Below are 60,948 nucleotides of genomic sequence, written 5' to 3' on the forward strand. Positions count from 1 at the left end.
AGGCCCAGAGCTCAGAAAAAGTTGCTCAGGCACTAGGCACTGCCTGCCCAGTCAAGCTCAGGGGTCTGCTGCCCCATGGGTAGTGCATGTCTAACATTCAGATAAAAGTCCCTCATGCACCAGGCACAGACCATCCAATTAAGCTCACAGAACCCAGAGGCAAGTGCTAATCCAAAATTCAGTCCAAAGTCGCTTAAACCCCAGCCCCACCCAATTGATCTCAGAGAGCCTCCACCCAGTGGAGAGTGCCAATCTGAAGTTCAGTCCAAAGTCACATAAACCTCAGCCTCATCCACCCAATTGGTCTCCGAGAGCCCCACCTGGTGGAGGCCAGAAATCCAAAGTTCAGTCCAAAGTTGCTTAAACCTTGATCCTGCCCACATAACTGAGCTCAGAGAGCCCTGCCTAGTAAAGACCAGCGGTCCAAAGTTCAGTCCAAAGTCACTTAGACACCCACCTGCCCATCCAATCAAGCTCAGAGAGCTGTGTCTGGCAGAGGAGGCAGGTCCAAAGTTCAGTCACAAGTCAAAGTCATTTAAGCACTGGCCCTGCCCACGCTGTAAAGCTCAGAAGTTATCCTGAAGGGCAGAAAACAGAGCTGCCTGAGAATTCCTGAGGACCTGGAGATGGGTAGGTCACCCTCTCCCCACAAAAGTTTGGACTGCCATGCTACTATTCTCATGCTGAAGCACAGTGGCCAGAAGACTTCCCCATCTTCCCAGTGAGCTCATCAAACACTCCATACTCTACAGGGACAGTCCTTCCAGCAACTAGGGCAGGGGGAGGGCGATCTGAGTGCTCAGGATTGCAGAGAAAATATTTGGTCTTTTGTGCCAGACATAATGGGGCCTTGTCTCAGTGGTGGGACATCATTAATAAAGGAGGACTAAGACTTAGCAACTGCTCTCCCATGGGATAAGGTCAGGAGTTTTTTTTTTTTTTATTAAATCATAACTGTATACAATGATATGATTATGGGGCATCATACACTCACTTCATAAACCATTTGACACATTTTTATCACAGTGGTTAACATAGCCTTTCCGGCGTTATCTCAGTTACTGTGCCAAAACATTTACATTCTACATTTACCAAGTTTCGCAAATACCCCTGTAAAAACCTTTCTTTTTTTTTTTTTTTTTTTTTTTTGGTTTTTGGCCGGGGTTAGGTTTGAACCCACCACCTCCAGCATATGGGACCCGCGCCCTACTCCTTGAGCCACAGGCGCTGCCCAGGAGATTTTTGAACTCTGTTCACTGGTTGACTGGTCACCCACCATGGAGCTCACATTTGGGAGGCCTTCCTCTGGGAGCTGGGCTCATACCTGCTGTTTTTCTTCCTTTTTCTTTTCTTTTCTTTTTTTTTTTTTTTTTAGACAGAGTCTCAAGCTGTTGCCCTGGGTAGAGTGCCGTAGCATCACAGCTCATAGCAACCTCAAACTCTTGGGCTTAAGTGATTCCAAGCCTCCCAAGTAGCTGGGACTGCAGGCATCCACCACAATGCATGGCTATTTTTTTTGCTGCAGTTGTCATTGTCATTTTAGCTGGCCTAGGCCAGGTTCAAACCCAGCAGCCTCGATCTATGTGACTGGCACCCTACCCACTGAGATACGGGCACTGCTGCTTTGACTTTTTTTTTTTGAGACAGAGTCTCAGGCTGTCACCCTCATTAGAGTGCCATGGTGTCACAGCTCACAGAAACCTCAAACTCTTGGGCTTAAGTGATTCTCTTGCCTCAGCTTCCCAAGTAGCTGGGACTACAGGTGACTGCTACATCCAATCAAGCTCACTGGCTATTTTTTTTGTTGCAGTTATCATTGTTGTTTCAGCTGGCCCAGGCTTGGTTCAAACTGCCAGCCTCAGAGTATGTGGCCGGTACCCTACCCACTGAGCTATAGGCACTGCCATGTTTCCACTTCCTTATTTCTGCCTCTTGGTTCACCCTAGATGATGTGTACCTCATGCAGTGCTCACAGTGCTGAGCTTCTCTCATTCAGCTTCCATCCACTTCAGTCTAATATCTCTCCCTTTGGGCATGAGATTCTGATGAAAGCTGCTTCCAGTTAGCCATCTTCCCACAATTCCCTCAAATTCAATAATTTCTTGAGAGAACTTCTAAACAACTTCTTTGTTTTCTTTTTCCATCTTTTCCTTCATTTCAATTATCTTACTTCCCATTCATATTCTAAATTCTATGTCTGACATTTTTGTAACTTCTCTTGGATAGAATTTTTGGTTGTATTTTCTTTAACATCAACTCCTAGGGGGAGTTGATCTGTTCTGATTTTTTGTGTTGCCAGTGTTCTGCTAAATCCTCTTCATAAGTATTTTTAAGTATCTTCTCTCTTTTTTAATATGTTAAATTTATTTTTAATGCTATACTTTTTTTTCTTTTGAGACCAAGTCTTACTATGTCGCACCCTGGATAGAGTGCCATGCATCACCGATCACAGCAACCTCAAATTCTTGGGCCTAAAAGATTCTCTTGACTCAGCCTCCCAAGTAGGTGGGATTACAGGCACCAGTCCACAATGCCAGCTACTTTTTTGTTGTAGTTGTCATTGTTTGGCAGGCCCGAGGCTGGGTTCAAACCCACCACGCCAGTGTATGTGGCTGGCAACCTAGCCACTGAGCGACAGGCACCAAGTCATTATACTTTTTTAGTTGAATTGATAGGTCGTCCTTGCTGAATCCACTTCTCATTGTTACAGTACTACTGCCACACTAACCAAGGCAGACATGTGGTGAATCTTCAGCCCCAGATCTTGTCCCCTAGGGGGACAAGAGTCAGTAGACAACCCTGGCCCAGAGTTTCAGTCAAAATCTCTTTGCCAGCACAGGCTCTACCCACCTAATGAATCTCACAGGGCTGTCCAGTTGATAGACCTGGACCAGCGTTCAGGGTCAATGCTCAAGTGCTATGCACCATAAACCTAATCAAGCTCAGAGGGCTGCCACTTTGTGGAGAGGGTAGGCCTACAGCTCAGACAAAGTCTCTCAGTCACTGGGCACCACTCACCCAATTTAGCTCAGGGGGCTGCCACACAGTGGGGGCCACAGGTCTACAGTTCAGATAAGAGTCACTCAGGTACCAGGTGCAGCCCACCCAATAGAGCTCAACGAGCCTCTGCCCATTGGACAGTGCAGGTCAGTTCAACAAAAAGTCCATTAAACACTGGCTCCACTCACCCAATTGAGCTCAGAGAGGCTCTGCCTGGTGGAGAGTGCAGGTCCAAAGTTCAGTCCAAAGTCACTCACCCAATGGAGCTCAGAGATTGCCCTGGACGGAAGAAAGTAGATCTGCCTGAGAATTCCTGAGTGGCTAGAATTCCTGTGGTCCAGAGTTACCAGAGCCCACACTTGTGAAAGAAAAATATATTTTGTTTTCAAGCGTGGTTGTAGTTATGCATACATGTTGTGTCATCTAATCTTAGCAACAAAAGCCAAGAGGTGTAAGGAATGAATTAAAGACACAGAGAAGGGAGTGAAAATGTCAGGCAGTTGAGAAAAACAAGCTGGTATTTTAAAGGATAAAGTTGGCTCCTTTTTTTCTTTACTTTGGTTTCCAAAGAGTAACTGATGACATTGAGTAGTAATACAGTTTAATAATGTTGATCTCAACACATGTAACTAATCAAATACAGTTTAAGACAGGTGCAAGAAAATAGAGGCAGATTTATTTTAACTCCAAAGTGACAGATTGATAGTAAAATAATTGATGTAATTGTTTTGTGAGTTTCAACATATACACAGCAATCTGAAGAGGTTTTAAATAAAGTCTGATAACAAAAAGAACACTTGTTGTTTTAATTAGAGATTCCCTTTTCAGTTAGGCCAACCTGTTCACATAAAAAATGTTTACAAATTCATGTTTTCAAATATTATGCCTTACATAGACCACTTTTGAAGTGCTGAAGCCCTCTATTTGTCACAATGTTTTCTTCTTCTTTTTTTTTTTTCTTTTTGTAGAGACAGAGTGTCACTGTACCGCCCTCGGGTAGAGTGCTGTGGCATCACACGGCTCACAGCAACCTCTAACTCTTGGGCTTACGTGATTCTCTTGCCTCAGCCTCCTGAGCAGCTGGGACTACAGGCACCCGCCACAACGCCCGGCTATTTTTTTGTTGCAGTTTGGCCGGGGCTGGGTTTGAACCTGCCACCCTCGGCATATGGGGCCGGCGCCCTACTCACTGAGCCACAGGCGCCACCCACAATGTTTTCTTCTTAAACCATGACTTATTTTAGGGCAAACCCATTGTTATATTAGGTTTTGTCCTACACAAAATTATTCCCTTTCCTATTACTGTGCCTTACCAGCCACGTTTCTTCATATTCATGACTTTCTTCACATCTCCCTTCTATATTCTGGTTCCTTCTTGCTTTAAGTTTTTTTCTATTTTGAAAGAAAATGGCATCCCAGTTAAGTCTTTTCTTTAGAAAGCCTTGAGAAAGAAGGCCTGTGGAATTAAAGAATTTAGGTCTCTAACCTAAAGTTAAGACATCATCCAAACAATGGGGTAGGACAATTGGAAACCACTAAAAGAAATAAACAAGGGTGGCACATGTGGCTCAGTAGATAGGGCGCTAGCCCTATATACCAAGAGTGGCAGGTTCAAACTCAGCCCTGGCCAAACTGCAACAAAGAAATAGCTGGGTGTTGTGGTGGGCGCCTGTGGTCCCAGCTACTCGGGAGGCTGAGGCAAGAGAATTGCCTAAGCCTAGGAGTTGGAGGTTGCTGTGAGCTGTGTAATGCCACGGCACTCTACCAAGGGCAATGAAGTCTGTACAAAAAAAATAAAGAAACAAAAACATCATCAACCAGTGAGCAGAGAGCCTTTAGAGTGCACAGAGTGGTTGTTTTTTGTTTTGTTTTTGTTTGTTTGTTTTGTTTATTTTTTGAGATAGAGTTTTATTTTTGTTGGCCTCGGTAGAGTGCCATGGTGTCACAACTCACAGCAACCTCAAATTCTTGGGCTTATGCGATTCTCTTGCCTCAGTCTCCCAAGTAGCTGGGAGTACTGGTGCCCACCACAATGCCCAGCTATTTTTTGGTTGTAGTTGTCATTGTTGTTTGGCCAGTCATGGCTGGATTCGAACCCGCCAGCTCCAGTGTAGTGGCTGGCACCCTAATTGCTGAGCTACAGGTGCCGAGTGTGGAGGACTGAACATCAAACTTATAATAGCACACCTATCTCAGAACTCATCTGAGGAACTGCTGAGAACAAGACATTCTCCTGGCAAGCCTTGAGATCTCTCATGACTTGGTGGCAAGCCACCAAGTAACTCAGTAATCCCACAGGGGAAGAGGTAGGTTACATGGTAGTAAGGAAGATGTTACATATTAAACATTTCATAGCAGTTCCTTGTAGGAGTAGTGGAGAAAATGCACATAGGTTTCTTAGTGTGTGGTCTCTGAGCACATATCCCTGTGAGATCATCACTTGAAGCACGTCCCAACCTTTGTTTTTCCCCTCAATAAAAGACCACTGCAAAAGTTGTTTGGGTCTCTCCTGCACCTTTGCTGAGCCTCAATTCTTGCAGCTTGTACTCTCAATCCGTATCCTGACTTAGTCTTTTGAGCAGCCGCAACATCTGGTGTAGTTGGCAGGATTTGGCCTGGCCAAGGACTGAAGGGGAATAAACACTTGGGGTAAGTGAAACCTTTGGCAAACAACAAGAGGGAGATTACAGAGAAGCTGTGGGTAATTCCCCGTCCACTGAATCACAATATTTCTAGATTTTAAAAACATTATTACAGTCAACTGGAGTGAAAGTGAAGCAAAAAATTTTTGAGAAATTATTTAAACATGCTAAGAAACATTGTTACTTGTTCCAGCCCACAGGAAGGGCAGTTCTTAATGTAAAGGTTTGGGAACAGGTTGTAGGAGTCTCCATAGAGCTCATCAATTAGAGTATATGGTACCATTACAGATGTGGTCCCTATGCAACTTAATTACTTTAGCATTGCAACCTTTACAGTCAGAAAATGATGAGGAAGGAAATGTTACAGTGCATAAGACTCAGTCAGAGAGAGACAATAAAAGGCAAGAAAAAACTCTAAGAGGATGTGAGTCTACTGACCCTGTGCCTTCTCGCCCATTGCCTCCTCTACTGACTGGTGAGAAACCAAGGGGATGAGGAGAATGCAACAAAAAAGGGGGACCTTAGATCTAATGAAAAGTCCTCTGTTTCCTCCTCAGAGGAAGAATTAGGTAGCAGAAACTTATAGAAAAAGGAAGACACCTCTGTTTCCTTTATGGCCACTCAAATTAAACTGTTAGAAAATCGATTAAATGACCTACCAATAAAAAACATTACCCCTTCAGCGCTCCCTTATCTGAACAATTCTCTTACAACATCTGTTATGAAGGCCTTATTAGAAGGCCGAAAAACGGGAGATTTTACTTTTCAGGACAATTTAGGACTCTTTCCTATTGTTGTAACTGATATCCCATCTAGTCCCCAGTATTCTCGGCCTTTTATTGAAGCCTGATACAACAGGAGTGGGGCCCATGTGCCAGGATCACATGTTTAATGGTTACTAAGTCCTCTTTCTGCCTGGAGTCAGCCCTACAAATGTTGCAAAGTATACCACTCAGTTGCTAAAGAGCTACCGATTTTATCTCATTAATGTGTGCAACTGCTTGAGGGCTTGCCTCCAGGCTGCAAAACATTTCTATGCTGGCTAGGAGATTGTCTTGCTCCCAGCATCTTCTCCAAGAGCCAGTGGCTGCTTCTATAAGCCTGGTGCTCAGTCTCCTACAAAAACAGGCTGTAACACAATATGGTATGCAATCCCCTTTTTCCAGAGGCGTATTACAAGAACTAGCACACAAACAACATCTTATTCCATACAATTGGGATATGATAGCTAGAACAATTTTAGAATCAGGACAATATTTACAATTTAAAACATGGTGGAAATGGGCGGCGCCTGTGGCTCAGTGCGTAAGGCGCCGGCCCCATATACCGAGGGTGGTGGGTTCAAACCCGGCCCTGGCCAAATTGCAACCAAAAAATAGCCGGGTGTTGTGGCGGGCGCCTGTAGTCCCAGCTACTCGGGAGGCTGAGGCAAGAGAATCGCTTAAGCCCAGGAATTGGAGGTTGCTGTGAGCTGTGTGAGGCCACGGCACTCTACAGAGGGCCATAATGAGACTCTGTCTCTACAAAAAAAAAAAAAACATGGTGGAAAGAGGAGGCTGATTTAATGAGTTGACAAAACAAACAAAGAATGTTCCTATAACATCAGAACAACTTAGTGGGTCTGGACAATGGATGAGAATACCACGACAATTACAATATGATGATATAGCCAAAATACAAACCAGGTTATGTTGCCTTAGAACATGGGAAAAGGTTCAGGCACCCAAGGACATTTCAAAATCTTTTATTAAGGCAATACAATCAGGAAATAAGCCTTATACTGATTTCTTGGCACAACAGAAAAGTTCAGTCAATAAGGCTGTGGCCCAACCTGAACTGGGAATATCCTTTTTCTTCTTTTTCGTCTTCTTCTTCTTTTTTATTTTATCTTTTTATTTTATCTATTTATTTATCTATCTATCTATTTATTTATTTTTTGAGACAAAGTCTCCCTATGTCACCCTCAGTAGAGTGCCATGGCGTCACAGCTCACAGCAACCTCAAACTCTTGGGGTTAAGCAATTCTCTTGCCTTAGCCTCCACAAGTAGCTGGGACTACAGGTGCCCAACACAACACCTGGCTATTTTTCTTTCTGGTTGTAGTTGTCATTGTTGTTTGGCAGACGCAGGCTGGGTTCGAACCTGCCACCTCTGGTGTATGTGGCTGGTGCCTTAGCCACTGGGCTACAGGTACCAAGCCAGGATATGCTTTTTCAAACCTTAGCTTTTGAAAATGCCAATTCAGAATGCCAAAAGATTTTACATCTTTAAAGGCACAGAATGCCCCTTTAGAAGAATACAAAAGGCCATGCTCAGATGTAGGAACTGGACTATACAAAGGTAATCTCCTTGCTGCTGCCTTCAAGGATGTATTCAAATCAAATTTTATCAAATGTCATAATTGTGGAAAATTAGGCCCTGTCCAGAAGGAATGCTGCAAAGGGAAGGGTAACAATGACAACAAGAAAAGAAACTTCACCACTGATAATCAACAAAAACAGGGTGGACACAAGCCAGCAAGCATTTGCCCTAGATGTAAGAAAGGATTTAATTACATGAAATGAGCAATGCATTGAGTGCTGCTCCCAATTTTATCAGAATGAAACACCCCTCCAGCAGGAAATCTATCAATTGGGCCCGACCTGGGGCCCACAGACAAACAATACTAGTATGGGGATATACCCACTCACCAGCAACTCAAACCCATCTAATCTTTAGATGCACCACCCCAAGTAGGGCCACTTTAGATATTCCAGCCTGTGATAATGTTTTATTACTCCCTAACATGAGAGTAAAATATCTAAAAACAGGCATTTGTGGTCCTATCCCTCCAGGTTCAGTTGGATTGCTATTAGGCAGGAGTAGTTTGACATCTCATGATGTATACATGCATACTGGTGTAATTGATAGTGATATTTCAGGAGAAATACAAATTATGATTTCAGTGAATCAACCAACACAAATTTTAGCCAGACAGAGAATTGATCATTTATTACTTTTGCCCTATATAAAATTAAAAACCACAGATAGGAAATGCACTGGTGGTTTTGGCGGTACAGGCAATATATTTTGGCAAACAACCATTAATAAAAATAGGCTTCTGTTAACCCTAACTTTAAAAGATAAATATTTTACTGGCTTGTTAGATACTGGTGTGGATATGTCTGTCATGTCTTTAAATCAATGACCTAAAGAATGACCAAAGAAGGGATGGCACCTGTGGCTCAGGGAGTAGGGCACCAGCCCCATATATTGAGGATGGCAGGTTTGAACCCGGCCCCAGCCAAAGCTACAACAACAAAAACAAAAAGAAAAAAATGGCCAAACAAATAGTTGATGTCACCTTTACTGGTATTGGAACTTTAAATTCAGCTTTTCACAGTACTTTACCTCTATCCTGTTCCAGACCAGATAATCGAAATGCTCAAATTCAACCCTATGTAGCTGATATAGCCATTAACTTATGGGGAAGGGATTTACTCCAACAATGGAAAATTATAGTCACCATACCATCCCTGGATAATAATTCTTTTCAGATGTCAAATTTAGCCTAAACGCCGCTGCCCCAAAGTATGCTCTTAAATTATCTTAAAAAAGCAACAATCCAGTGTGAGTCGAGCAGTGGCTGATAACTAAAGAAAAACTGGATGCATTACAAACCTTAATACAAGAATAGTTAGAACAAAAACATATTGAGTCTTCCACTAGTCCATGGAATTACGCAGTTTTTGTTATAAAAAAGAAAACAGGTAAATGGAGAATGATTACTGATCTCCATAAGGTTAATGAAACAATTATTCCTATGGGACCCTTACAACCAGGGTTGCCACTACCATCTGTGAACCCTTCTAAATGGGCTTTACATGCAAGCGATTTAAAAGATTGTTTTTTCACAATATATTTACATCCTGAAGACCACCTTCATTTTGCCTTTTCTGTGCCTTCTTACAATCAGCTGAGACCATACCAAAGATTCCAGGGGAAAACTGTACCACAAGGCATGTTAAATGGCCCCACCTTTTGCCAGTATTTTGTTGATAAAACACTGCAACAAATAAGAAAGAAATTTCCTTCAGCTTATATCATTCACTATATGGATATTTTGTTCACACATCAAAGTTTAGCAATTTTCCAGGAGATATTTAAACATGCCATTTTTTTTTTTTTTTTTTTTTGAGACAGAGCCTCAAGTTGTCACCCTGGGTAGAGTGCTTTGGCATCAAAGCTCACAGCGAACTCCAAATCTGGGCTTAAAGGATTCTCTTGCCTTGGCCTCCCAAGTAGCTGGGACTACAGGCACCAGCCACAATACCTATTTTTTGGATGTAGCTGTCATTGTTGTTTGGCTGGCCCAGGCTGGATTTGAAACCACCAGCTCTGATGTATGTGGCTGGCACCTTAGCTGCTTGAGCCACAGGTGCCAAACGAAACATGCCATCTTTTTTCTTTTTTTTTTTTTTTTTAAGTTTTTGTCCAGGGCTGGGTTTGAACCCACCACCTCTGGCACATGGGGCTGGTGCCCCACTCCTTTGAGCCACAGGTACCGCCCTTAAACATGCCATCTTAATATTAAAATCATACAGTCTTCAGATAGCCCCAGAAAAAAACCAAGCCACATCTCCTTATAATGATTTAGGATATAAAGTAAGAGAAACAAAAACCTTCCCTCAACATGTTAATATCCAAGTAGATTCTCTTTCTACTTTGAATGATTTTCAAAAATTATTGGGTCATGTCAATTAGCTCCAACCAACATTTGGAATCCCCTCTTATGCTTTAACCAATCTTTTTAAAATTCTAGAAGACCCAGCGGACTTAAATAGTTCTCGTTCATTCACCCCTGAAGCAAGGAAGGAATTACAGTTAATTGAAAAGGAATTTGCTACTAGATTGTGTTGATATCAGGTTTCCTACTTATTTAATCATTGCTGCAACCTCTTATTCACACACAGGGTTTATGAAGAAAATGCACTTCTGGGTGGCACCTGCAGCTCAAGGAGTGGGGCGCTGGCCCTGTATACCAAGATGGTGGGTTCAGACTCAGCCCCAGCCAAAACCTGCAAAAGAAAAAACGAAGAAGAAGATGCAGTTCTTGACTCGGCTCCTGTAGCTCAGTGGCTAGGGCGCCAGCCACATACACTGAATGTGGTGGGTTTGAGCCCAGAGGGGGCCTGCAAAAGAGCAATGACAACTACAACCAAAAATAGCTGGGCACTGTAGTGGGCACCTGTAGTCCCAGCTACTTGGAAGGCTGAGGCAAGAAAATCACTTAAGCCCAAGAGTTGGAGGTTGCTGTGAACTGTGATGCTACGGCACTCTACTGAGGGTGATATAGTGAAACTCTAACTCAAAAAAAAAAAAGAAAAAAGAAGATGCACTGTTTTTTTTTGTAGAGACAGAGTCTCACTTTACTGCCTTTGGTAGAGTGCCATGATGTCACAGGACTCACAGCAACCTCTAGCTCTTGGGCTTCCGTGATTCTCCTGCCTCAGCCTCCGGAGCAGCTGGGACTACAGGCGCCCACCACAATGCCTGGCTATTTTTTGGTTGCAGGTCATCAAAGGCTGGGTTTTGAACCTGCCAACCTCAGTATATGGGGCCAGCGCCCTACTCACTGAGCCACAGGAGCCACCCAGAAGATGCACTTTTTGAACGGTTATTTTTATCTAAGAAAACCACACAAAAATTGCAACAATATTTGGACAAAATTTATGAATTGATTGACAAAGGCAGAAATAGAATTTGACAGCTTATCTGATACAATCCAACTTCCATTATTGTCCCTTTTACAGAAAAACGAATCCAACTTAATTGTCGACTATCTCTGCCCTAGCAAATAGCATTTCCTTCTTTTATTGGTCTCATTACTAACATCTATCCCACTGATAAAAGATTCCAATGTTTGAAACTTACCTCTTGGATTCTGCCTCAAATTGTGAAAGATTCCCCAATCATGGATGCCATAACTTTCTATACTGATGCTACTAAGAATGGTAAAGCCGGGTGGCACCTGTGGCTCAGTGGGTATTGTGCCAGCCCCATATACTGAGGGCAGCAGGTTCAAAACCAAACAGCCCTGGCCAAACAGCCACAACAACAAAAAAATAGCTGGGCATTGTGGCAGGCACCTGTAGTCCCAGCTATTTGGGAGGCTGAGGCAAGAGAATCGACTAAGCCCAGGAGTTGGCAGTTGCTGTGAGCACTCTACCAAGGGCGGTAAAGTGAGACGTTGTCTTAAAAAACAAACAAACAAAAAAACAGTAAAGTAGGCTATACTGGTGGTTCTAATTCAAAAATTGTTCAAAGTTCTTATAATTCTGTCCAAAAGAATGAAATATATTACTTAAAGATTTTCACTACTCTATAAACATTGTTACTGACTCTCAATAGTCTTGTTTTGTTTTTAAACATTGAGAAACAGCCACATTACATCTACAGATGAAATTTCTTCTCTTTTTCTATCCAAAACTTACTTTGATGATGCATTTATCCCTTATACATCACTCACATTAGAGCACACACTAATTTACCAGGTCCAATGACCTCACTAGACTCTGTAATAGATCAAGCTCTTATTGGCACCATTCAAGAAGCCACAACTTTTCATACTTAAAACATGCTAATGCAAAACTACTTCATAAAAAGTTCAATCTTACAAAAATTCAATCTCAACATAAATTATCGTCTTGTCCATCCTGCTCAAAAATACAATCATCACCTTTCTCTGAAGGAACAAATCCCAGAGGGGAAATGGCCAGCCAAACATGGCAAATGGATGTGACTGTCATTCCTTCTTTTGGTTAAATCAAAATATGTACACTGCATAATTGATACATATTCTCACTTCTCCTAGGCAACAGTCCTACCAGGAGAAAAAGCTCATCATGTAATCCAACATTTATTAGAATGCTACAATATTACGGGTTTTCCCCAATCTATAAAAACTGACAGCTTGGCATCTATACCTCAAGTGGCTAAGGCACCAGCCACATACACCAGAGCTGGCAGGTTTGAATCCAGCCCAGGCCTGCCAAACAACAATGACAACTATAACCAAAAAATAGCCGGGTGTTGTGGCAGGTGCCTGTAGTCCCAGATACTTGGGAGGCTGAGGCAAGAGAATAGCATAAGCCCAGGAGTTGGAGGTGGCTATGAGATGTGATGCCACAGCACTCCACTCAGGGCAACAGCTTGAGGCTCTGTCTCCAAAAAACAAAAAACAAAAAAAACTGACAATGCCCCTTCTCATTTGTCACAAAAATTGCACTCTTTTCTGTCATTCTGGAAAATAAGCCTGTTTCATGGCATCCTTTATTATTCACAAAAACAAGCCATTAGAGAACGTCAACATAAAACACTTAAAGATATGCTTATAGAACAAAAAGAGAGAGATAGTATACTCCCTATTAACAATAGACCCAGATATAACCATATAAGAGCCTTATTTACCCTTAATTTTTAAAATTTGGATAATGAAGGAACAACAGCAGCAGAATGTCATTGGACGTCTCTTACTCACCCAAAACCTCCTCAAATACAACAAACTATATTTTATTTATAAAAAGAAAAAACCTGATAGTGCAAAATGGAAGCCTGCGTATGTGTTACAATGGGGTTGAGGTTTCGCTGATGTCATTACAGAACATCGAGAAAAGCAGTGGCTACCTGATAATTAGATCAACCCACACCATGAACAAGGGACCTCACCAGAATTTTGATGAGACAGCCTTTCCTGACCTTTTCAATAACATGACCATTCAATAAACTAGTATACATCGCCTCCTTCTGAGAACCACCAATGCCACTTTCCCTTTGTGGTAGCAGATAAAAAAGGTGTCAACACCATCTGAAGGCATGGTGAAACCTGTTCCTGGCCATGATTGCATTAGTAACAACTAAGGTAAGTGCTTTCCAGACAAACTTCATATTGGGCTTATATTCCCAATTCACCTTTAAATAGAGTTGTACCCTGGAATGACTATTTATGTCAATGATTCCTATGTCAATGATTACTATTCCTATTTATGTCAGTGATTCAATTTGCTTGCCAGGTCCTTATGACACTTAAACCAGGAGAGGAAGGAACTAATATTCTTTTTGTTTGTTTGCTTGTTTTATTGTTGGTGATTCATTGAGGGTACAAGAAACCAGTTTAGACTGATTGCATTTGTTAGGTAAAGTCTCTCTTACAATCATGTCTTACCCCCCAAAGGTGTGGCACACACCAAGGTCATACCCGACTCCCTCCTTCCCTCTCTGTTTTTCCTTTCCCCAGCCCATCCTCCTTCTTTCTCTCTCTGCTCTCCCCTTCCCCCATCCCCACCATGTCTTTAATCATCATTAATTGTCCTTATATCAAAATTGAGTGCATAGGATTCATGCTTCTCCATTCTTGTGATGCTTTACTAAGAATAGTGTCTTCCACTTCCCTCCAGGTTAATACAAAGGCTGTAGAGTCTCCATTTTTTTTAATGGCTGAATATGATTCCATGGTATACATATACCACAGCTTATTAATCCATTCCTGGGTTGGTGGGCATTTAGGCTGTTTCTACATTTTGGCGATTGTAAATTGAGTGGCAATAAACAGTCTAGTGCAAATGTCCTTATGATAAAAGGATTTCTTTCCTTCTGGATAGAAGCCCACTAATGGGATTGCAGGATCGAATGGGAGTTCTTTGATGTTTCTCCATACTTCATTCCAAAAAGGTTGTATCAGGTTGTAGTTCCACCAGCAATGTAAAAGTGTTCCCTTCTCTCCACATCCACACCAGTATCGACAGTTTTGAGATTTTGTGATATAGGCCATTCTCACTGGGGTTAGATGGTATCTCAGGGTGGTTTTGAATTTGCATTTCTCTAACAAATATCCTGTTTCCACGAAAATAAGACATCCTCCGAAAATAAAACCTATTTACAGGAAAGATAAGACGTCCCCTGAAAATAAGACCTAGCACATCTTTGGGAGCACATCTTAAAATAAGACACTGTCATATTTTCAGGGAAACAGGGTAGGTATGATGAGCATTTTTTCATATGTTTCTTGGCCGTTCATCTGTCTTCTTTAGAGAAGGTTCTATTCATGTCTATTGCCCATTGATATATGAGATTGTTGACATTTTTCATGTGGATTAATTTGAGTTCTGTATAAATCCAAGTTATTAAGCTTTTGTCCTGATTCAAAATATGCAAATATCCTTTCTCATTGTGTAGGTTGTCTCTTTGCTTTGATTGTTGTCTACATAGCTGAACAGAAGCTTTTCAGTTTAATTAAGTCCCATTTATTTATTTTTCAGTCTTTTACATGTGGATATCCAGTTCTCCAGTACCATTTATTAAATCGGGAGTCTTTCCCTCAAGGTATGTTCTTGTTTGGTTTATCAAAGATTAGGTGTTTGTAAGATGTTAGTTTCATTTCCTGGTTTTCTATTCGATTCCAAATGTCTATGTCTCTATTTTTGTGCCAGTACCATGCTGTCTTGACCACTATGGCTTTGTAGTACAGCCTAAAATCTGGTATGGTGATGCCCCCAGCTTTATTTTTATTACTAAGAACTGCCTTAGCTATATAGGGGGTTTTCTGGTTCCATACAAAAAGAAGAATCATTTTTTCCAAATCTTGAAAGTATGCTGTTGGTATTTTAATAGGAATGGCATTGACTAGGTAGATTGCTTTGGGAAGTATAGACATTTTAACAATGTTGATTCTTCCCAGCAATGAGCATGGTATGTTCTTCCATTTGTTAATATCCTCTGTTTTCCTTTCTTAGGATTTCATAATTTTCTTCATAGAGGTCTTTCACCTCCTTTGTTAGGTATATTCCTAGGTATTTCATTTTCTTTGAAGCTATGGTGAAGGGAGCTGTGTCCTTAATTAGCCTGTCATCTTGACTGCTGTTGTCATATACAAAGGCAACTGATTTGTGGACATTGATTTTATGTCCTGGGACATTGCTATATTTTTTGATGACTTTCAGGAGTCTTGTGGTTGAGTCTTTTGGATTCTTTAAGTATAAGATCATGTCATCAGCAAAGAGGGTGAGTTTGACCTCCTCTGCTCCCATTGGGATTCCCTTTATTTTCTTGTCTTGCCTAATTGTATTGGCTAGAAGTTCCAGCACTATGTTTAAAAGTAATGGTGACAGAGGACAGCTTTGTATCGTTCCAGTTCTAAGAGGAAAAGCTTTCGGTTTTACTCCATTCAATAAAATATTAGCTGTGGGTTTGTCAAGGATAGCTTCAATCAGTTTCAGAAATGTGCCACCTATGCCTATACTCTTCAGTGTTCTAATTAGAAAAGGATGCTGGATTTTACCGAATGCTTTTTCTGCATCTATTGAGAGGATCATATAGTCTTTATTTTTCCTTCTGTTAATATGGTGGATAATGTTTCTGGACTTGCATATGTTAAACCAGCTTTGCATCCTTGGGATGAAGTCTACTTGATCATGATGTATGACTTTTTTGATGATAAGATGTAATCTATTGGCTAAGATTTTGTTGAGAATTTTACCGTCTATATTCTTTAGTGAAATTGGTCTAAAATTCTCCTTTTTATTTGGGTCTTTTCCTGGTTTGGGTATCAGGGTAATGTTTGCTTCGTAGAATGTGTTGGGGGAAGATTCCTTACTCCTCAATTTTTTGGAATAATTTCTGCCGTACAGGAATAAGCTCTTCCTTGAAGGTTTGATAGAATTCTGGTGTGAAGCCATCTGGACCAGGGCATTTTTTGTTTTTTGGACGCTTTTTTATTAAAAATGGATTTATTTTATTAAGGATTTATTATCCTTAATTTCAGTGCATGAAATTGGTCTGTTCAGAACCTCTATTTCTTCCTGGCTAAGTCTAGGGAGAGGGTGTAATTCCAAATATTGATCCATTTCCTTCACATTGTCAAATTTCTAGGCATAGAGTTTTGTGTAGTATTCAAAGATGATCTTTTGTATATCTGCGGAATCAGTTATTTCCCCTTTATCATTTTTGATTGAGGTTACTAGAGATTTTACTTTTCTATTTCTAGTTAGTGTGGCCAAAAGTTTATTTATTTTATTTTTTCAAAAAACCAACTCCTTGTTTCATTAATTTTCTGAATGATTCTTTTGTTTTCAATTTTGTTGATCTCTGATTAATTTCGAAGATTCCTTTATTTCTACTGGGTTTAGGCTTAGATTGTTCTTCTTTGTCCAATTCCATAAGATGGCTTATGAGGGCAGCACCTGTGGCTCAAGGAGTAGAGCGCCGGTCCCATATGCCAGAGGCAGTGGGTTCAAACCCAGCCCTGGCCAAAAAAAAAAAATGATGGCTTATGAGTTTGTTGATGCACTCTCTTTCTGTTTTTTCTTTCTTTCTTTTTTTTTTTTTTGTAGAGACAGAGTCTCACTTTATGGCCCTCAGTAGAGTGCCGTGGCCTCACACAGCTCACAGCAACCTCCAACTCCTGGGCTTAAGCGATTCTCTTGCCTCAGCCTCCCAAGTAGCTGGGACTACAGGCGCCCGCCACAACGCCCAGCTATTTTTTTTTTTGGTTGCAGTTTGGCCAGGGCCGGGTTTGAACCCACCACCCTCGGTATATGGGGCCGGCGCCTTACTTACTGAGCCACAGGCACCGCCCTCTTTCTGTTTTTTCAAATGTAGGCATCTAAAATGATAAATTTTCCTCTCAAAACTGCTTTTGCAGTATACCACAGGTTTTGGTAGCTTGCGTCGTTTTTGTTATGCTCAAGATGTTAGTGATTTCCTGTTTTACTTCTTCCTGCACCCAACTGTCATTCAAAAGAAGGTTGTTTAATTGGCATGCCTTTGTGTGGGGTTGAACGTTTTTGATGGAATTGAGTTCCACCTTTACTGCCTTGTGGTCTGAGAAGATACAAGGTAAAATTTCAATTCTTTTGCTTCTGTTGGTTTGTTTTATGACTGAGAATATGTTCATTTTTGGAGAATGTTCCATGGGGCGATGAGAAGAATGTATGTTCTTTATCTTTGGGATGGAGTGTTCCATCTTCATCTATGAAGCACAGTTGTTCGAGGGTCTCTTTTAAGTCTCCTATATCTTTGTTTAATTTCTGTTTAGAGGATCTGTCCAGCTCGGTAAGGGGAGTGTTAAAATCCCCTGTTATTATGGTATTATAGGATATCATATCGCACAGACTGAGTAAGGTCTGTTTCAAGAATCTGGGAGCACTTAAATTGGGTGCATAAATATTTAGAATTGAAACGTCTTCTTGTTGTATTTTTCCCTTGATCAATATGAAGTAACCATCTTTGTCTTTTTTTATTTTAGTTGCTTTAAATCCAAATGTTGGGCAGCGTCTATGGCTCAAAGGGGTAGGGTGCCGGTACCATATGCCAGAGGTGGTGGGTTCAAACCCAGCCCTGGCCAAAAATCAATCAATCAATAAATAAATAAATAAAATAAAATAAATCAAAATGTATCTGAAAATAAGATTGCAACTCCTCTTTTCTTGTGAATGCCATTTGCCTGAAAAACTGTCTTCCAGCCCTTAACTCGAAGTTTTAATTTGTCTTTTGAGTCTAGGTGTATTTCTTGCAGACAGCAAATGGATGGCTTGTGTTTTTTAATCCAGTCAGCCAATCTCTTCAAGTGGGGAATTCAAGCCATTAACATTTATTGAGATTTGTATGGTAGTTTTCTATTTATTTTATTTTGTGAGAGTCCATTGTGATGGTCAGTATGTAGAACAGGTTGAAGTTTTTCCTTTAGAGCTGGTCATCTTGTGGTAAATTTCCTCAATGTATGTATATCAGTAAATGATTTGATTTCTCCATCAATTTTAAAGCTTAGCTTAGCAGGATATAGAATTCTATATCCTGGGCTGGAAGTTGTTCTGTTTAAGTAGATTAAAGGTAAATGACCATTGTCTTCTTGCTTAGAAAGTTTCATTAGAGAAGTCTTCAGTCACCCTGTTGGATTTGCCCCTGTAGGTCAACTGGCGCTTACTCCTGGCAGCTTGAAGAATCTTTGCTTTTGTCTTGACTTTGGACAGGTTCATCACAATGTGTCTTGGAGAAGCTCAGTTAAGAGTTGAGGTGACCTGGGTTCCAATATCACTCTGTCAGGAGTGTGTCAGAATCTTTAGTGATATTTGGGAAATTTTCATTTATAATATTTTCTAGTATTGCTTCCATTCTCCTGGGGCATTCTTCTTCCCCTTCTGGGATACCTATAACTTGTATGTTTGAATGTTTCATGATGTCCTATAATTCTGAGAGCCAGATGGGCACTGGGTGACTCTGTGCCTCACTGAGGAAAAATAACTAAACATGGGCAAAGGAGATCCTAAGAAGCTGAGAGGCAAAAATATCATCATATGCATTCTTTGTGCAAATTTGTCAGGAGGAGCACAAGAAGCAGCACCCAGATGCTTTAGTCAACTTGTCAGAGTTTTCTAAGAAGTGCTCAGAGAGGTGGAACATCATATCTGCTCAAGAGAAAGGAAAATTTGAAGATATGGCAAAGGCAGACAAGGCCTGTTATGAAAGAGAAATGAAAACCTATATCCCTTCTAAAGGGGAAACAAAAAAGAAGTTCAAGGATCCCAATGCACCCAAGAGGCCTCCTTTGGCCTTTTTATTGTTCTTTTCTGAGTATCACCCCAAAATCAAAGGAGAATATCCCAGCTTATCTATTGATGATGTTGCAAACAAGCTGGGAGAGATGTGGATAACAAGCAGCCTTATGAAAAGAAGGTTACACACATGAAGGAAAAATACAAAAAGTATATTGCTTGCATACCAAGCCTGATGCAGTGAAAAACTGAGTCATCAAAACTCCAAAAAAAAGCAAGAAAAAGAAGGAAGAGGAGGAAGATGAGGAAGACGAAGAGGATAAAGAGGAGGAGGAAATTGAAGAAGACAAAGATGGTGAAGATGATGATGATGAAGTTGGTTCTAGGACAGTTTTTTTTTTTCTTGTCTATAAAGCATTTACCCCCCCTGTATAGAACTCACCCCTTTTAAAGAAAAAAAATTGAAATGTAAGGCTGTGTAAGATTTGTTTTTAAATGTACAGTATCTTTTTTTGTATAAACACACTATCAAATGTGTCTTTAGATAGGCCTGTCCTGGTGGTATTTTCAATAGCCACTAACATTGCCTGGTACAGTATGGGGGTTGTAAATTGGCATGGAAATTTAAAGCAGGTTCTTATTGGTGCACAGCACAAATTAGTTATATATCGGGATGGTAGTTTTTTCATCTTCAGTTGTCTCTGATGCACCTTATACGAAATAATTGTTGTTCTGTTAACTGAATACCACTCTGTAATTGAAAAAACAAAAGATGGAGCTGTTTTGTTGACATTCTGAATGCTTTTAAGTAAATACAATTTTTTCTTTTTTTTTGAGACAGAGCCTCAAGCTGTCACCCTGGATAGAGTGCCATGGCATCACACTTCACAGCAAACTCCAACTCCCGGGCTCAAGTGATTCTCCTGCCTCTGCCTCCCAAGTAGCTGGGACTACAGGCACCCACCACAACACCCAGCCATTTATTGGTTGCAGCCATCATTGTTTGGCAGGCCCAGGCTAGATTCAAACCCACCAGCTCAGGTGTATGTGGCTGGCACCTAAGCTGCTTGAGTACAGGCATGGATCCCATGATTTTTTTATTTAAAAAAAAAAGTCCCATAATTCTGTCAGTGAATATTCTGCTATCTCTCTCTTCTTTTCTGCCTCTTTAACTGAGTTATCTCAAGAGCTTTGTCCTCCACCTCTGAGATTCTTTCTTCTGCATAGTCTAATTTGTTGTTGATACTTTCTATTGCATCTTTAAGTTCCCTAAATGACTGCTTCAGTTCCTTCAGCTCTGCTATATCCTGTGTATATTCTTCATATCGTTCATCTCATTTTTTTTTCTTTGCAGTTTCTGACTGGGGCTGGGTTTGAACCCATCCCCTCTAGCATATGGGGCTGGCACCCTACCCCTTTCAGCACAGGCACCACCCAATATATCATTCATGTCTTATTTGATTCTGTTTTTGGATTTCCTTTTGGTTATTTTCCACTTTATCAGCAATTTCCTTCACTGTTTCCATTATCTGGGTTCTAAATTCCCTGTTTTCAGCCTCTGTATTCTAAGTTCCCTTTCTGTCATTTCTAACATTTCTTTATAGGTGGAATCCTCTGCAGTAGCTACCTCCTGGTCCCTTGGAGGGGTTGCTATGGACTGCTTTTTCATGTTGCCAGGAGTTTTATGCTGATTCTTTCTCATGAGTGATTTTTTTTTATCTGTTTCCTTGCCCTAATTTTCCTTTCACTTCCTCTTGCTCTTTAAGTTGCTGTGCCTCTGGAGCAGGGTTTTGATGAGTCCTTTTGGTACAGGACCAGAAGGATGAGAAGGTTGAAGAGCAAGAAAGGGGAAAAGAAGGAAAAAGAAAAAAAAGAGAGGGGGTGAGTAAAAGGGAATATTGACAAAAAGAAGAGGGGCACAGAAAGAGAGAGACAGAGCAATATAGGTGTATAGTAGGGTACTTTGACCCAACCTTAAAAGCCCCCAACATCTGGAGGTGCCAGGTTGGGTGGTTCACTTAAGGTCAGCAGCTCTTTGCTAGCCTGTTCGGACACAGTACCCTACCTCCACCAAGTAGAGAGGCAAGGCAAAAATGCTATAAATCAAACCAAAACAAGCAAACAGAAAACTTTACAGGATAAAATTGGGGGGAAAAACAAATAATAGGAGTAGAAACACTAGCAAAAATGAAGTTCTATTTGTTGAAAAGGCAACAATGGGAAACTATATTTAAACTAGAAAAATGAAGAAAGAAAAGAAAAATCTATAGGGAAAATGTTGAAAAACAAAACAAAACAAAACAAAGGTAGCACCTGTGGCTCAAAGGAGTAGGGTAACAGCCCCGTATGCCGAAGGTGGTGGGTTCAAACCCAGCCCCAGCCAAAAACTGCAAAAAAAAAAAAAAAATTAGTATATATATCTTGCTGAATATTGTCTGGGCAACAGGTGATCTTCTGGGGTATGAGATGTTAATCACAATGCTGATACACCTATACGAGATAGAGACTGGAGGCCTCTGCTGCTTTCTCCACAGGGTGGAGAACCTATATCTCTCCTCAGCCCTCTAAAAAGGCACTTTAAACTGCTAAACTTGGATAAGCAGAAGCTTTCCTAGGAAAGCGCTTGTTGCTGGGATTACTCCTGCAGTGGCTGTCCACTTGCCCAGCTTGCCAAAACAGGTCTCACTCTATGCCCCTGAGAGCTAAGGCTGTAAGATATCTCAGTCCCCACCTTTAGGCTGCTCAGTCACTAGATTACTAGCTCCCATGATCCTTGCTCTGTGACCTTGAGGACAGAGCTTGCTGGGGCACTTCTCCCACAATGGTTTCACGTGGCCCACAGCCAAACACTATTAACTCCGTCTGCCTCAGCAGCTCAGTCTGGAGCCCTAGACAATGCTTAAAGTTCTCACACTCTTGCCTAAGTTCTCCCAAGGTAGTTCAACTGAGTGCCAAGTCCAAAAGAACCAAACCAGCTCACAGGTAAGACCTTTCCAGTTTGCAATCTCACTGCTTCTGTACTTACAGCTGCCAGCGGGATTAGACCGAATGAACATACACAACCCCTTGCCAGTTTTCCACTGCTTTTGTCTTCCTCCTGGGGTCCAGAAGTCTCTCACTGACTCCCTGTGTCCTCAAAGGGATGTTTATGGGCGGATCCCACCAACCAGAGATGCCTGGAGTCTTGTCTCCCCAGACTCACTGTGCCCAGTTGCAAGGAACCTGTTACTCTGCCGCCATCTTGCTCCTCCTCATTCTCACAATCCTATGGTGACAAAACGTTGGGTCCACCCATAACTTCTCTCTCTCCTTCTAAGTTCAGTCTATCATCAAGTTCTACTCTCAGGAACTCATATTCTTTTTTTTTTCTTCAGAGAAACTACACAAAATACTATGATTTATTAGCAACCACATACGCATCTTTTACACATTTTATACTTGTTTCGCAGGGAAGGTGGACTCATACTAATAAAATATCAATAATAACAATAATGTATCTTTTTTGAGATAAGAGTGGAACTCATACTCTTAATTACACTTTGGGAGTCTCTGGTCTGTCCATATGCATAGAAAATGGCAAACATTGTCTAAAAACAGCTCCTACTGTGTGGCTCCCTGTCTTTCACAATAATACAAAAACTAAGCAAATTAAAACTATGCTTTTCCTCCAAACTTCAGCTTGGCATGGCTCTGAAATTATTAATAATACCATTCCTTTACCTGACTTCCCAATCTGCACCATGCCTATTACTACTCATTTGTCTGAATGGGTGCAATGGGCTACATGCAGAGGAGAAAAACCTTGGGTATTAGTTAATACTTCCTATGGAAGTGTCATTGATTGGGGACCCTATGTGTCAGCCTAGGGTAGACAGTTATGTTGGCATCGAAAGAATATGATTATAACCATAGCTAATCATTTCTCTATTATCTGGCATGGGGGAGGTATGTCTCTACCCATACCCATGCTGCATGCAGCCACGCAACATCACCTTTGGAAACTTTCCTCAGCTTTCTCACCATTATTTGCTTGGAAAGGTATTATTTCTATTAATAATAATACCACCATACTAACTTTCACTCATAGTGAGTCCCATTTTATCACAGCCTGTGTGAGACTTCCATACCTATTTTAAAAGGACCTGTTCATTGGCATCCAAAAGACTCTATTGTTATTTGTTCAAACTGTACTTTGTTTACCTGTTTCAATTCTTCTGTTTCTTTTAATCACAATCTTGAAAGCTCGTATAGGTATTTGGCTACCTGTTCAGATAAACTGCCCCTGGCAAGATTTCCCATCAGCATTTCTTCTTCAACATATAATAGAAACTTTAAAGAAAAGAACTAAAAGAATGATTGGACAACTCATATTCATTATCATAGGTATTATTGCAGTAAAAGGCCACAGCAGATACTGCTTGACTGGCCCTTCAAATGGAAGATTTTGTTCATAGCTGGCATAAAGACTCTGAAAGATTGGCTTGGCGCCTGTAGTTCAGCACCTAGTGCGCCAGCCATACCCTGGAGCTGGCGGATTTTAATCCAGCCTGGGCCTGCCAAACAACGACAACTACAGGCTTGGTGCCTGTGGCTCAAGCGGCTAAGGCGCCAGCCACATACACCTGAGCAGGCGGGTTCTAATCCAGCCTGGGCCCACCAAACAATGACAGCTACAACCAAAAAACAGCCAGGCATTGTCACGGGTACCTGTAGTCCCAACTACTTGGGAGGTGGAGGCAGGAGAATTGCTTAAGCCCAGGAGTTGGAGGTTGCTGTGAGTTGTGATATCACAGCACTTTACCCAGGGTGACAGCTTGAGGTTCTGTGTCAAAAAAACAAAAACAATGACAACTACAACCAGAAAGTAGCCAGGCATTGTGGTGAGCGCCTGTAGTCCCAGCTACTTGGGAGGCTGAGGCAAGAGAATCACGTAAGCCCAAGAATTTGAGGTTGCTGTGAGCTGTGACGTTATGGCACTCTACCAAGGGCAACATAATGAGACTGTCTCAAAGAAAAAAAAACAAGACTTGGGGGTGGCACCTGTGGCTCAAAGGAGTAGGGCGCCAGCCCCATATGCCAGAGGTGGCAGGTTCATACCCATCTCTGGCCAAAAAACTGTAAAAAAAAAAAAAAAAAAAAAAAGAGTAGGAAAGATTATGGACTGTACAAAAAAGAATAGACTCTGAAATTAATAATAAATTAACTGATTTAGAGGAAGCTTTATTTTTGTTGGGAAATCAATTGGTTGGTTTACAAAGACAAATCAAATTATGTTGTCATTGGAATATTTCTTTTTGTGTTACTCCTGTACCTTGGAATAATTCTCATTTCAGTTGGGATAAGGTAAAACACTTTTTTTTTTTTTTAAGACAGAGTCTTAAGCTGTTGCCATGGGTAGAGTGCGACAGTCTCAAGCTGTTGCCCTGGCATCACTGCTCACAGTAACCTCAAACTCTTGGGCTTAACCGATCCTCTTGCCTCAGGCTCCCCAGTAGCTGGGATGACAGGCACCCACCACAACACCTGGCTATTTTTTGGTTGTAGTTGTCATTGTTGTTTGTCAGGCCCAGGCTGGATTTAAAGGTGTATGTGGCTGGTGCCTTAGCTGCTTGAGCTACAGGCACTGCCAAAACACTTTTTGTCCCAAAAAAACCACACTACCAAGATTATTGATTTACAGCAACATATTTCTGATACTTTTACAATTACAATCCATTATAGGAAATGATATTTGTTGTTGTTGTTGTTGCAGTTTTTGGCCAGGGCTGGGTTTGAACCCACCACCTCTGGCATATGAGGCCAGCGCCCTACTCCTTTGAGCCACAGGTGCTGCCCAGGAAATATTTTAATAAGTATTTCTGATAGTATTGCTAATACTTTGCCTTTTATTTTTAATTTTTCGTTTTTTTCACAGACAGAGTCTCACTTTGTCTCCCTCAGTAGAGTGCTGTGGTGTCACAGCTCACAGCAACCTCTAGCTCTTGGGCTTAGGTGATTCTCTTGCCTCAGCCTCCCAAGTAGCTGGGACTACAGGCACCCACCATAATGCCTGGCTATTTTTTTGTTGCAGTTTGGCCGGGGTTGGGTTTGAACCCACCACCCTCGGTATATGGGGCCAACAACCTATTCACTGAGCCACAGGCGCTGCACTCACCTTTTCTTTTACAAAGTTTTTCAAGCTCTACAGGTATAATCCTTTTGCTTATTATTTGTGCCCTTTTATTTCTTTGTATAGCACCAAGAAGAACCTCCCAGACAAAACAATTAAAACAACTGCAGCTTTCTCCCTAACCGTATGCAAGAAAATCTTAGAACAAAAAGGGGGGAAATGTGGAGGATTGAACATTATACTTATAATAGCAGTCATCTGTCTCAGAACTCATCTGAGGAATTGCTGAGAACAAGACATTCTCCTGGCAAGCCTTGAGATGTCTTGTGACTGGGAGGCAAGCTACCAAGTAACTCAGTAATCCGGAGGGGCAGAGGTTGGTTACACAGTAGTAAGGAAGATGTTATACATTAAACATTTTATGGAGTTTCTTATAGGAGTAGTGGAGAAAATTCATGTAGCTTTCTTAGTGTGTGGTCTCTGAGCAGTATCCCTATGAGATCATCACGTAAAGCACATCCCAACCTTTGTTTTACCCCTCAATAAAAGACCACTGCAAAAGTTGTTCAGGGCTCTCCTGCACCTTTGGTGAGCCTCACCTCTTGCAACTTGTACTCTCAATCCGTGTCCTGACTTATTTTGAGCAGCAGCAACAGCCTAGCTTTTTTTTTCTTGGAGAAAGAGTCTCACATTGTCACCCTTGGCATTATAGCTCACAGCAACCTCAAACACTTGGGCTCAAGCAATTCTCTTAAGAGATACCTGGGACTACAGGTCCCAGCACAACACCCTACTATTTTTTAGAGATGAGTTCTCACTCTGGCTCAGGCTGGTTTCAAACCTGTGAGCTCAAGACAATCCACACACCTTGGCCTCCCAGATTGCTAAGATTATAGGTTTGAGCCATTGCACCTGGCCTACACATGGTGTTTGTATTTTACCTTTCATTCTTATGATAGATATAGGAGAGGGAAATGGGGGCCCTGAATATCCTGGAGACCAGAGGAGTAACTCTAATGTTATTAACATCAGTTTGCTTATTGTGACAGAGACAGGTCCCCAACAATCAGCCATCCCAGCATCAGAAAGTACACCTTGTTTTGAAGCTGGAGTGTAAACATCAGCCAAAAAAAGTTCCAGAGTGTCAGTGCTGGTTCAGGGATTTCAGTCTGGAAATTGAGTGTGATCCCATCTCCAGAAACCAGTATCACTTCCAGGGCATCTCCCTAGTAAGGCACAGTCCCAGCAGAGGCCCCTTCAGGACACATTTTTTACTCTAGGAACCCATAGTCATAGTGAGGGAAGGGCTCAGGCATGGTGTCTTCCCGTCTGAGCCTCCAGAGGAACTCAGTCCCTGACAGCTGTCTTCCATACTGGTAGGAAACATTTCAAAAGCTTCCATATGCTATTAGGGAGTGCTGCTGGCCTGGTTTCCTGTAACTGTCTCTTCATCCCCATTCTGATTATGAAGACTTTGAAACTTTGGTTTAACATTCTGCTTGTGGAGCCTGAGGCCCCTTTTAAGCTTTTGAATGTCAGGGCTAACAGGGAAATGAAATGCATTGTGGAGATGAAGAAGAAAAAAGGAGATGGAGCAGGAGTTATGTAAAGAGCTCCATCACACGGAATGTGAAGACAATAAGAAAGATGTAGGTATAGTAAGTATTATGCAGCAGGCAATGTGAATTCAGAATACATATTGTTCCATTAGCTTATCTTGCTGAACATGTATTTTCCTCCCAGATTTTGGCACCAAGGTGTCGCACATCGAGACCAGATGTCAGGTGTGTGTTCCCTGTTTTTTTTGTTCCAGGTGCCAAAGACTGGTTACTGGTACCGAGATAATAGAACAAATGAGCAGAACAAGTAGATATGTGTGTAAAAGGACAAAGTTTACTAGAGAACTATACACTCCAGAGAAGAAACATATCTACCTTTTCAAGTGGAGATGACCCTGGATTTAGTAAAATTTTTCCCCTTACTCAGATTTTCCAATTCTATGGTAAGTGATGTGGGGATAAAATATTCATGGTTTTCCTGAAAACGGGGAAAAACTTTCAGAATGGAGAGTCTTCCCATTTCTATCCCTGTAATCAATGAACACTATGTCATTGTAATTGTAAAGTGTGACTGAACCAGTGTTAATGTTACTATGTTAATGAAAATAGGTCACTTAAGCCTACTGTCACCTTACTTGTATTTATGCTCCAAAGACCCCTTTTTGTGGTCTGGGCAATTTCTCCATATTTTGGTTTCTCTACCTCTGAGATTCATTTTTGTAGAGAAAACATCAGTTCAGTTTTCGGAAGCCTTCTTGAAATGCCAGCTTTTCTTTCTTAGAAGCCTCTTCTGGTCCAATTGTTTCTCTTATTATGGACAAAAGATCTCCTAGTATCATCTGATCCTGTCTCTCCTTAGCAGTCCTAACAGAATAAACACAATTTTAAGGCTTTGATACATGACTGACATTTGCAGAGTATTTCTTTCATGTGAATTCTGACTAGAAAGTATGAAAAATATTTAAACATATTGTAATACTCTTCAAATACATAGAAATTCTCTATGAATTCTATTAAGTACTGAAATGAGTGAGTACTTGCCATAGTATTTGACACTTTCTTAATATTTCTATGAGACTTCTCTGATAAATTTTACATTTATAAAATGGTTTGAGCACAAGTTAAACATTTGTCAAGTTCTCCATATTTGTAGTTTGTCTTTAACATGAATTCTATTGTGTACAGAAAACTGTGACTAGTAGCAAAGGCTTTGCCACAATTTAATATTGTTACTTTATTTATTTTTTGGCAAGATTTGCCACATTCTTCACATCTATAGGGTTTCTCTTTGGAATCAAATTTTTTTGTATCTAGAAAGGGTCAGGCATGAGTTAAAGCCTTTGCCACATTCTTCACATTTGTATGGTTTCTCTCCAGAATGAATTCTTTAATGTACAGTAAGACATGAGTACCAGTTAAAGGCTTTGCCAATTTTTGACATTTGAAGGGTTTGTCTCCAGAATGAATTCTTTGATATTTACTAAGGGATGAATTAACATTAAAGGCTTTGCCATATTCCTCACATTTGTAGGGTTTCTCTACAGAGTGAATTCTTTTATGTCTAGAAGGGCTTGAGTACTGACTGGTTAAAGGCTTTGCCACATTCTTGACATTTGTAGGTATCACTCCAGAATGAATTCTTTTATGTACAGAAAGGTCTGAGTACTGGTTAAATGTTTTGCCACATCCTTGAAATACATAGGGTTTCTATTCAGAGTGAATTCTTTGATGTCTAAAAAGGGTTAAAGAACTGTTAAAATCTTTTCAACATTCTTCACATTTGTAGGGTTTCTCTTCCAATGAATTCGTTGATGTTTAGTAAGGGTTGAGAACTGGTTAAAGTTTTTGCTACATTCTTCACATTTGTAGGGTTTCTCTCCAGAGTGAATTCTTCTATGTACAAAAAGATGTGAGGATTGGTTAAAGGCTTTTCCACATTCTTGACATTTGAAAGGTTTCTCTCCAGAATGAATTCTTTGATGTTTAGAAAGGGTTGAGTACTGGTTAAAGGCTTTGCCACATTCTTCACATTTGTAGGGTTTTTCTCCAGAATGAATTCTTTGGTGTACAGAAAGGTGTGAGTATCGGTTGAAGGCTTTGCCACATACTTGACATTTGTAGGGTTTCTCTCCAGAATGAATTCTTTGATGTTTAGCAAGTGTTGAACTATGGTTAAAGGCTTTGCCACATACTTGACATTTGTAGGGTTTCTCTCCAGAGTGAATTCTTTGATGTACAGAAAAGGTTGAGTACCATTTGAAGGCTCTGTCACATTCTGGACATTTGTAGGGTTTCTTTTCAGAATGAATTCTTTGATGTCTACAAAGGGTTAAAGAACTGTTAAAGCCTTTTCCACATTCTTCACATTTGTAGGGTTTGTCTCCAGAATGAATCATTTTATGTTTAGAAAAGTTTGAGTATTGATTAAAGGCTTTGCCACATTCTTCACATTTGTAGGGTTTGTCTCCAGAATGAATTCTTGTATGTCTAGAAAGATGTGAGTACTGGTTAAAGGCTTTGCCACATTGTTGACATTTGTAGGGTTTCTCTCCAGAATGAATTCTTTGATGTCTAGAAAGGTGTGAGTACTGTTTAAAGGCTTTGCCACATTCTTGACATTTGTAGGGTTTGTCTCTAGAATGAATTCTTTGATGTCTAGAAAGCTGTGAGTACTGGTTAAAGGTTTTGCCACATTGTTGACATTTGTAGGGTTTCTTTTCAGAATGAATTCTTTGATGTCTATAAAGGGTTAAAGAACTGTTAAAGCCTTTTCCACATTCTTCACATTTGTAGGGTTTGTCTCCAGAATGAATTCTTTGATGTTTAGAAAGGTGTGAGTACTGATTAAAGGCTTTGCCACATTCTTCACATTTGTAGGGTTTCTCTCCAGAATGAATTCTTGTATGTCTAGAAAGGTTTGAGTACTGGTTAAAGGCTTTGCCACATTCTTCACATTTGTAGGGTTTGTCTCCAGAATGAATTCTTTGATGTCTAGAAAGGTGTGAGCACTGGTTAAAGGCTTTGCCACATACTTGACATTTGTAGGGTTTGTCTCCAGAATGAATTCTTTGATGTCTAGAAAGGTCTGAGTACTGGTTAAAGGCTATGCCACATTCTTGACATTTGTAGGCTTTCTCTCCAGAATGAATTCTTTGATATCCAGAATGGTGTGAGTACTGGTTGGTAAATTTGTCACATTGTTTATAGTTATAGGGTTTTCCTCCAGTATCAACACTCTCATGCTTATCATATTTTGAAATGTGGCTAAGACATTTGCCAGAATTTTCATAATTGTAGAGTTTCTCTCCAGTGTGAAGTCTCTTATGCTTAGATACTCTTGAGCAAGATTGGAAGCCTTTGCTAACTTCTTTACATTTGTACTGTTTTTCTCCAATATGAATTATCTTATGTTCTGTAATGTGCGAGCATTGGTGAGAAGCTTTCCTACACTTTTTACATTTAAACCTTTTCTCTACAGTATATATTGTCTTATGTCTATTTAGATTTGACAATTTTCTGAAGACTTTCAAACATTTACTACATTGGAAGATTTTGCCATGGGTATCTGTAAAATATTGGTCAATTCCACTGGGACATACTTTCTCTTCCTTACACTCATACAGACTTTCCCAGTCTTTTGTTAAGTTTAAATTCTCAGGACCACAGGTTTGATATCTTCTCAGGATCCTCTCTGGAAATAAAATATTTGTGCCCAACTCTTGCAAATGGTCTTGGGTTGAATGATTAGACATAACTGAAAGGAATTTAAACAATAACAATTTTAGCCAGTGATTTTTTATCAGAATTGAGTAAATATACATTACATATTTTTTTTTTTTTTTTTTGTAGAGACAGAGTCTCACTTTATGGTCCTCGGTAGAGTGCCGTGGCATCACACAGCTCATAGCAACCTCCAACTCCTGGGCTTAAGCGATTCTCTTGCCTCAGCCTCCCGAGTAGCTGGGACTACAGGCGCCCGCCACAGCGCCCAGCTATTTTTTGGTTGCAGTTCAGCTGGGGCCGGGTTTGAACCCGCCACCCTTGGTATATGGGGCCGGTGCCTTACCGACTGAGCTACAGGCACTGCCCTACATTACATATTTTATCTGGAAAATCATTCCAAGAATATTATGAATATGGCACATTACAGTACACATGCACTAATTATCTTAACAACAAATAAATGTTGCATGTATACATTGCATTTTGGGAAATTCTAAAAACCAGGTAAGAATTTGCAGCATAGCAGGTGAGTGGAAGTTGTGGAGTCAACATGGAGGATGGACGGATTGGCCCATATTTGTAATACTAGAACTCTGGGAGACTGAGGTGAATGGATCACTTGAGCATAGATATTACAGATCAACCTGAGCAAGAGTAGATGCTAGCTCTACCACAAATAGAAAAATTAGTTGGGCATGGTGGCACTTGCCTGTAGTCCCAGCGATTCATGAGAATAAAGCAAGATCTCCTCAGCCCAGAATAATGAAGATGCTGTGAGCTATGGCCACACAGCACTCTACCCAGGGTGACAGAAACTCAGTGTCAAATAAGTAACTAACTGCCTCGGTGCCCATAGCTGAGTGAGGAGGGGGCTGGCCATATGCACTGAGGCTGCTGGGTTCGAGCCTGGCCGGGTCTGGTAAACAACAATGACAACTGCAACAAAAAAATAGCCAGGCGTTGTGGTGGGCATCTATGGTCCCAGCTACTTGGGAGGCTGAGGCAAGAGAATTGCTTAAGCCCAAGAGTTTGAGGTTTTGTGATGCCACAGCACTATACCCAGGGCAACAAAGTGAGACCCTGTTTCAAAAATAACAACAACAAAACTAAGTAAATACATACATAAATAAATTTGTGTGTGTGTGTGTGTATATATATATATATGAAAGAAAAGAAAAAGAAAAAAGTAGTAAATAATAATAAAAAGAGCCAAATGGAATGGAAAGAAAAGTGTGTCATATTTACCCACCACAGACTTTATCCCATCTTAAGACAATATGGTGCATATTCAAGTAAATTATGAACTTCAGCTTTATCCCCATAAGAAATATAGTCACACCAGTGTTAATCCTTTTGGTTGCAGAGCCTTTTGAAGAAAGGTTGTTATCGCCCATGAACAAAGGTGCTGAAAGAAATGGTGCTATAGTTTAAAAGACAGACCAGAGGTGCTGAAACTATGGGTAAAATATTGTTACAGCAACAGAGAGACTCCAATACAACCAATTCAGGGATAGCAAGTGATGACAAGCTCTTAAGAGGAAATGTGGGAAAATGCTTCAACTAAAAGTAACCACACAATTCCATAGGCAAAATACTGTCAGAATGTAACAGTCCTCTCTTTCTTAGTACAATGTGTTTCAGAGTACTGCAGGATAAAGCCACATCACAAAGTTTGTGAAAGGTGGCTTTTCTAATTCTCAAAAATCAATCACAGGTTACAATATGTACAAAGTAATAGGGCAACAGAACACAAACAAAATAATCTGGAATCAACCATAAAAAATAGAGATGTCTAAATTACCTGAAAACTTTACCTGAATAATGCTAACTGGATCAAATAGAAATGATACAGAAAACTAAGTAAAATCAGAAAAATGAAGATATCAAGAAAATAAAAGTATAAGTAAACAGAAATTCTGACATTGAAGAACACAATGAGAGTGACTGAGCAGTCTCAAATGTAAGAAAAAAGATATAAAGTATCACAAAGCTCAACATTATTCAGCTAGGAGAAATACAAAGAGTCCTATAATAAGACAGATGAAGATCAAAGACTTGAACATCACATACAAAGAGAGCAGAAAAAGAAAATAGATGTGTCATCTCTAAGCATGTTCCTGTGAGATCAACACAAGCCTTCTGCATCAAAAATGAGTTTGGTGATGTAGTCAGTATGCTGAAAGAAGAAAATCTTCAAAGCAAATATATGATATCCAGCAAAACTGCCCTTCTAAATGAAGAAAAAATAAACACCAAGATAAATAGATGCTGAAAGCTGCCACAAAAAAATATTAAAGGAAGCCCCTTTCAGTGACAATGAAATGATGCTCTGGAATAATACTAAATTATGCAAAAATAAATAACTCTGGGAAAAATAAGTACAGCAACCTAAAATTCTGTACTATTATAATGATGATGCACAAAACACTTTTAATCATATTTGAGAGTTAAAAGACAAAAACAGAAAGCACTAAATCTTTGGTAATTGGTCTACATGTACAATATAACAAGAGGTAATTGCTGACGTCAGTAACAAAATTGAGTACAGATATAAAAGAGAACTTTTAAAAATGAAAACTAATAATAACTGTTACCAGTTTAAAATACATTTAAAAATGTGCAATTGCCATGATAACTACAATAAAATACCTATAATCACACACTCAAATAACAAAAGAATCAAAACTTATTACTACGCAAATCAATGTGACACAAAGGAAGACAGATGGGGAAAAATAGATGCAAGAATCAAAGAAAACAGCTAATAAATTGTCAACAGTAAGTCCTTCTCTTTCAAAAATTCTCAAGAGGGGCTCAGCACCTGTAGCTCAGCAGCTAGGGCGCCAGCCACATACACTGGAGCTGGAAGTTTGAATCCAGCTTGGGCCTGCCAAACAACAGTGGGAACTAGAATCAAAAAATAGCCAGGCGTTGTGGCAGGTGCCTGTAGTCCCAGCTACTTGAGAGACGGAGGCAAGAGAATCACTTAAGCCCAAGAGTTTCAGGTTGCTGTGAGCTGTGACGCCACAACACTCTACCCAGGGTGACACAGTGAGACTCTGTCTCAAAATAATAATAATAATAATAATAATAATAATAAAAATAAAATAAATTCTCAGGAGGCTGAGCCATGAGGATTGTGTGAGCCCAGGAGTTTGAGTTTCCTGTGAGGTATGACGGGACCACATTCTTCTCAAGGAACTCTACCCAGGGAGACAGAGTGAGAGTCTTTCTCAAAAGGAAAAAAAGTCAAGAGGTTTAAAGAACACAGATGTCAAAATATGTGGCACATACAGACTATGGAGTGTTATCCAGCACTGAAACAGAACATCTTGCTGCATCTAAGGATAAGGACAAACCTTAAGACTATCGTTTTAACTGAAATAAGCCAGAACAATGTGACAGTACCTGGTTACACTTAATATGATGGATCTTAAGTAGTGAAACTCACAGAAACAGAAAGCAGAACAAAGGCTGACAAAGACTGAAGAGAGGGTAAAATGAGCAGAGGTTATGGAAAACATCATGAATTTTACTTTCCGAGGATGTAAAGATTATAGAGTTCTTATGGATAACAATGTAAATACACTTAATACTACAGAAACATAGAGAATGACAGTGGTAAATTTTGTTTTTCCAAAACTAAAAGTGTAATGGAATAACTAAAATAGTTATACAGTTTCTCAACTATCATCTGAAAATTACACATTTTTTCTTCTCCAAAAGAAAAAATATATTCATCAATAAACACATGCCAAGATTAAAGCTATTCCCATGATTGTTAACCTGGACAGGACAAAACAGCCACCTAAAATTACCCAGGAAAAGAAATACTCAAGATAAGCTACAAACAAACATGAGGTAATATTTATAGAAAAAACACAGTTATCATTACTAGTAGACATATAGCTGATTAATTATTTAATTAAACCACACATAAAAATATTTAGAAAAAATAACCGGGCGTTGTGGCAGGCGCCTGTAGTCCCAGCTACTTGGGAGGCTGAGGCAAGGAAATCGCCTAAGCCCAGGAGTTGGAGGTTGCTGTGATCTGTGTGACAGATTTCTTTCTTTCTTTTTTTTTCTGAGACAGAATCTCACTTTGTCATCCTCTGTAGAGTGCTGTAGCATCATAGCTCACAAGCAACCTCCAACACTTGGGATCAAGTGATTTTCTTGCCTCAGGCTCTCAAGTAGCTAGAACTATAGCCACCCACTACAGAGCCCATCTATTCTTAGAGACCGGGTCTCACTTTTTGCTTAGGCTGGTCTCTAACCTGTGAGCTCAGGCAATCCATCTGCCTTGGCCTCTCACTGTGCTAGAATTATAGGCGTGACCCACAGATCCTGGCCAAGAGTTGAGGTTTCATCTAAAATTGTAATACAGGGTGGTACCTGTGGCTCTATGGGTAGGGCGCCAGCCCCATATACTAAGGGTGGCGGGTTCAAACCTGGCCTTGGCCTAACTGCAACAAAAAAATAGCTGGGCGTTGTGGCAGGTGCCTGTAATCCCAGCTACTTGGGAGGCTGAGGCAAGGAAATCGCCTAAGCCCAGGAGTTGGAGGTTGCCGTGATCTGTGTGACACCAGGGCACTCTACTGAGGGCGATAAAGTGAAACTCTGTCTCTACAAAAAAAAAAAAATAATAATAATTTTTTTTGAACTTAAATAATGTTAGATTTTCTTACATTTGGAAAGATTCTTAGTGTTCTGATAAAATTACTGACTATAATTTCTATAGAATCTTATTTGAAACCTTCATAGCTTAAGAACTATAAAGCAGAGAAGAAAAAACTATAAAGCAGAAAACACTGCAACAACTACTTATGGTGTTCGTGGGATTTTTGAACCAAATACTAAAATCACCACTTCACTCACATATTTTTTTTTTTTCTTTTTCTTTTTTGGCAGTCTCCCTTTTCACCCCTGGGAGAATGACATGGCACATAGCTCACAGTAAACTCAGACTCCTGGGCTAAAGTGATTCTCTTGCCTCAGCTTCCCCAGTAGCTGGGACTACAGGCACTGCCACAATGCCCAGCTATTTTTAGAGGCGGGGTCTCCCTCTTGCTCAGGATGGTCTCAAACTCATGACCTCAGGCAATCTGCCAGTCTCAGCCTTCTAGAGTGCTAGGATTAAAGGCATGAACCACCACACCTGGCTACTCATATATTTTTGGATATGATGTGAAAGAAAAACAAACTTTTTTTCAGACATGATCTCATTTTGTTGCCCAGGCTAGAATGTCATAGGATCAGCCTAACTCACAGCAACCTCAAACTCGTAGGTTAACAATCCTCCAGCCTCACCACCCCCTACCCCCCAGTAGTTGGGACAACAGGTAATCACTATAATGCCTACTTTGATTTTCTATTTTTAGGGGAAACAGCATATCACTCATGTTTAGACTGGTCTCACATTCCTGAGCTCAAGCAATCATGGCACCTTGAGTCCCAGAGTGCTAGGATTACAGGTGTGAGCCTAATGAAAATTTTTTAAAAACCCTTCACAGAGATACTCAAACATATACAAATATTTTATGTCCTTAAAAGCAATGGAAGAGCAGTGACTTACTGCAGTTACATGTAAGCCACAGAAAGTTCTTTTATTTCCACTGTAACCTACAAGAAATATCACTGAAAAGTAAAGTCCTTCTGGAAATTAAAACCAAGAACAGGCATAGTGGCTCACAACTGTAAACCTAGCACTCTGAGAAGGCAAAGAAGGAGGATTGCTTCAGCTCAGAAGTTTTTTTCGTTTTTTTTTTTTTGAAACAAGAGTCTCACTCTGTCACCCTCGGTAGAATGCTGTGGTGTCACAGGTCACAGCAACCTCCAGCTCTTGGGCTTAGGCAATTCTCTTGCCTCAGCCTTCCAAGTAGCTGGGACTACAGGCATGCGCCACAACGCCCAGCTATTTTTTGTTGCAGTTTGGCCAGGGCCATGTTTGAAGCCGCCATCCACAGTATATGGGGCTTGCGCCCTACCCACTGAGCCACAGGCGCTGCCCTCAACTCAGAAGTTTGATACCAGCCTGAGTAAGTGTGAGGACCCCCCCCACACACTAAAGAAATAGAAAAAACCTTTGTCGGGCATTGTGGAGAAACCTATAGTCCTGGTTATTTGGGAGGCTAAGACAGAAAAATCACTTGAAACCAGTATCTTGAGGTTGCTCTGTGCAAAGCTAATGCCACAGCACTCTAGTGTGAGGCAAGAGAGCAAGACTCTGTGTCTACAAGAAAATAAAAATAATAGGGGGCGGTGCCTGTGACTCAAAGGAGTAGGGTGCGGCCTCAGATACCGGAGGTGGCTGGTTCAAACTCGGCAAAAACTGCAAAAAAAAAAAAAAGAAGAAAGAAAATAAAAATAACAAAATAATAAAAACAAGAACAGAGGTTCCTTGGCTTGGCATCTGTAGCTCAAGTGGCTAAGGCACCAGACACTTACACCAGAGCTTGCAGGTTCGAATCCAGCCTGGGCCTGCCAAACAACATTAACAACTACAACCAAAAAATAGCCGGGCATTCTGTCGGGTGCCTATAGTCCCAGCTACTTGGGATTCTAAGGCAAAAGAATTGCTTAAGCCCAGGAGTTGGAGGTTGCTGTGAGCTGTGATGCCACGGGACTCTACCCAGGGCGACAGCTTGAGGCTCTGTCTCAAAAATAAAAAAAAAAAGAGGTTCCCTTAAATAAGAACAAGAAAAAGTCAGGCTTCTCAGAAATCAATTCCAATTAAGCTGAGCTTCCCTAATCACACAGTATTATGTGGTTTTCTCCTTGAACTTTGGACCTCTGACCAGTGTTATCTGCTTCATTCCCTCCAACCTACCTGGGTGCTTGACTACTGTCTGGTGTGTCTTCACCTTCCAGGGTTCTTTGTTTTTCTCCAGGCAGGTGATGAGGTCTGGCTTAGAGACAGCAAGCCCTGTTTTATTAGAAAAAAGAACATGACTCTTGTTGGGCATCTCTGACTGGCAATCTATTACCTTACTAAAGTAGAGAAAAGAACATTTTAGAAGATCTTGAAATAATAATCCCCAAATAGACGTTCCCTACAGAAACTTTAGGCTCTTTGAAAAGTATTTAAGGTTGGAGGATCTTAACTCCACTACCCAGTTCTGCTGAAAAAATATTTAGTGCTAAAGATCACACTTTTGTTTAGCTCTTAACTTAGCTTCTGATTTTTTTTTTTTTTTTTTGGCAGTTTTTGGCTGGGCCAGGTTTGAACCCACCACCTCTGGTATATGGGGCCGGTGCCCTACTCCCTTGAGCCACAGGCGCCACCCCTAAATTTTGTTTTCTTTCTTCATTTTTTTTTTTTAGGAGACAGAGTCTCACTCCGGTGCCTCAGTAGAGTGCTGTGGTGTCACAGCTCACAGCAACCTCTAGCTCTTGGGCTTAGGCGATTCTCCTGCCTCAGCCCCCTGAGTAGCTGGGAATACAGGCACCCACCATAACATCCAGCTATTTTTTTTGTTGTTGTTTGGCTGGGGCAGGGTTTGAACCCACCACTCTAGGTATATGGGGCCAGTGCCCTACTCACTGAGCCATAGGTGCCGCCCTCTTCATTTTTTTTAATACTTGAAAAGTATTAGCAAGTCTGTGTCTTTGTACTTCTGGCCAGGGGTCTCTACAAACTTCTTAGTAGATTCAATGCTATCAAACACAGCAAATATTGATCCTTTAAGTGCTCTGTGTGATATTCTTCTGATCTGATATTTAGTACTTGACCTTTGTCTTCTAACCATTCGTTTATGTCATCAAGGGTTACATCAGTTGGAAATCCTTTAATATAAATAGATCTGTTTTTCACACCATTTTTATATTCATCAGTCACTTCAGGGAGGAGTTTGTTTGGAGACCATCTGATTTTAGTTTCATTTTCACTGATTTCCATGAGTTCTGTCTTGGATTTGCTCAGTGCTTCCACAATTACATTAAGTTTGTTGTGAGACGGTTTAACCTGTTGAATTTTATCATGACCTCCAAAGGTACCCAGCCTTCATCCAATTTGTCTGTTCCTTTAAAAATTTGTCCCATAGCAAATCAAAATCTCCAAAATACTACTCAATTTGATGACAGATTTTGGCCTCCAGAGCAGCCATTTTTTCATTATCATCATTTTCAGCCATCGTGGCAATCTTCAAGGACCTGGTGACCAACGAACCAGCAGTGACACCTGCAGACAGGCCTGATGCATTCACAAAGATAGATCCTGTCCCTGCAGGACCTGCAGCCCAAGTGGGCCTAGATATCACATTAAAGATATGGGTAAAATCTATGCCACTAAATTTCAGAAATTAGTATTAATCTAGTAAAGGATATAAATCAGCTCAAAAAAAGGTAAGATTAATGCCAAAATAAAACATCTCTAATATTTTCTTTTCTATACCAAAATATCCTTAAGTTTTTAAGTTTACTCAGGCAGTCAAAGAAGAAACTCCATAAAAACCTTGTACAAAGAAAAAGTATGAGAGTAGCACCTGTGGATCAGAGAGTAGGGCACAGGCCCCATATACTGAGGGCGGTGGGTTCAAATCCAGCCCCAGGAAACTGCAACAAAAAATAGCCAGGCTGAGGCAAGAGAATCATCTAAGCCCAAGAGCTGGAGGTTGCTATGAGCTGTGAAACCATGGCACTCTACAGAAAGCAACAAAGTGAAACTCTGTCTCTAAAAAAATAAAAAAAAAAAAAGAAAGAAAGAATATGAAATATTTAGTGTAGATCAGGAACTGTGTATTTAAGTTATACTCACCGAGGAAGACCAGGTTTCTATAGTTCTCTAACATGACATCCCGATACAAGTTCTGTTCAGCAGGGTCCAGGCAGGCCCACTCATCCACAGAGAATTCTATAGACACCTCCTTGAATGTCAATAGTCTCTGAAAAACAAACATATTTACCAAGAAGCCATAGGGAAATTGAATTTCAAGTTCAGTTAAATGAGTGAAGAGAACTGTTGCTGACTTATATGAGTAATTAGAATTACCTAATAAGTATAGAGAGATATATTCCCTCCTATATTGTCCAACACTGAAGAAAGGGGACAGCATAACATCCACAAAACCAGTGTACAGGCTCAGCGCCCATAGCTCAGTGGTTAGGGCACTGGCCACATACACCAGGGCAGGCAGGTTCAAACCCAGCCCAGGCCTACTAAACAACGACAACCACAACAAAAAAATAGCTGGGTGCCTGTAGTCCCAGCCACTTAGGAGGCTGAGGCAAGGGAATCACTTAAGCCCAAGAGTTTGAGGTTGCTGTGAGCTGTTGCTCTACCAAGAGCAACATAGAGAGAGACTGTCTCAAAAAACAAACAACAACAACAAAAAACCAGTGTATACACTGTATGTTTTTGGTTGACACAGTAGAAATATAAGTCCACCAATACCAGCATATATATTTTTGTGCCTTATTTACATCATACAGTATAAGTTGTGTATATTTTTATATGAAAATGTCATGGTGAGTAAAATGGTACCTCTAAAATTTTAACAAGTACAAAAACAACTGGAGATCTTGATAAATGCAGATTTTTTTTTTTTTTTGAGACAGAGTCTCAAGCTGTCGCCCTGGGTAGAAGGCCGTGGCATCACAGTTCACAGCAACCTCAAACCCTTGGGCTTAAGTGATTCTCTTGCCTCAGCCTCCCAAGTAGCTGGGACTATAGGCACCCACCACAACACCCAGCTATTTTTTTTTTGCGGTTGTCATTGTTTTAGGAGGCCCAGAAGAGATTCGAATCTGCCAGCTTCAGTGTATGTGGCTGGGGCCCTACCCACTGAGCTACAGGTACCTCCCTAAAATGCAGATTTTTATAGAAGATATGGGGTGAAGATTCAATTTATAAATTTCCAACAAGCTCAACAGAAATGCCTATGCTTCTGTCCTGTGATAAATTTTGTCAAATATGCACTGAACTGTAGACACTGGATTTTTCCCAGCTGATTGCTGAACTAGTAAACAAAGATGACAACTTTACTTTCCAAAGCAAGGCATGATGAAAAGAGAATCTAAGAAGGGGCACTTCCTTAATAAATGTTTTAGTTTGTGCACCTTAGTTGATAATCTTCCAAATGTACTTATTAATAACACAGAAGTGAGCTTCTTATTTCTTGGCCTCCAGTGCCCTCCCCTGCCAGCAATTTCTGCTATAGAAATGGAAATATTGGCTCTGGGACCACTTTCTGGAAAAAACAATAAACTCAGTTGTCGGAAATATATCTGGAAACCCTCATGCTTAATACTGACCTAACTTTAAAATCACATAGGGGAACTTAATTGAAACCACATGGATGACACAACTCAGTCTAATAGAATCTCTGGGCAGGCAGAATCACAGATGATGGTAATTCTTCAAAATGGCCATGGAATCCTAACTAGAAGTCTGGGCATTTCCAACTCAAAACTTAGTTGTCGAGGGCGGTGCCTGTGGCTCAGTGAGTAGGGCCCCACATACGGAGGGTGGCGGGTTCAAACCCAGCCCCGGCTGAACTGCAATCAAAAAAATAGCTGGGCGTTGTTGGGCGGCGCCTGTGGCTCAGTGAGTAGGGCGCCGGCCCCATATGCCGAGGGTGGTGGGTTCAAACCCAGCCCCGGCCAAACTGCAACAAAAAAATAGCCGGGCGTTGTGGCAGGCCCCTGTAGTCCCAGCTGCTCAGGAGGCTGAGGCAAGAGAATCGCGTAAGCCCAAGAGTTAGAGGTTGCTGTGAGCCGTGTGACGCCACGGCACTCTACCGAGGGCCATAAAGTGAGACTCTGTCTCTACAAAAAAAAAAAAAAAGAATTTCAAGGGGCAGCACCTGTGGCTCAGTGAGCAGGGCGCCGGCCCCATATGCCGAGGGTGGCAGGTTCAAATCCAGCCCCGGCCAAACTGCAACAAAAAAATAGCCGGGTGTTGTGGCGGGCGCCTGTAGTCCCAGCTACTTGGGAGGCTGAGGCAAGAGATTTGCTTAAGTCCAAGAATTAGAGGTTGCTGTAAGTTATGACAGCACGGCACTCTACCGAGGGCAACACAATGAGACTCTGTCTCAAAAAAAAAAAAAAAAAAATTAAAGTCCCAATGAGGTAGCTGTTTATATGAAGGATATACCAAGAGATCACTCTCAAACTGAAAGGTATTCATTTACTCCCCTGAGAGGCTCCATCCCAATACTTCAGGCTATTCACTGGACAAGTATGTCCCAAGAATTGGTATTTGTGGACACTCCAGTAAACAAGGATGCTATGAACAGCGTGGGTCAACCCCAGACAAGTGTGAAACTCAGAAATGACCAAAGACAGAAGGGTAGGTTGAGGACACATCATCCTGTACAGTTACCAAAGGGGAGTCTCAATGCAAAGACATTCTGGCAAAGAGTATGTGCCTAGGCAAGAAATAAGATATAATAGGCAGCACCTGTAGCTCACTGGCCACATACACCAAAGCTGGTGGGTTTGAACCTAGCCTGGGCCAGCTAAAACAACAATGACAATAGCAAAAAAAAAAAAAAAAAAAGATGGTGTTGTGGTGGGCACCTGCAGTGCCAGCTACTTGGGAGGCTGAGGCAAGAGAATTGCTTAAGCCCAAGAGCTGCAGGTTGCTGTGAGCTGTGACGCTACAGCACTCTATGAGGGTGACAAAGTGAGACTCTGTCTCAAAAAAAAAAAAGGTATCTGTGGACAAGGAACCTTTGGAGATAAAAGAGAAAAGACTGAGCCAATGAGAGAGCTTGGTCAGTTTTAGACTACAGTCCGCCATGGCTCTGTTAGCCAAAATAAAGCCCTTCCTTCATAATCTTGGTGTTGAGGTGATTCTCTCAATTGGGCCCCTGTCTTTCTCCAACACTTGGATATTTTGTCTTTTACTATTTGTTCCTTTAAGCTTTCAGGGATTCCTGAGTGTCTCATGTGGAACAATAGAGTATGAACAAGAACAATCAGGCCTAAGTGAGGAAGGAGAAATAAATCTTATACTTCCTGGGGATCCTGAGAATGCAGCAGATAAGCTGCTAAAGAACTCAGCCCTTAAAGGTAAGAAAAAACTTTAAAAGATACACTATACAGGAATAACATTGAAAGAGACTAGGTAACAAATAGTATCACTCCAGATTTTTGAGAAATAAAATCTTTAGCTTTGTATGACTTTTTTTGCCTGCTAGCTAAAAATTTCCCATGACCTAATATCTGTAACTATAACTATAACCAAGCACATATATGTCTTGTAAAATAGTATGAGAGAAAAAGTTTTTGACCGTTCATGAATAATAAATATATACTCTGGCATGTTAAAAAAATAAAAATAAAAAAATAGTATAAGAGAGGTTTGTAAAAGTGACTGGTGGGGGGCTCAGTGCTTTAGGCTTATGGCCTGCTGAGTCTCCACCATCTAACAAAATTCCTTCCTCTATATTCTTGGTGTGACAGTCTGTTGGTTTCAATTTACTGGTCCTGTAACATAAGGAGTGGAGACACCTAAAATAATGTTTGTCCTCAACCTTTCCTAAGAAAAAATGGACACACCATTCACATTCACAATACCTTGTGAAATAGGCTGCATTAACTCCCCCCTTCCCTTAAATCCAGCTACCCACTTCACCTCAGCCTGGGCATTCTTCCTTTCTTTCTTTGGGATACTAAGCTTTCAGTCTTCTTTCTTCTCTTCCCACTGCTATCTTCCCTTCACTCACTCTCTGCTCTCTGCTCTTTCTTATGGCTTCTACCCACTTTCTAATATAAAATAAACATACACTTTTATATCCTAATCTTGGCCTAAAGAAATTCTTTCTTCATCCTATGGGCAGGACCAATTGAGCAACTGAGCTTTTTCATACCCCTTGAAAACACATGTTGTAAGAAGATAGACTCAGCCAGGCCAGGGCCTACAGGACACAGTTGGTCTGGTGGTTTTAGGTCCCCATGGGACCTTCCTACCTGTCTGTCATTCTTATTGTTTTATAAATTTGGCTTTCACCCTAAAGATGCCCATCTTAAATAGTTTTGGAAATGACCTTTTGAATTGGAAATGTTATAGGTTGCCACTGAGTTGTGCTGTTTAATGTTTAAAATAAGGATTATTGTGGTCTTTGCTTTAGGAGGATTGATTTCGACAACTAAGTTTTTTTGTTTGTTTTTTTGGTAGAGACAGTCTAACTTTATGGCCCTTGGTAGAGTGCCGTGGCATCACACAGTTCACAGCAACCTCCAACTCCTGGGCTTAGGCAATTCTCTTGCCTCAGCCTCCCAAGTAGCTGGGACTACAGGTACCTGCCACAATGCCCAGCTATGTTTTTTTTTGTTGTTGCAGTTCAGCTGGGGCTGGGTTTGAACCCGCCACCCTCGGTATACGGGGCCCTACTCACTGAGCCACAGGCACCGCCCTCGACAACTAAGTTTTGAGTTGGAAATGCTATAATAGATTATCACTGAGTAGTGCTGTTTATTATTTAAAGTAAGAGTTAAGAAGGTCTTTGCTGGCATAGCGCCTACAGCTCGGTGGCTAGGGCAACAGCCACATACACTCGAGGTGGTGGGTTAGAATCCAGACCAGGCCTGACAAACAACAATGATAACTGCAACCAAAAATAGGCGGGTGTTGTGGCGGGTGTCTGTAGTCCCAGCTACTTGGGAGGCTGAGGCAAGAGAACTGCTTAAGCCCAAGAGTTTGAGGTTGCTGTGAGCTGTGACACCAGGGCACTACCCAGGGCGACATACTGAGACTCTGTCTCAAAAAAAAAAAAAAAGTCTGTGCTGGGAACCATTACGTAAAATTGTGATTTTGGAAATGGAAGAAAAGAACAGAATGGAAGTCTTGCAGAGGCTATTCTCACTGTTTGCCAGAATTGCTGGCCTTCTGACAAGGCTTGAGGAACCTATCCCTGTCTCTGCATATTGGCTGACAGTGACAGGTGGCCAGACCCTCTACATACAGTAACACTGTCACAAATACTGAGGCCAAGGGAAAACCTCTTCAATTTTTTGAAGGTTCCCTGAATACCAACTTCACATAAGAGAAAAAACATACAAATGTATTAATGCACTCACTGTGTGGGGAAATCACAGAGAGATTAAATGAGAGGGGATACCTAGGAAGGGTAAAATCTAGGAGAACAGAGGTCTTCTCAAAGAGACCCCAAGGATACACCTGCAGGATCCTCCCCATGGTGATTCAACTCTTAGGAATTTGTAGACTTAACATCCTGGGACCTGAAAACTTCCACTACGGTGAAATCCTGTAGTTCTGAGGAGGCTAGAACAGCTTCTCCAGCTTGATTCAAACTGACCAATGAGAAAGGTACCCGGGGGTTGAGACTTTTTGACTGGAGATAAAAAGGGAAATACCAAGCCAGTTGGGGAGTGTGGCCATTTTCAATTCTATGTCATTTGCTCCACCAGCCGAATAAAAGTCTTCTTCCTCTTAAACATGGTGTTTGTGTGTTCATTGTTGCCACTGGGCCTTGTTTTCCTGCAACACTACCTATGTGGGAAAATCATAGAGAGATTACCCCAACCTCCCACTGGGGTACACAATTTAAATACTCTTTTTCATAAAAGAAGAAAGACATGGGAATGTAGATCATTTTCTTGAAGGACAAAAAATGGTTAGAGAATTAATGGACCAGGCAGAAAGAAACTATCCTGTAAATGATTATTTTAGGAATCGGAATGAACTGAGAGGAAGAAACTGTTGAGGAAAGAAACCATTCTTTAATAGTGGCTCAATATTCTATCTGTAGCAGGTAAGGAGGTGACAGGAAAACAATAGAAGGCAACTGCTTTTATTTGGGGAAGAAGCTTTGTTTGTTACATAAGGAAATGTTAGAGAGTCCATGCCTACTCTTGTGGTAAGGAGAGCAAAGCTAGTTTATGAGGGCCTTGATATTCAGGCTTACTTCTGAAAAGCTTTCCTGCTTCCAAAAGCACTCAGCATGTCTAAGCTACAATTTTTTTAAGAATTATTGTGTGCACCCTAACATCAACGTAGTAGGAACCAAGTTAGGCTTAACCAATCATAACTGACAATTCTCTGATTATGAAACCAGGAAAGTTTCACCTGGATAGTCCGATAAGGTCAATGCACAACTGTACTCAATCAGTTCTTAAATTTGGTTTGCATGTTTTTTAATTGAGAGAGAGACTCACTTTGTCACCCTGGGTAGAGCGCTCTGGCAGCATAACTCACAGCAACTTCAGACTCTCAGGTTCAAGCAATCCACTTACCTCAGCCTCCCAAGTAGCTGGGACTACACATGCCCCAAACAATGCCTGGCTATTTTTTACAGATGGGGTTCTTCTCTTACTTAGGCTAGTATTGAACTCCTGAACTCAAGCAATTCACCCACCGAGGTTCTCCACAGTGCTAGGATTATAGGCATTGTGGTAGAGACAGATACCCCCACAAATGCTCTGAGCTATCTGTGAACTTAGAATGCACTTTATTTTTTATTTATTTAATTTTTTTTTTTTTTTTTTTGTAGAGACAGAGTTTCACTTTATTGCCCTCAGTAGAGTGCCGTGGCGTCACACAGCTCACAGCAACCTCCAACTCCTGAGCTTAGGTGATTCTCCTGCCTCAGCCTCCCGAGTAGCTGGGACTACAGGCGCCCGCCACAGCGCCCGGCTATTTTTTGGTTGCAGTTTGGCCGGGGCCTGGTTTGAACCCACCACCCTTGGCATATGGGGCCGGCGCCCTGCTCACTGAGCCACAGGCGCTGCCCTATTTAATTTTTTTTGAGACGGAGTCTCACTATGTCGCCCTCAGTAGAGTACTATGGTGTCACAGCTCACAGCAACCTTAAATTCCTGGGCTTAAGCAATTCTCTTCCCTCAGCCTCCCAAGTAGTTGGGACCAGAGGCGCCCGCCACAACGCCCAGCCATTTTCTTGTTGCAGTTTGTCTGGACCGGCTGGAAGCCACCACTCTTGGTACATGAAAGTGGCACCCCACTTACTGAGCCACAGGCACCTCCCCCCCCCTTTTTTGGTAGCAGTTGTTTAGCAGGCCAAGGCTGGGCTTGAACCCGCCAGCCTCGGTTTTTGTGGCCAGCGCCCTACTTACTGAGCACTAGTGCTGAGCCTTAGAATGCACTTTAAAATGTGTAAGTCGGGCAGCGCCTGTGGCTCATGGAGTAGGGCGCCTGCCCCATATACCGGAGGTGGTGGGTTCAAACCTGGCCCCAGCCAAAAACTGCAAAAAATAAAATTATTTAAAAAAAACGTGTAAATGAATTGTTCACCACTGTTCAGGACTTTCAGGAATGCCTAAACAACACAACATTAACACTGAAACATTTAGCTGAATGGAGGAGCTATTGGTTATCAAAGCAAAATGCTCAAATCTGTATATAGGAAGTGCAATTTCTTCGTTTTCAGACAGAACACAGACAATGCAGCCTATTAAAAAATAAAGACAGGCTCGGCACCTGTAGCTCAGCAGCTAGGGCGCCAGCCACATATACCAGAGCTGGCGGGTTCAAATCCACCCCGCGCCTCCCAAACAACAATGACAATTACAACCAAAAAATAGCCGGACATTGTGGCAGGCGCCTATAGTCTCAGGCATTTGGGAGGCTGAGGCAAGAGAATCACTTAAGCTGAAGAGTTTGAGGTGAGCTGGGACACCATGGCACTCTACCCAGGGTAACATAGTGAGACTCTGTCTCAAAAAATAAAGTAGGCTCAATGCCTGTAGCTCAAGCGACTAAGGCGCCAGCTACATACACCAGAGCTGGCAGGTTCAAATCCAGCCCGGGCCTGCCAAACGACAACTACAACCAAAATATAGCTGGCCGTTGTGGCGGGCGCCTGTACTCCCAGCCACTTGGGAGGCTGAGGCAAGAGAATCGCTTAAGGCAGGAGTTGGAGGTTGCTGTGAGCTGTGAAGCTACAGCACTCTACTCAGGACGACAGCTTGAGGCTCTGTCTCAAAAAAATAAATTAATTAATTAAATTAAATTAATTAAAATAAAGACAAGTTAATATTACATTTTCAAACCCCTGCAACTAGAAAAGAGCTTCAGGGATTTCTGGATATGGCAAGTTTATGCCAGGTATGGATTCTGAACTATGGCTTAATTGTTAAGCCCTCGTATAAGGCCTTGAAAAGACAGGAAAATGCACCCCTGGATTAGACTAAGGAGTGTGACAAAGTCAGGCAGAAACTTAAAGTCTTTTTAAGGCCCCTATTCCTGGCCTGCCTAAGTTATCTGTCTATATGTGCGTGAAAGACAGAGGTTTGCCTTGGAGTACTGAAACAAAAAATTGGCACTATTCCAAGACCAGTGACATATTTGTCTAAACAGTTAAGACTTCACAGCTACCAGGTGGTAACTTGTGATCTTTTAAAAGAAACTGCTAAATTCACCTTGGGACATCCAACAACAGTTTATGTCCCTCATCATGTCTTGAAACCTACTTCAACAAAAAAGAAACTTCTAGTTAACTGTAGGTAGGATGAGAAGATATCAAGCTATATTACTTACTAACCCTGAAATACTGTTAGAAGTGATAGCTGGACTGAACACAGCCACTCTACCTCCTAACCATAATCAAGAACCAAAAGAACAGCAATGTCTAGAGATAACTGAATAAGTCTTTTCTAGCCTAGGAGACCTGTCAGACAATCCTTCCAAGGAGGGAGACTGGACTCCGTGTATAGATGGAAGCAGTTATATTGAAAAAGAATTGCAAAGGGCAAGTTATACAGTAGTGACTGTAGAAAGGCTGGTAGAAATGAAAGCCCTTCCAGGGGCTGCGCCTGTGGCTCAGTGAGTAGGGCGCCGGCCCCATATACCGAGGGTGGCAGGTTCAAGCCCAGCCCCGGCCAAACTGCAACAAAAAAATAGCAGGGCATTGTGGCTGGCGCCTGTAGTCCCAGCTACTCGGGAGGCTGAGGCAGGAGAATTGCCTAAGCCCAGGAGTTGGAGGTTGCTGTGAGCTGTGTGACACCACGGCACTCTACGGAGGGCCATAAAGTGAGACTCTGTCTCTACAAAAAAAAAAAAAAAGAAAGCCCTTCCACCAGGGACTTCGGCCTCAAAGCTGAACTAACTGTCCTAACCAAGCCGTTAGAACTGTCAAAAAGAAAAACACTAAACATTTACAAGGACTCCAAATTTATCTAATTCTTCATACTCAAAACGCCATATCAAGAAAAGGAGATTACTAGCAGCAGAAAAAAAAAACGATATTAAAAACAGTTCAGAATTTTTACAACTATTTAGAAGCTGTTTTGCTTCCCCGCACAATGACAGTCATGCACTGCCCAAGACACCACAAAAAGACTTAATCCTTCCCACAGAAAACCAGAGGGCGACACTGCAGCAAAGCAAGCTGCAAGAGACTGACAGTAACAGCCCCCTTAATGCCACCTCTGAACCTATCTGATTTCTATCCCACCTATAAGAAAATAAATAAGAAATAAAACAGAAAAATTTCATGATAAAAAAATAGTTGGCTTATCAACAGCCAAGGATGGATATGTTACCCAGAAGTCTAACACCTCAGGTAATCAAGACTTCAGACATGACACATTCCTGCTAAAAAGCCTTAACTAAGTTCAGCCATAAGCTGTAAACAGGTAACTCATCCAGATAATCAAAAAAATAAATACTAAGTGTTTGCTTTGTACAAGAAACAACCCAAAATAGACAACAGGTCTAAAAACTACTCTGACCATACCATAACATAATGCCATTTGAAAACCAGCTGATGGAATTCACTCAAATACCCTCATCCAAAAGTCTGAAATGTTTACTAGTATTAATGGATACCTTTTTTTTATTATTTTATTAAATCATAGCTGTGTTTAATGGATACCTTTTAAAGATAAGTAAAAGTCTTTCCCACACAAACAAAGAAAATTACAGAAGTAATAAAGGTCCTTCTGAAAAACATTATCCCCCATTTTGAGATCTCCAGAAGCCTTCAAGTTATAATGGTTGGTCTTTCATGGCAGAAGTTACAAAGCAGGTAAGAAATTTTTTGAAAATTCACTAGAAATTCCATACAGCCCGGAGACCTCAATCATCAAGGAAAAAAAAAATGCTAACAAGAAATTGCCAAATTATGCTAAGAGATCCATTCACATTAAAACTAGGTATTCCCTCTTCAATTACTGTAAATAAAGTGAGCCCTTTTAGGGGACCCAAATTAAATCTTCACAAAGTTGTTTATAAGAAACCCTTTCAGGAAGCCTCATTTCAAATGTCAGAGCAAGCTGAATATAATCTTAAAATACAAAAGTATGTACAACAAATACAGGAAGTGTTATGGCTTATTCACAAGTTTTCTTTTCCCAGACCTCCATCAACCCCAACACAAAACTTACACTCCTTTTATCCTGGTAACCAGCTCCATCTCAAAACCTGAAAAGATGGGCTGGAGAAAAACAGCTGACAGAAAAGTAGACTAGTCCAGAAGATGTTCTGCTGAGCACACCACAGCAGTAAAACTTGCAGGACTAGAAGCCTGGGCCCACCACACTCCACTCAAACTGTACTCCAGAAGCAGCTGAGACCCACAAAAACTAGACTGCCTCTCCTGGAGGAATAAGACTGAAGAAACACAATCCCCAGTCATCTTCCGCTTGAAACTACACACAGCTGTAGACTACACACAGCTCACCCCAGAATCCTGTCCCATTATGATGAAATAAAGACATAGACTTATTTAGCCCCAAATGTCATAAAAATGTCTGATTTCTGACTTACTAGAAGTCCTTATGTAGAACAGCTATTTACTTCATGCCTAATGGAGATGTGCACCCGCTAGAACTTATCAGAAATGTCACACTTTTCCCATATATCCACAAGATTATCACATACTCGGATATTTATAGTTAAAAAACAACCACTACTGTCAATATATGTGTGTGTGTGTGTATTTGCTATACAACTGCAAACTGTAACTACTAGTGATAAATATATTAAGTTTAAAAGGCGCCCATTCCGATACACTTACCTTAATAATTCCTTAATTATCCCCTATGTAAATTATTAAAATTTGTTACATAGACAAAACAACACTTAAAAAATTACTCTCGCTGTTCTCCAGAATTGCTTCCAATAAATAAAGCCTTTTTACAAATCAACTCCCTGTCTCTGTGTTTGGCAACACCGTGAGTGAGCCACCGCACCCAACCCTAAGTTTACATTTAACAGAAGAATGTAGGGATTGGGAGCCCCAGGGACCCCAATCCCTCCCAGGAACAAGGTTCACACACCCAGTTGGGATTCTTCCCTGAGGATTCTTCCACTGTCACCACGTGGGAGGGACTCCGAGGGCTACAGGCACACAGCTGCTCAAAGAAAGCCACGAGCCGTGGTCAAAGTATCCGCGTCAGGAAGCAACAGGAGGAACAGAGTCCCAGCTGCCTGCCCCACTTCACCTTTTGCCTACAGGAGTCTGAAAGCCAAGGGGTGCGAGTGGCAAACGTCACTCTGAAGACTCTAAAACTGAAGTGAAAAGTGCCCACAGCCACTTCTGGCTCCAACCACGCCCCTCCTCCTCTCGGGACACCCAGTGTCCTGTACTCACCATTTCCCAGCTTCCGGTATGTACTAGCGTCACCGCTACAGATCTCCCAATATCTGCAGGCCACAGGGTGACAGAGGCTGCTGCAGAGACACCTGAATCCTCCTGAACACGCAACAGCGAAGAGAGGACCCCAGATGAGCAAACGAGAGGAAATCCTGTTCCGGATACCCGTAGCCGGCGTCTTGTTTCTGTCTGTGCATCTGATTGGACAGTTCATTTTGGAGCATCCCTGATTGGGTACGGCCTCAGGCCCCACCTCTGTGTCCTTGAGTGACAGGAGTTCCGTCCAACGAGAGGCTGAAGGAGGCCGTAATGCTAACAGTTTCTTGACTGCAGCTCTTTTTATTTATTTTGATTTATTTATTTTTTATTTTTTTGTAGAGACAGAGTCTCACTTTATCAGCCTCGTAGAGTGCCGTGGCGTCACACAGCTCACAGCAACCTCCAACTCCTGGGCTTAGGCAATTCTCTTGCCTCAGCCTCCCGAGTAGCTGCGACTACAGGTGCCCACCACAACGTCTGGGGCCGAGTTTGAACCCACCACCTCGGTATATGGGGCCGGCGCCCTATGCACTGAGCCACAGGCACTACCCTATTTTTATTTATTTTTTTTTATTATTTTTTTTTACCACTAGAAAAAAACCCCACAGGGCTTTATTATTCCATCACAAAGAGCAGACCTTCACAGGACGGGGGAGCAAGTTGTCAGCGGGGAAGAGGGCCCTATTTGCCAGCAATAAGTGGGTTCCTCAGGACCACAATGACCGAGTCCCCACGCAGGAACATCTTGGAGATGTAGCGATCTTTGTTGACTGGTTTATACTTCTTCTTACCCTTGCCACTTTTGGGGACCTCAGTCCACATCTCCTTCACATTCTCCAGCACCGTGTTGCAGTGTCTATCAAAGGCTTTCACCCGGCCCAGGAGTTTCTTGTTATTGCGGCAATTAATAAGCACTTGACTCATTGTGTGAGCACAGAGAGTGGACCAGTGTTAAATTCTTCTTCCTCCTGCTTCTGTAGCTCCTCTGGGGTCATCTCACTCTTGGGCTTGTTAAGGAGGCTCATGGTGGTGGCCGTGCTCTCAAGTCACTTCCTTCTCATTTATTTATTTTTAAATTAAAGACAGGGACCATATCTTTATTCATCTCAATATTCCAGGGCCACTGTGCTTGCCATAGAGTAGCTGTTTAACGAATTTTGACTAAAGGAATGGAAAATCTATTTACTGAGTGTTTAGTCTGTGCTAGGCTTGGACACCTATTATTTAAATAGGAATTACTCTGCTTTGAGCTGCCCGGCTCCGTCCGGCCTGCCCGCCGTGAGGCCCCCGCCGCCCGCGGGCACCCGGAGCCAGGCCCGCAGCGGTGAGTGACCGTGCGCCCGCGGCCCTCCCTTCACCCCGGGCCCGGCCCTCCGTCCGGAGCCTGCCGCCGCCCTCCGACCCTACCGCGTCCCGCCCCCTGGCCCGGCAGGCACCCTCCCGGTGTGACCCGAGAGGGACCCCGGCCCCCTGACCTGCAGACTGGTATGGGACGCCTCCCTCTGACCCTGTGGGAAACTGCCTCCTCTTCCCAGCGGTGGCGGTCACCTCCCTCGGACTTAGCATGGGGCACACCTCCCTCTGACTCCTTTCCTCCCTGTCCCAGGTGGGACATCTCCCCGCTCTGCCTGGTGTCGAGCCCTAGCTCTCTCCATCTTGCGGGGTCCTTCCCTCTCTAACTCACGTTGGTCTCCTGCCCTTTGTGATAAACACTTCCCACCCCTCCTCTGGCCCCTGTAGGGCCTCTCCTGACTGCAGAGGGAAGGCTGTCCTCCCAACTGGCACTTTGTCACTCCTGCGGCAAGACGACCTTCCCAACCACCCCTGTCCTTTCTGTCCTGGCCTCATCTGAGATGTAGCCGTCCTCAACTCATGCAGAGAGCTCCCTCTCTGCGTGCAGACTCCCCTCCTCCCCACCTCTGCGTCCTCTGGGCTGGATTCTCATTCTGCCTAGTACCCCTTTGCCTGTCCTTGTTGCTTGGTGTCTTTGCTTCTCCAACTGAATGGCCTTTTCCTCCTTCGCTCTCTGTGTCTCAGGGCTCAACACCCAGCACTTGTGACCACTCTTCCACCTGCCTCCAGCAGACACATCTCTCTACCAAACACCTTTACCCCTTCGCCACCCGTGGGAAACCAGAGCCTCTTAGCACCCCAGCTCCATCTCTCCTCCCCATCTTGGGGTTGCGTGCCTGACCAGTTTTCCGACCGTGTTTTCCACAAAGCATAAGTCTGGGTACACGAGTCTGTTGATGTCGTCTGAATCTGGCTGGCTCTTCAGTATAAGTACCAAAACTTGAAAAAATCAAGTCACAGAAGGATCCTAAAAGTATGTGCTGCAGTCCCTCCTTCCTTTCCCTCTAAGGAGCTTTGTTGGGAAGGGTCCTCCTGGATAGGGCCTCAGATCCTCCTTCCAGCCCCCCCCAGGCCTCTCAGCAGAACTGTCCAGCCCAAGCCTGTGGGCACCCTGGGGCTCCTCCGGTTCCCTTCCCTCTGGCCTCAATGAGCCCTCTGTCCCTGCCCAAGCCCTGCTGAAAGGCACATTGAAGGAGCCAGCCCTCTTCCCCAGGCTGGCAAGGATTTCCTTTCAGTGCAGTCCAGAGCATCTTCAGGGGGAAGTGTCAGGTCCCACCCAACCTTCAGTCTGATGCCCATCCCGCCCTCCGACCGCCTGGAATGGAATGAGTCTATGCACTCCCTGCGGATCAGCGTGGGGGGCCTTCCTGTGCTGGCGTCCATGACCAAGGCCGCGGACCCCCGCTTCCGCCCACGGTGGAGGGTGATCCTGCCATCCTTTGTGGGTGCTGCTGTCCTCTGGCTGCTGTACTCCCACCGCCCATCCCCAGGCAGGCCCCCCACCTACAACACACACAACTGGAGGCTCAGCCAGACACCTGCCAACTCGTACAATGACACCTACCCTCTCTCAGTCCCCCAGAGGACACCAGGTGGGATTCGGTACCGAATTGCAGTCATTGCTGATCTGGACACAGAGTCAAGGGCCCAAGAGGAGAACACATGGTTCAGTTTCCTGAAGAAGGGCTACCTGACCCTGTCGGACAGTGGGGACAAGGTGGCTGTGGAGTGGGACGAAGACCCTGCGGTCCTGGAGTCCCACCTGGTGGAAAAGGGGAGGGACATGGAGCTCTCAGACCTGATCGTCTTCAATGGGAAGCTCTATTCTGTGGATGACCGGACAGGGGTCGTCTACCAGATTGAAGGCACCAAGGCTGTGCCCTGGGTGATCCTGTCAGATGGTGATGGGACAGTGGAGAAAGGCTTCAAGGCCGAGTGGCTGGCAGTGAAGGACGAGCATCTGTATGTGGGCGGCCTGGGCAAGGAGTGGACCACCCCCACAGGGGACATGGTGAATGAGAACCCGGAGTGGGTGAAAGTGGTGGGCCACAGAGGCAGCGTGGACCACGAGAACTGGGTGTCCAGCTACAACGCTCTGAGGGCTGCCGCTGGGATCCAGCCACCAGGCTACCTTATCCATGAGTCTGCCTGCTGGAGTGACACACTGCAGCGCTGGTTCTTCCTGCCACGCCGGGCCAGCCACGCACGCTACAGTGAGAAGGAGGATGAGCGCAGGGGCACCAACCTCCTCTTGAGCGCCACCCCAGACTTCAGCGAGGTCACCGTCAGCCGCGTGGGGGAGGTCGTCCCCACACATGGCTTCTCATCCTTCAAGTTCATCCCCAACACCGATGACCAAATCATCGTGGCTCTCAAGTCCGAAGAGGACAGTGGCAAGATCGCCACCTACATCATGGCCTTCACGCTCGATGGCCGCTTCCTCCTGCCAGAGACCAAGATTGGAAGTGTGAAGTATGAAGGAATAGAATTTATTTAGATTTTAAAACTTCAGCCATTAACCAAGGCTGACGGGTGGACAGTCTGAAGCAGCATCAAGACTCAGATTTTATAAAAGCCGAGGACTGCACTTCCCATTTGTCTCTCTCCAGAGATGAGGCGTGTGCCTGGCTTAGCAGTGTCGGTGTTGGAGGGTTGGGGGGTTGGTCGTAGGCTGGGAAGGGTGGAGGTGCTGGGACCGCCATGCTCCCCGCATCTCTGCTGCCACATCACCATCGTGTCCTGAGCTGGCTGGCCCTTCCTCCCTTTTCTTTCCTGTTCTTGTGTTCAATAGAATTCCTGTTTGGAAAGCCCCCTCCCCCACCCCCAGTTACGGTGAGTGTGAGGTGGACCTGCCTTCTGGGAACTCCAAGGCCACCCCCTTTTTCTCCTACTTTGTGAGCCTCGGGCATTATCTTCATCCCTGCAGGTCCTTGGCTAGAAGATGTTTACATTGCAGAACACCACAGGGCCCCCGGGACACACCTGCCCACAGTTGCCACAGGAAAGGGTACAGGCCCAGCCCATCTCTGGTTCCCAAACCCCACATAAAACATCCTCCACTTTTTATATTCAGTGGCTCTGCTTTCTCCCTTCAGGAACATTCTGTGGCTGGGTAGCACTTTGAAGTTTTAATTATTAACCTATTTTAATTAAAGCAATTTCCTTTCTTATAAAAAAAAAAAAGGAATTACTCTGTTTTGAAGGCTTTTTCAGTATACATCATGATGTCTAGGTAAAAACAGGCACATAAGTAACTTAGTAACCTGACAGACAGATGAACATTGGGAGTTACAAGCAAAGGCCACGGCAGTTCAGAGAAGGGTAAAATTACCTCCAGTCTACGTGAGAACATTGGCGTTGCAGAAGGCTTCATGCAGGAGATGGTATTTAAGCTCCCAACTACCAGGCACTATTTGGGAGTATATGGTACACCTTCTGGATGGAGGGCTCAGCTTTATGTAACAAACTTTGTAGCTCTTTTTTTTTTTTTTTTTTTTTGTAGAGACAGAGTCTTACTTTATGGCCCTCCGTAGAGTGCCGTGTGGTGTCACACGGCTCACAGCAACCTCCAACTTCTGGGCTTAAGCGATTCTCTTGCCTCAGCTTCCCGAGTAGCTGGGACTACAGGCGCCCGCCACAACGCCCAGCTATTTTTTTGATTGCAGTTCAGCCTGGGCTGGGTTTGAACCCGCCACCCTCGGTATATGGGGCCGGCGCCTTACCAACTGAGCCACAGGCGCCGGCCCTCTGTAGCTCTTTTTTACACAGAGCTTTGTGCCTTGTCTGGGATGCAACTCTGCCTGGTGGATATTTGTATTTAATGGATGTAAATTATATCCATTTTTTAATTTTAATTATATATACATACATATATGTTTATCTATACACACACAGTAAATATATGTTTTCTACTCATGGAAACAACATATTAACAATTTTATTATTTTTTTTACTGTGAGAAGTTATATACAGAGTGGACATAAAGTTCGTGTGTAATTTAAAATAGTTTACTATTGGGCGGCGCCTGTGGCTCAGTGAGCAGGGCGCCAGCCCCATATGCTGAGAGTGGTGGGTTCAAACCCAGCCCCAGCCAAACTGCAAAAAAAAAAAAAAATAGCCGGGAGTCGTGGCAGGCGCCAGTAGTCCCAGCTATTCCGGAGGCTGAGGCAAGAGAATCGCCTAAACCCAGGAGATTGAAGTTGCTGTGAGCTGTGATGTTATAGCGCTCTACCAAGGGTGATAAAGTGAGACTCTGTCTCTAAAAACAAACAAACAAAAAAAGAAAGTTACTATTTAAGCTTAAAACTTAACTATTTGGATTTAAATATACATAGTTAATGGCTCAGCGCCTGTGGCTCAAGCGGCTAAGGCGCCAGCCACATACGCCTGAGCTGGTGAGTTGAAATCCAACCTGGGCCTGCCAAACAATGACAGCTGCGACCAAAAAATAGCCAGGCATTGTGGCGGGTGCCTGTAGTCCCAGCTACTTGGGAGGCTGAGGCAAGAGAATCACTTAAGCCCAAGAGTTGGAGGTTGCTGTGAACTGTGATGCTGCGGCACTTCTCCCAGGTGACATAGTGAGACCCTGTCTCAAAAAAAAAAAAAAAAATACTACCAAGAGTGACAAAGCGAGACTGTCTAAACAACAACTCAAAATAAAATAAATAAATAATAATAAATCGCACATGAACTTTACTTCCACCCCGTATTTAGTATTATCCAGCTGCACTTGATTTACATGATCCCAATTTTGTTGGCAACATCCAAAGTATCATAACCAGGAGCCAGTGGAACATATGATTTCTTCTTTCCATCAGGCCTGGTCAGGTTCTTGACCTTGGCCACATCTATGTCACAGAGCTTCTTCACAACCTGTTTGACCTGGTGCTTGTTGGCTTTGACATCCACAGTGAACACAAGTGTGGTGTTTTTGTCTCTCTTCTTCAAGTTGGACTCAGTGGTCAGGAAGAAGTGGATTATGGCACAGTGGTCAAGCTTGTTTCTCCTGGGGGAGCTCTTCCTGGGGGCTGCCTCTGGAGGAGCCATGGTGTCTTCAGCAGCCAAAATGTGGGTGACGTGTGAATATTATTTTTTGAGTGGCTGTGGTGGCCTTTTAGTACAGGCGTCTTGGACTTCAATGCCTTTGCTTTGGCTTTGGCTTTGAGAGGGATAGGAGCTTCCTTCTTCACCTTTGCACCATCATGTGAAAAGCAACAATTATTTTAAACTTTGAGGAAGGGGAGGGAGGGGGAAGGTGGGCGGAGGGAAGGTGATTGGTGGGATTTCACCTGCGGTGCATCTTACAAGAGTATATGTGAAACTTAGTAAATGTAGAATGTAAATGTCTTAACACAATAACTAAGAAAATGCCAGAAAGGCTATGTTAACCAGTGTGATGAAAATGTGTCAAACGGTCTATAAAACCAGTGTATGGTGCCCCATGATCGCATTAATGTACACAGCTATGATTTAATAAAAAAAAGAAAAATTAAAGTTTGAGATTCTTTTTTTTTTTTTTTTGGTTTTTGGCCGGGGCTGAGTTTGAACCCACCACCTCCGGCATATGGGACCGGCACCCTACTCCTTGAGCCACAGGCACCGCCTGAGATTCTTTTTAATTTTCCTGGACTCTGGTCTTTTGAGGAAGCAGCCTGAGGTTGGAAAACGGAGTCAATCCTCTAAGGCAGCCTGTCCAATAGAAATAAAATGTGAGTTTTGGGTGTCCTTTCCAATTTTCTAATAGCCACATAAAAGAAAAGATAAAGAAATAAGTTAAACTGATTGTTATTGTATATTTAACTTAATATGTCCAAAAATATTATTGTTCTCATAATTGATCAATAAAAAGATATTAAGGAAATATCTTTTGGATATTTCCAAAAAAGATAGATCCTACATATCTTTGTTATGTACCTTTGAAACTTATTCCATGTGTTAAGTGTAGAGCACAGCTCTATTCAGAACAGCATGTGGCCAGTTGCTGCCACACTGAAGTGCAGCTCTGAAGACTACAACTCTACTAATCTCAGAGATGGTGACTACCAGAATCACACTTTTCTTTTTGTCAGAAAAAAGGGAACATTTTACTCCCTATCATTAGCTATCCTTAGGTCTAAGGGTGGGAAAGACATGCCCCAACAGAGACCAGGGTGCTATGTTCAAAAATTGCCTATTGGAGGGCTGGGGGCGGTGGGTTATGCCTGTAATCCTAGCACTATGGGAGGTCAAGGCAGGTGGATTGCTTAAGCTCAAGAGTTTGAAACCAGGGTGGCGCCTGTGGCTCAGTCGGTAAGGCGCCAGCCCCATATACCGAGGGTGGCGGGTTCAAACCTGGCCCCGGCCAAACTGCAACCAAAAAATAGCCGGGCTTTGTGGCAGGCCCCTGTAGTCCCAGCTACTCGGGAGGCTGAGGCAAGAGAATCACTTAAGCCCAGGAGTTGGAGGTTGCTGTGAGCTGTGTGACGCCATGGCACTCTACCGAGGGCCATAAAGTAAGACTCTGTCTCTACAAAAAAAAAAAAGAGTTTGAAACCAGACTGAGCAGGAGTGAGACTCCGTCTCTAAAGACTAGTGGGGCATTGTAACGGGCACCTGTAGACCAGCCACTTGGGAGGTGAGGCAAGAGAATCACTTGAGCCAAAGAGTTTGAGGTCACTGTAAGCTATGATGCCATTGTACTCTGCTCAGGGCATAGGGTGGACTCTGTCTCAAAAAAAAAAAAAAAAGGTGAACAGAAACTACCTTTGCCCATCTTGATGGTACCTCTCTCTAGTCCCAACTATTCTGGATGGTAAGGTAAAAGGATCACTTCAACCCAAGAGTTTGAGGTTGCTTTGAGCTATGGAGAATTAAGTCATTCTACCCAGGCTGACAGAGAGACACTCCATCTAAAAAGAATAAAAATTTTTAAAAATTTAAAAAGAAGGAAAATAATGTGTATAACAGGAGATCAAAATTTTGCTCACCTTTCAGAGGAAAAGAAAGAGAATGTAGTGTCTAACCAAAATTTTAGCTCTATTGGATATATTTGAGTAAAATGTATAAAAAGGAGATCTCACTAACTGATCTCTTCACATACAAAGGCCTCAAATTTTAAAATATTAACCAGAGGCAGAATGTAAAATCATAGGAATCAATGGACAGTGTTCTTTTATCATATTATAAATAACACTTAGGTTGATGAAAAAGACAAGACATAGCCGGGTGCTGTGACGGGCACCTATAGTTCCAGCTACTCGGGAGGCTGAGGCAAGAGAATCGCTTAAGCCCAGGAGCTGGAGGTTGCTGTGAGCTGTGTGAGGCCACAGCACTCTACCAAGGGCCATAAAGTGAGACTCTGTCTCTACAAAAAAAAAAAAAAAAAGAAAAAGACAAGACAACACCTAATGAAGGACATGAAGGAAACAAAGTGTTTATAGAAAGGTGACTTTTATTTTAAATCATATCTCATAAAAGAAAGGGCAAACAATATTAAATAGCCATTTTGTCAGAACACCAAGCCTTCAGGTGAAGGTGGCCAATAATATCAGACAGAATTCCTGGAACTGTGGGACTGAAACTGTGCACAGTGGTTACTTTAGTCAAGCTGGCCTGCCATGATTGTGTTTTGCTTTTTTTTTTTAAACAGAGTCTCACTTTGTCACCCTTGGTAGAGTGCTATTGCATCACAGCTCACAGCAACCTCAAACTCTTGAGCTTAAGTGATTCTCTTGCCTCAGCCCCCCAAGTAGCTGGGACTATCAGTGCCCGCCACAACACCTGGCTATTTTTTTGTTGCAGTTGTCATGGTTGTTTAACAGGCCCAGGCCGGGTTTAAACCTGTCAGCCTCGGTGTATGTGGCTGGCGCCATAACCAACTGTGCTACAGGCACTGAGCCTGCACTAGAATGTTTATTTTGGCTCAATTCATAATTGCCAAGTCATGTAAACAACTTAAGTGCTCATCAACCCATGAATGGATCAACAAACTGTGGTATGTGTATACCATGGAATATTATGCAGCCATTAAAAAAGATGGAGGTACCCATAGCTCAGTGAGTAGGGCTCTGGCCACATACACTGAGGCTGGCAGGTTCATGCCCAGCCCAGGCCTCCTAAACAACAATGACAACTGCAACCAGAAAATACCTGGGCATTGTGGCAGGTGCCTGTAGTCCCAACTACTTGGGAGGCTGAGGCAAAAGAATCACTTAAGCCCATGTGTTTGAGGTTGCTATGAGCTATGATGCCACAGCACTCTACTGAGGGTGACATAGTGAGACTCTGTCTCAAAAAAAAAAGATAGAAACTTTACATCTTTTACATTTAACTGGATGGAGGTGAAATACATTCTTCTCAGTAAAGTACTGCAAGAATATGGTGGCACCTGTGGCACAGTGGGTAGGGCATGAGCCCCATATACCAAGGGTGGAGGGTTCAAACCCGGCCCCAGCCAAACTGCAACAAAAAAATAGCCAGACGTTCTGGCCGGTGCCTGTAGTC

The 60,948-nt window shown here is 42.4% G+C and overlaps 2 protein-coding genes and 2 pseudogenes across 5 annotated transcripts; 2 read left to right on the forward strand and 2 right to left on the reverse strand.

Annotated features, from left to right (window-relative positions):
- Window positions 1-18,323: 18,323 nt before the first annotated feature.
- LOC128572567 (high mobility group protein B1-like) lies at window positions 18,324-19,510 on the forward strand (annotated as a pseudogene).
- Window positions 19,511-27,164: 7,654 nt separating this feature from the next.
- LOC128572324 (zinc finger protein 724-like) lies at window positions 27,165-51,230 on the reverse strand. The gene is made up of 4 exons (XM_053572151.1): window positions 51,073-51,230; window positions 39,315-39,441; window positions 37,389-37,484; window positions 27,165-30,590 (listed from the first exon to the last, which is right to left on the reverse strand). Exons 1-4 carry the CDS (start codon window positions 51,073-51,075, stop codon window positions 28,579-28,581), a joined length of 2,238 nt encoding a protein of 745 aa, XP_053428126.1. The 5' UTR covers window positions 51,076-51,230; the 3' UTR covers window positions 27,165-28,578.
- A 545-nt stretch (window positions 51,231-51,775) lies between these two features.
- Window positions 51,776-52,162, reverse strand: LOC128572333 (small nuclear ribonucleoprotein Sm D2-like; annotated as a pseudogene).
- Window positions 52,163-52,368: 206 nt separating this feature from the next.
- LOC128572329 (soluble calcium-activated nucleotidase 1-like) lies at window positions 52,369-55,533 on the forward strand. Of its 4 annotated transcripts, none has more exons than XM_053572160.1 (3): window positions 52,369-52,438; window positions 53,152-53,440; window positions 53,737-55,533. In XM_053572160.1, exon 3 carries the CDS (start codon window positions 53,759-53,761, stop codon window positions 54,962-54,964), a length of 1,206 nt encoding a protein of 401 aa, XP_053428135.1. In that variant the 5' UTR covers window positions 52,369-52,438; window positions 53,152-53,440; window positions 53,737-53,758; the 3' UTR covers window positions 54,965-55,533. The 4 variants fall into 4 exon arrangements, with proteins under 4 accessions (XP_053428135.1, XP_053428133.1, XP_053428134.1 ...); XM_053572159.1 differs by having other exon boundaries at window positions 52,376-52,599; XM_053572158.1 differs by lacking the exon at window positions 53,152-53,440 and having other exon boundaries at window positions 52,374-52,438.
- The last annotated feature ends 5,415 nt before the right edge of the window (window positions 55,534-60,948 follow it).

This window comes from Nycticebus coucang, chromosome 20 (genome assembly GCF_027406575.1).
Source record: "Nycticebus coucang isolate mNycCou1 chromosome 20, mNycCou1.pri, whole genome shotgun sequence".
NCBI classification, from domain to species: Eukaryota; Metazoa; Chordata; class Mammalia; order Primates; family Lorisidae; genus Nycticebus; species Nycticebus coucang.

Coding starts and splice junctions, on each gene's coding strand:
- LOC128572324 (XM_053572151.1), bottom strand. Junction 37,485..39,314: donor TAGAAACCTGGTCTTCCTCG/GTGAGTATAACT, acceptor CTAATAAAACAG/GGCTTGCTGTCTCTAAGCCA. Junction 30,591..37,388: donor GACAGTAGTCAAGCACCCAG/GTAGGTTGGAGG, acceptor AATTCCTTTCAG/TTATGTCTAATCATTCAACC.
- LOC128572329 (XM_053572160.1), top strand. CDS start 53,759: ATGCCCATCCCGCCCTCCGACCGCCTGGAATGGAATGAGTCTATGCAC.